This window comes from Ornithodoros turicata, chromosome 1 (genome assembly GCF_037126465.1).
Source record: "Ornithodoros turicata isolate Travis chromosome 1, ASM3712646v1, whole genome shotgun sequence".
In the NCBI taxonomy this organism is placed as follows: Eukaryota; Metazoa; Arthropoda; class Arachnida; order Ixodida; family Argasidae; genus Ornithodoros; species Ornithodoros turicata.
The window spans coordinates 5,446,365-5,506,755 of record NC_088201.1 but is presented as its reverse complement, the minus strand read 5'-3'; the positions used below and the strand labels follow the sequence as shown (position 1 = coordinate 5,506,755).

At 47.5% G+C, this 60,391-nt stretch overlaps 2 protein-coding genes across 2 annotated transcripts; one reads left to right on the top strand and one right to left on the bottom strand.

Annotated features, from left to right (window-relative positions):
• The first annotated feature begins 35,427 nt into the window (after positions 1-35,427).
• LOC135396824 (grpE protein homolog 1, mitochondrial-like) lies at positions 35,428-40,612 on the top strand. The gene is made up of 3 exons (XM_064628026.1): positions 35,428-35,563; positions 37,643-37,784; positions 39,708-40,612. Exons 1-3 carry the CDS (start codon positions 35,454-35,456, stop codon positions 40,134-40,136), a joined length of 681 nt encoding a protein of 226 aa, XP_064484096.1. The 5' UTR covers positions 35,428-35,453; the 3' UTR covers positions 40,137-40,612.
• Positions 40,613-59,264: 18,652 nt separating this feature from the next.
• On the bottom strand, positions 59,265-59,699 carry LOC135393921 (homeobox protein goosecoid-2-like). The gene has a single exon (XM_064627485.1). It carries the CDS (start codon positions 59,697-59,699, stop codon positions 59,265-59,267), a length of 435 nt encoding a protein of 144 aa, XP_064483555.1.
• Positions 59,700-60,391: the final 692 nt, after the last annotated feature.

Below are 60,391 nucleotides of genomic sequence, written 5' to 3'. Positions count from 1 at the left end.
GATGAGAGGTTGTACCTCCATCTCCATCTTCCCTCACCGCCTCATAACCGCATAAAGGTAAGTTTCTCCATATAGTTAGCAAATTGGGTTGTAAGAGCCCCGTGCAGTAAACGCCGGTTTGCTCCGACTTCCTGCCACGTCAACTTCTCCCACTGTAGCCGGAACCATTCTTCTTGTCTTCATCTCTCATGTCTTCATCTCTCATCCAGTTTGGCACTGATGATGTCCGTCGCAGGACGGACGAAACGTCTGAGTAAAACTTGTTATTTTGTTATGTTAAGTCGGAGTTCTCTACTTTTTTGTCCAGTTCTTGCAGACCGAAAACTTTCACTGAACACGCGCAATACGCACCGAAACTCGCAGACGATATTCGACACCACCACTACGAAAGTAAGTGGCGCCACCTTCCGGTAACTCTTGCCAAAGGGGCGTCGCGAGGAGGATGCGGGGTTGAAAACCCTTCGCCTTCTTCCCTTTGGTAGTGCATTTGGGAAAGGGAAACGGGGATGAAATCCTCCAATGTAAAGTTCCCATAGAACTCATCCGAAAATATTTTTTTCTGGCCACGTTAAAGCTGTCTCGCCTTGCAGGTAAGCGGTCTACGTTTGTGAACGGGTTTTATAAATATTGAAGTCCATAGCAATGAAGCCAGGACACGTCAAGCCGTCAAGCGAAAGGGGACAGGAGGGACAGGACAGGCCCATGGTCACTGATGCCTAAAAATCCTTCAAATTTTAGCTTCCAGCGCAGAGATGTAATTAAACCGCAAATGAAGGCTTCATGCATGCTTAGGTATTTCCTGTGATATAGTATAATAACTGGTACTTATTTTTCTGGTAACAATGTGCTGGTTGTTGAAAGGTATGTGACAGTAGAGTTGCATTCGACTGTAAGCTATGGGAAGATACCGTGTGCGAAATTTCATCCATGGCAACGTCCTAATCCTTGAGACAAGTAGGGGAAAGTAAGGGCATGTTTACATTCGGTTTCACGCACGTAGTTTCACGGTGACGTACAGGTTCACGTTTTTGCTCATCCCTTCCCTTTTGAACCAGGGCAGATGTTAGCAGAGAAACATCACAGGCGCAAGAGGAAAACCAACTTTTTAGTAGTTACCGTTATCCTATCCATTGGCAAGGATGCAACCCGAGGCAGGGAATTAAACAACAGACACCAATCTCCTCAGTTTAATTCCCTGCCTCGGGTTGCATCCTTGTCATCATGAACCAGCTTGTCTGCGCCCTCTCTCTGTTGTCGATCCTACCCCTTTTTGTGTCACACTTGCGCTATCCTCCACAGGTGGTGCAACAGACGTAGGGTACCGCCCTCTAGCGCCCTCAATACTATAGCTCTAGCATTGAGGCACCTCAGAGCAACGCAGCGTTCCTGAGTGCCTCGCTTTGCAGAATTACATCGGCTTTTCGATTTACTATGTCGATTTCGACATAATGTATCGACTTATAAGTAGGATTTCCTGAGCGACATAGGCCCAATCCATAATCAAGCATGTATTTGGCGTGGAGGAAATATTATCCGGTGACGCATCAAGGCAAGATTTGGGGTGTGCGGCCAGTGGCGTCCAGTGCACGCGTCACCCGGTGCGGGAGCTCTTTGCGTCACCCCCCCCCCCCCTCCATAATGAATCCCCTTCCAGACAGTAAGCGATGAAGAACAATATCACACCACAGGCAGAAAAAGAAAAACAAAATCACGTGCTCGCAGACGGCTCCTCATGTCGCCGCAGAGAAAGAGAGGTACTGCGGCTCACCACTCGGTGCGGACCGTACCTCCCACACCACCGTATAGTGACGCCACTGGGTGTGCCCCAGTTAATCACGACTGAAATTGCGGTGAAAAGACGGGGGGCGACGCCTGGTGGGAAACTATCGCCTATTCGTCGAGCAACAGTGTTACATGTCCCCAGCCTTGTATCGGCTAAGTCATGGGTTAAGTAGCCGGCTTCATGAGCTTTCTTTGAAAAGTTTGTTCAAACGAGATAGTTCCTGACTTATATTATCTCAGAATGCAAGAACATCGGTACATCGTGGAAATGAATAACAAACTGTCAGCAGAAACCCCATGATAATCACCCACGCAAAAATGCAAACGTCGTGCAAGCCGACGTGGTGTAGGTAGCGGTCCACAGATGCCGCTGTACACTCCCATTGTTATTGGCATGTTTATGTTCGCCACCCTACAAGGGGGAACTGCAGAACTCGTGTCGGGTCTTAGACACAGGGTTGCCCGTAATATTAAATCTGAATTTTCTGATAAACGACGAGGCGGATTTGAACGAAATTTGTGGCGTTTACATACTGAGCACCCAGGCTGTCAAATGAGCCAGCAGCATAAAATTGCATGCCTGCTGCTTTACAGTACCTTTAACGTTTTCACTGGTCCTTGAGGTAAACAAATAGCTCGAGACAGCAGTTGTTTGAATTCCGCATCGTATACATCCTACATTACATGTACATGCAACAAAAATGCAACACGATGTGCTCCCGCTGTGGTGTCATGGCGAGAGGCAAGTGTGCCTATAGTTCTAGAAGGGTGACATAGTGGGAAGAGCGCCGGCCCACTCCCCAACGGCAGCTGAGCCAAAAAAAGCGGACGTCCGCGTGTGGCGCTGCTGTTGACAACCCGAGGCGTTGGAGTGGAAAATACCGAGGGCGCCTGCGGTGTGAACACTTGTGTGCTTCCGTTCTGTTGCCTACGTTTTTCAAGCGCCTTTCTTCAACATGTGCACTTGTGAAAGAAACGACTGGTGAACTCTGATGGAGAAGAAAAAGAAGACGGACACGCATTGCTTCGCGCTGGGCTGCAAGACTGGGTACCCCGGCAAACGCTTGGAGGGTGGCAGGAAACTTTCCTTGTTCCCCACACCAAAGGACACAGAACGGAGAGGATTGTGGGCATAGGCGTCGGAAGGTGGGCGCAGGGGGGAGTCAACCTCCCCCACACACCAAAGACTAGGAGGCGACGCCCCCCCACCCACACACACACACTTTTCGCAAGTGCCGCGTGCCTCTACGGTACTGAGCGGCAACCCGGAAATGAGCCGCGAGCTCACATAATTCAGAGCTGTGGTTTTGGCATTACCTACAACTTAAAAAGCGATAGAACCCGGGCTGTTTGGTGGTACATATAAAAAGCGATAAAACCCCAGTGCGGGAGGACACGAATTAAAGACGTCACACACACGAAGCATTGAAACACTGCGCTTCATTCCCCCTGTCCCCCCACTCCTTCCTGCTGTCCTCTCTCCATCTGTCTACATCTGTACGCCGCTCATAGCCACAGTTGCTTCGCGGCGCTAACACGCAATTAAAAAAAACTGCGCTTCATGTGTGTGCCGTCTTTTCGTGTCCTTTGCACTGGGGTTTTATCGCCTATGACTCCTCTGGGTGGCATCTTTACAAGTGCAGAAGAGAAGAAAAATCGTTGGTATATTTCGCCTCTGCTGCAGTGGTATTCCTTTTTCACAGTTTTCATCGGGGTTACCACTACCGACTGCTATTGAGAGTACTGAGACTTATATAGAGAGATGGGGCTGGGCAAACGTTGTCTTGCTCAGACAGAGATCCACAGATACAGCCTCAGGATCAGGCTCCGCTACTACTACACCCATCTAACGCCCCCATGCAAACTTCTTTTTTGCCCAGAAGGGTATAACAGGGGTGTGCAAAACTATTTAGACCCGGCAGCCGTAGCATACGAGTACGAAGCGAGGTTGTGAGAGCTTCCAAGAGCGGGCTAAAGACCAATGCATACAAAGCAGGAGATAAGGGACAACCCTGTCGGGCACCCCCGATTTGATGGAAAAGGTATCAGACATTCCCCCATTGACTCCAATGCAGGCAAAGGCCTCAGAGTAGAGAGCTCTTATCCAAGACACCACCGCACGATCAAAACCGACAGCTCCCAACACCCGCTACATGTACTCGTGGTTCAGTCTGTCAAAAGTTTTGTTCTGGTCAAAAGAAATCAGCGTTACCGACAGGTGGCGACTATGAGCCCAATAAATCGCTTCTCGCAAACCCTGAGTGTGAAGCACAAGGGACCGCCCAGGGACGGTGCAGGCCTGTGAAGCAGGGATGACAGAACCCAGGACTGGAGAAACTCGATTTAGAATTGTAGTAGAAATGATCTCGTAATCTGCATTTAGAAGAGATATACTGGTCGGTAGGCATTGGGGTCGCAACTACGTGTGGGATCTTTGCAAAGCATATGTTGAATACCAAGGGCACAGTCGGAGCAAGTGGCAGACTCTGCAATGGAGCGGCTTGATCTGGCCTAGAGCAAGTGATCCGAACCTGCGAATGGAACACTTGCGCCCAACTTGGAGTTTAGCCTTGGCCAATCTCCCTTGGTGGATGCCGGCTAGAGACGGAGGAAGAACAAGAAGAAGGTACTCATGTTCCATTATAACGCCATGTTTTGCAACATCAAGGTCCTTCTAATCTCCTAACGTTGCCCTGGTAATGTCTGACCTATCACTTCCTTCATGAAACAAAATCACCAACGTACGACGCGAAAGTCTAGTCACAGCGAAGACGTGTTGCGAAGCGGCCATGAAGCAGAGACAGGAAATAGGAAGCACAAGCAACAAGTGACACGTCACGTAGAGTTCCGGTTGAATCTGCCTATTTCGGCAGAGCGGTCTGGGCTGCTCCCTGGAGCGACCTTGGCTCGAGTGCAGCTCCAAAGCTCCCATTGGAAGACTCCAGAATTGTTCCCAATCTGCCAATCGAACAGACTTTTGTACCTCTGTCAGACGGGCACATATGCGGCCCTTAAAGTTACGGCATTAAGGAATGGCCGTAAGTTACATACGGCCCTAAGCTCTGGGGAGCTTCCAGACGGTATCCGTGAAGGCATTTTGTCGATGATGTCCACGTCGATAAACAAGCCTGTGAACGTTGAATGTATTGTAGCGAAATCGCGTTTTTTCTTACTGAAAGTACACGAAAACAACGTTCTGTTGGTATTTTCAAAATACAACAGCAAACTATATTTGCTTTCTAGTGCTTTGGATATTTTTTTGAGTAGCGTCTGACTTTTTGGATGCAGACGACACGGTGCGATCCGTATGCAGTGGTTCGATGGTGTAGCTCCGAACGTAGCACTTGTACAGATGGGATAAAACGCGAAGCAAAGTGCAAAAACGCCAGAAAAAAACACACAAAAAAGATGACAATATTACGTCGGGTAAAAAGCATTTTATTTCGAATTGAATTAAATGTGCTAAATCCTGTTTATGGTGTACTTGGTAACGAGGATTGGGCAGTTTCGATGGAATGCCGTAGACTGTCTTGCGGGAACGCCGTTACCCTTCTACCTCAGTTTTGTCGCAAAGGCCTTATTGCTGACCGTCTGGCAAGAAGATGATAGTATGCATTTACGGCAGTGACCATTAAGGCCCTATATATGCCCGTCTGACAGGGGTATTGCTCTCGGCGGAGCAACAGAACTTGCTCCGGAGGCGCTCCGAATTTGCCATTGGAATTCAACAATAGACACTATACTCTGCCTCATGGAAAGGCCGGCTTTGTGTGTGTATTGTCATCAAGCAGGAGAGCTACCTATGGAGGTAGTCCCCTTTGGACGGTTCTGTGTATTGTCATCAAGCTGGAGAGCTACCTATGGAGGTAGTCCCCTTTGGACAGACACTAACTTTACGTTACAGTCCTACAAGCTAGATAACAACACTCTCTAGGAGAGTTTGCTTTTCGTCGTATTGCCAACTGTAGGATGGGACAAAACGAAAGCTTGCCCACATCACATTTCAATTTCATCACATTTCATCACATCACATTGCTTTTCGTACTGACCATACCAAGCGAACAATCCAAACACGGGAGAACCGTGAGAGTTGTGTGTATTGTCATCAAGCAAGATAACCACCTATGGAGGTAGCCTCTTTTACACAAACTCTATCTTACATACCAGATAACAACGCTCCAAAGGGAGATTGCTTTTTGTACGTGCCATACCCTGCGAACAATCCTGAAACTCCGGAAGAGTCGCTACTGGGGAGCAGTACAGTCCTAGTGGGCTTACTAGAACTTGATATGCCACTCACCTTGATCATAATCAAAGAGCCGAGTCGCTGTAAGCCAGCGGCGACAGCACTCCACAGACCCAAGTAATGACTGCTCACGGGTGATATGTGCACGCAGCCCGGCTCTCACTGCCTGAAAAATAGCCATGCTCCCAACATCTGGGCCACCAAAGGACAGCCGGCATCGGCGAATCCAAATTTGGAAGTTCATTTCCGAAATCAGCAATGCTAGTTGCTTTCGCTCTGCGCGTGCGACCGGCAACGGCTCCAGGTACCTTACGGTGGCCCAATCAACTGCTGGGAGCCCAAATATTTGCGCCGCCCTACTCCATAGTAAAAGTGGAATATGGCATCGCAAAAAACAATGTTCTGCTGTCTCAGTCATGCCACAAGACGGACAACCGTCCGTCCGACATATCCGAAAACGGTGCAAACGTTCACGCAGTGGGAGGACACCATGGGCCAGCTTCCACTGGAGACTAGCGCGCCGTGCATCAAGCCAGCCAGCAGTGATACGCCGCCAGGCGAATTTCGTTGGCACTGCTGGCCTTGCGGGACCCGGTCGCATTTCCCTGTAGGCTGCGTAGAAATCACGGACGCTCCACAAGGAAATGTCTTCATCTGGGCATTCGACACGCAAGCGCCGCACGACAGCAACACAAGCACACAAATAAGGAGGGAGTACTTCCGCTCTGGGGCGAAGCTCGGGACTTTCGAGGAACCACCTGGTGGCGTATCCTAGGAAATACTGCACTAATGCGCAGGCCGGGTGCTCTGATGCACGGAGCGCCTCGAAGAGAATACGCGATTGAAGCGCCAAGCACCTTTCTGGCACAGCCGGTACTCCCAAGCCACCCAGATCACGGCTTCCGTGGAGTTGAGACCTACAGACCCATTCAACGGATCCGCCCCACAGGAAGCGGAACGCGTGTCGTGTGATAGCTGCTTGTATTATCGCTGGCGGGGATGAAACAGCCGCTAAAAACCACAAGCGACTGTAATACCATGCTGCTAACAGCCGTGCCCGGAATGTGATCGGCAATTCAACAAACTTAAGTTCTCGCAGAACAGCACTACAGCGGCTGAATACTCGAGGCCAGTTGACAGCTGAGACCCCTGCACTGTCAAAAACAACTCCCAGGATTTTAACCTGAGGTCTTACAGGAACTTGAAATGGTGCAGCACAGGTTGGCTGAACATTTAAAAAAAGAGCGACACTTTTGGACCTATTCAATCTTGCCCCAGAAACTGTACCGTAGTCTTAGAACGCTTTCAACACTGGCTCTAGGGAACTCTCGCGCGGTAGTATGACGGAGACATCATCAGCGTACGCAAACACAGGCGGTGGGCATCTATTAGGCAGCTTTAGGATAACTGAGAGAGAACACAGCCTCCCGAGGAGAGGGTTGATGGCAATGGCATACAAGGCGGGGGAGAGAGGGCATCCTTGTCGGACACCACACGTAACGTCAAACGAAGACGATAGACCACCAGCTACGGAAACGACACTTTTTGCGCCTTTGTATAGCACCTCAACGAAGCGCACCCAATCATCGGCGAAACCATATGCCCTCAGTGTTGAAAATAAGTACCTGTGGCGCACACGATCGAATGCCTTCGACTGATCGAAGGAAGCCACCACTGCTGGTGTGCGTGAACACATTATCCAATGGATGACATCACGTAGCGCAATCCTGTGGAGGTCTGACGACCTGCCAGGGACCGAACACGCCTGGCACGGGTGTAGCACCTTTTCTAAGTGCGGCGAAACACGCAAAAGAAGTGCCTTGGCTAAGATTTTGTAGTCGCATGCCAATAGAGTGATAGGCCGGTATGCATCCGGATCTCGTTTTCTGGACGGGTCCTTGCACAAGAGGACAACAACTCCACTCTGCATGCTAGAACATAGCATTCCTCGGGACAAGCATAGATTAAATACCCGAGTCAAGGAGTTACCAATTACCCGCCAGAAACGTTTGTAGAACTCAACTGGGAGGCCATCAACGCCGGGACACTTTCCGTTCGCCATTGAGGAGACAGCTGCTAGAATCTCTTGTTGCGTGAGCGGCCCTGAGCCTACATGCTCTATCTTTTCCTCCGGCAGTGGGCACTCTCGGCTGATAACGGGCTCGTCGGGTGATGACTCCTCGTAAAGGGCCGCGCAATGCTCACGCATCGCTGCTTGAATGTCATCAGGCTCGGTTAGAAGTGAGCCGTCAGCTGACCGGAGCTCGGATATACTCGAGCCCGGATTTCCTGCCACATAGCGCCGCAATAACATGCGGAAGCAATAAGCTTCCCGACACCAGCGCGTTTCTTTGCGCTACGAACTTGCGCCAAGAGTCCATACGAAGAGACGCAAGGCGCCTTTGCACATCCTCTATCTCAGAGGCAGTATCATGGCTGCGAGAGCCAGGGTGGCGAAGAATAGCTAATACCTGCCTGAGTGCATCTCTACACTGCCGATGTTCACGCGCACGCTGTCTCCCCCAAGACCGAAGACGGTGTGCTGCTCCCTGCTTCAAAGCCTCCCAGTGATCTGGCCCAAAATCGGGTGCGGAACACTGTTCCGATAGCCAATCTTGCATATCACTTCTAATTTCGGGATCCTCGAGCAAGGACACGTTCAGCCGCCAAAAACAACAACCAGATCGAAAATTTAGCAGGCCAGATAGGGACAAAAGAACGCCGTGATGATCTGTAAGATCCCCAGCAGGTCGGGTCGCACAACTAGAGATGAAGTCTGCCAAGCCTGGCGAGACATAAAATCTGTCTAGTCGGCTGTGATGGCCACGTGTGTTAACCCAGGTGAACTCATATGCGTTACCGTGCACGTGGGACCAAGTATCAATTAAACCAATCGAGTTCACCAGGCGCTCCAGCTCTCTGTTCGCCTGCCGGCCGTGCTGGCGGTCTATCGTACCGTTAAAATCACCTGCAAAAATTAAGTTCTGATTTCCATAAAAAAAAGTGTCAATTCTGCGAAAAAAATCCGAGCGCTCACCGCGGCGCACGGGGGCGTAAACATTGACAACACGCAGTGTTTTACTCTCATTTTCCAGCTCGACAGCCACCACCCTTCCCTCGGTGTCCGTGTCAAACCACCTGATAGATCCCCGAAACGACTGAAAAACTAAAATCCCCACGCCAGCTCTGTGGGGCGAACCACAGCTAAAGAACGCTTTGAGCCCATGTGAAACCTCTAAAGACTTTATAGCCCGACCGGATAGGGACCCGGTTTCTTGCAGAAGAAGGATGTCTACGCGAGCAGACCTTGCCCAGTCGATAACTTCTAACTGCTTCACCTCCCTGCTGAACCCACGTACATTTAGTGTGGCAAGACTGAACAGGGACATTAAGAGAAAAATTGAGGACGCGAAAACGCTAGTTAGGAATCTCGCACTGCAGACCCCTCGGATGCTTGGCGCTTCCGTTTCGCAGCAGACTCGATGAAGTCCATCGCGTCAGCAACTGCACCTTCCTCATCTAACTCTAGGTCAATAACTAACCTGTCGGAGCTAGAAGACGCTACACTGTCCCCATCACCCCCAACTCCAGTATCACCACCAGCATCCCCGTCACTAACTGCGACCACTGCTTCAGTATGAGCTACAGCAGCTCCCTTGACAATGACCTCACCACTGGGAGAAGCATTGTCGGGAGACGCCACGACTGTGTCAGGGTCACAAACACCACGTTCATTTCCGGCCGCCACACTAACAGCTTCTAGAACGGGATGTTCATCTGACACAACTACGGTTGGGGTGTCCGCACTGGCAGCCTGCGCAGCTTGCACAGCCGGCACAACGGGCGCTTTCGGTGGCACTCGACCAGTCCCAACACGGGAAGCCCACGTCGCGGCCGAACACTCGGACACGGCGTGGTCTCCACCGCAACGCCTACACAAGGCATCGCAACACTCATGTCCAACCTCACCACAGCGGGTACAAAGCGGGGCCACACAGTCCTTCTTAAAGTGACCTTCCGCGTTGCAACGCATGCACACGCGCTTTAGGCCATCATAATTGATGGTCAAGCGCTTACCGCGTACGCTGATGAAATTCGGAACAGGGGATCGCATTTCCATAAGAACACGACGATTCCCTGTTTCGATTCCTTCCAATTCCTTCTGAAGGAATGTCTCACGGCTCACCTTGGTGACTGGCCCATATCCCGTGAGTGCAGTCTCTACCGAGGTATCGGGAATGGGGTCCGGTACCGAAATAACCGTCACCGTGACCAAGTTGGACTCGAGCGAGACCAACTCAATCACGCTGCCCTTCACTGTAAGTGAACCAAGGGCTTTCAGCTTTTCAGCAGCAACCCTTGACTTCACTATCAAGTCGCATGCCCCACCTCCAATGTGACGCATGCTCTTTACAACTTTTCCTACCGTCTTCACTAGTGGAAGGAGGATTACTTGTTACGTACTTGTTACTTGTTACTTGTTACGTCGATTACTGATTGTTATTGCTCTACGAATAACAGCACTTAATGCCGGGGCTTCAAGAAAGCTGTGCGCGATGATAAAAAGTGTTATACTAAACGCTTCGACGAATACGCCTGTGCGTCGAAGTAGTATGTGGCTGCTAGACATGCAGCGTCGACGGTGTGCGTTATTATGCCGCAAACAAATCAACACAATCGACCACGATCTTCTACCGACCAACTTCGGAACCAAATGGATTTCGAGCTCGCGGTATTCCCACAATCATTTTACACGAACTCAGAATCATACTCAGAATCATACGCATTTACGCAGAATCATAAAAACGACTTTGGAAATTTGAAATAGTCTGGCTCCTACCGAACGTCGATGGGAAGTACTACTTCTTCCTTTCTCCGCTCGGCCAACGTGTCACCGTGCATTAGTCGTACAATGAATCTCGGCTACAACGGCCCCACTTATAACGAATTTCCGGTTATAACGAACACATCGTAAACGACCGTCAATATTACACTCAATGTAACGAGACTCCACTTGTAACGAATTTCAGGATATAACGAACAGTTTCCACACGACCGTCGAGTTCGTTATAAACGGGATTCACTGTACCATTCCTGCGCTGTTTTCTGACAGTCTCAGGAAAGCAGATGACCGTTGTTTCTTTCTGTCTGTGTCTGAGTGATCTCATTCCCAATCTTCGTTCATTGTTTTGCTCCGGGAATGTAGCGCAGCGGCTACGACCGGCGTGGTATAGTACTTGTCCGCTCCGCATGCGGGGTGACGTAACGCGTTGGCCTTCGGAAGGGAAAGTGTTTTTAGACTCTTCTCCACGTTCCTGTTTCGGTTTGGTTGCTCGTTTATTTGAGGCACAATTTATCACACGAGAAAGAAGCAAATTGGATGGCAGGCATACTGTGGATGCTATGCGCCAACTACGATATGTAGTAAATTTTTCACCGATCCTTCCAAGGTATCCCTTTAACGGATGAAAAAAACAACTTTATTTTACGATAATGATTGGGGAGCTTCATCGCCAGGGGGCGATACTCTACCCCATTGCTGAACCGATGAAAGTATTGCATGATTTGCTCAGCAAAAGATGAATTGTGGGAATTAATCGAGCTGCGACTGTTTCTATATACACGCGGGTTGTGGGACGTACCCTCGACTGACTCTTGCTTTTCCACCCGGCGGACATAATGGATGTTTCGCTTAAATATAGAATGCGCTTGTCCCATCCTACAGTTTGCAATACAAATGTTTCGACAATACAAAACAGCAACCGAACAATTCAAAACAATGTTGCGTGTTTCCTGTTTGATGACAACAAACTGTTTCGTGGTCCCCCGATTGAAAGTAAAGTGCCTAAAATACGCAATCGTGCGCCGGACAATGTCAACAGCGAACTTAGACTAACCTGATAACACGCGTAAACTATTAAAGTAGCACAGAAGTAATTTTTAACACCCTGTTTTTATTTATTTATTTTTTATTTATAAATACTGTTGGCCCTTGACGAGCCGTAACAGGAGAGATACAATTCACGCAGCAAATATTAAGTACAGTAACTACTCAAAGTCAAAACTAAACCTGCAGTTCCTGCATGCGCCAAAAAAACACTCACCTATGCAATATAGAAAAGGAGAAACAACAACGGAAGAACAAACAAAAAAGCGCGAGAAAAAAATAAAAGAAAAACGAACCATGAAGCTGATGAATGGACGTTTACATAAAGCCATCTAATGCCCTAATAAAAGCTGGTACATTGTGTAGTTGTGCTACTACATTTCCTGGAAGCCTATTCCAATCTTCTAGAGTACGAACAAAATATGAGTGCTTAAAAATATTTATTCGGCTTTGTAAAGGTTTTAAAGAATAGCGGTGACGTGATCGCAGTGCCATTCCCTGTTCCTGGGGAAGAATGTACTGATTTGCCTCAATCCCTAATTGACTATTCATTATCCTATAAAACGTTTTTAGTCTTTCAATTTTCCTACGTTTTTCTAATGTTTCAATTTTTGCCTGATGTCTTAGGTCCGTTACTCAAACGTGTCTGCCATGAGCAGAGTATATGCATCTCAAGGACCGGTTTTGAATCTTTTCGATTTTTTCAATGTGTATCTTCTTATATGGGTCCCAGACATTACTCGCGTACTCAAGAGTTGGCCTGATGATTGATTTGTAAGCTAGTAGTTTTACGCTGACAGGGGTTTTGTTGAGTTTTCTCCTTAACATACCTAGTTTCTTCATCGCCGAAGAGCATACTTTTTCTATGTGCACTCCCCAGTCCATCTTTGATGTTATGGTTATGCCCAAGTACCTAAAATTTGTCGCATTATTTAGAACAATATCGGAAGTGCCGTAACAAAACGGGAAGGAATTCGTTCCGTTTAGAGTGACCCGGCAAACCGAGCTCTTATCGAAATTAATTTGCATACCCCACTTGTTGCACCACTGGACTAGTAAACTGAATGAATGATTTAGTAATTCCTGATCTTCTCGACTTTTAACTGAACAGTACAACAAGCAATCATCAGCAAAAAGTTTCAGTTTAACTGGTAACGGAATGCTTTCAGCATTCCATTCAGCTGGGGCCGAGTCGGACGCGGGCTCGGGTATGACATTATGGCTCGTACATATTGCCGGGCCTAGGTCGGGCTCGAACGTGTGTTCCCCCACTGTTAGTTAGCCACGGTCAACTTTTACAGCCCGCTACACTGGGCCGGGTAGCCTACAGATTTCTCTAGCCGCGCTTGGGCCTGGAAACCTAGAAATTCTTCGGGCTTGGGCCGGGCACGATATGGTGCCGTCGGGCCCTGCGGGTAAACCAAAGGAAGGCCGGGCCCGGTCCGCGCCTAAGAATGCTGCACTGACCATGTAGAAAGATCAGCGTCCACGTGAGCGTCCTCGCGGAGGCGACGGACTGATGACTCTTTTAAGTAGGGAGCTGTGAACTAAACTCTGAGCGCGGTCTATTCTGCTGAAAGGAACAAAAGAAAACGAATTCCCGGGCCAAGAAGGGTATAGTGCAAAAGGTTGTGTGCAGGATGGTTAGGCTCACTCATGGCATCAAAAATGGCCTTTATACCTAAAGCGAGGCACTTCACTTTTACATGTGGCACTCGCAAGCCACCAACCTAACGCGACTGGTACAGACGCGCGCGTGTGACACCCATTCCACACTGTGGCCCCATATGAACTGAAAAGCAATACGGGTCACAGTAAGAAAGATCTGACGTGGCGGAAGCGATATGGTACCATGGTACCAGTACTTGCTTAAGAACCAGGACGCCGCTAGCCGGGCCTTACAAGTAAATGGAAGAACCAGACCCTTCAATCCACGGAGTACAGGAATGCTACGCTGGTGAGTGCACATCCACGATGATACTGCGATACCCTGACTATTGAAATAATATCCCAGTATGCGTAATTCACTTTTAACAGGTATCCCGAATGGAGACGCACAGGAGGGAACTGAATTGATAAATAGCGCCGCACTCTTATCCCCGTTTATCCGCGCGTTCGGTGCTCTACCGTAGGCATCCAGGATGGATAACACTTGACCTATCGCGTCCTCACTGCTAAGGATTAAGGATAAGTCATCTGCATATACAAACAACGGAAGGGCCACGGAACCCGGCAGCCGTAGCGTACGAGTACGAAGCGAGGTTGCGAGAGCTTCCAAGAGCGGGCTAAAGACCAATGCATACAAAGCAGGAGATAAGGGGCAACCCTGTCGGGCACCCCCGATTTGATGGAAAAGGTATCAGACATTCCCCCATTGACTCCAATGCAGGCAAAGGCCTCAGAGTAGAGAGCTCTTATCCAAGATACCACCGCACGATCAAAACCGACAGCTCCCAACACCCGGTACATGTACTCGTGGTTCACTCTGTCAAAAGCTTTGTTCTGGTCAAAAGAAATCAGCGTTACCGACAGGTGGCGACTATGAGCCCAATAAATCGCTTCTCGCAAACCCTGAGTGTGAAGCACAAGGGACCGCCCAGGGACGGTGCAGGCCTGTGAAGCAGGGATGACAGAACCCAGGACTGGAGAAACTCGATTTAGAATTGTAGTAGAAATGATCTCGTAATCTGCATTTAGAAGAGATATGCCGGTCGGTAGGCATTGGGGTCGCAACTACGTGTGGGATCTTTGCAAAGCATATGTTGAATACCAATGGCACAGTCGGAGCAAGTGGCAGACTCTGCAATGGAGCGGCTTGATCTGGCCTAGAGCAAGTGATCCGAACCTGCGAATGGAACACTAGCGCCCAACTTGGAGTTTAGCCTTGGCCAATCTCCCTTGGTGGATGCCGGCCAGAGACGGAGGAAGAACAAGAAGAAGGTACTCATGTTCCATTATAACGCCATGTTTTGCAACATCAAGGTCCTTCTAATCTCCTAACGTTGTCCTGGTAATGTCTGACCTATCGCTTCCTTCATGAAACAAAATCACCAACGTACGACGCGAAAGACTAGTCACAGCGAAGTCATGGCGAAGCGGCCATGAAGCAGAGACAGGAAATAGGAAGCACAAGCGACACGTCACGTAGAGTTCCGGTTGAATCTGCCTATTTCGGCAGAGCAGTCTGGGCTGCTCCCTGGAGCGACCTTGGCTCGAGTGCAGCTCCAAAGCTCCCATTGGAAGACTCCAGAATTGTTCCCAATCTGCTAATCGAACAGACTTTTGTGCCTCTGTCAGACGGGCACATATGCGGCCCTTAAAGTTACGGCATTAAGGAATGGCCGTAAGTTACATACGGCCCTAAGCTCTGGAAAGCTTCCAGACGGTATCCGTGAAGGCATTTTGTCGATGATGTCCACGTCGATAAACAAGTCTGTGAACGTTGAATGTATTGTAGCGAAATCGCGTTTTTTCTTACTGAAAGTACACGAAAACAACGTTTTGTTGGTATTTTCAAAATACAACAGCAAACTATATTTGCTTTCTAGTGCTTTGGATATTTTTTTGAGTAGCGTCTGACTTTTTGGATGCAGACGACACGGTGCGATCCGTATGCAGCGGTTCGATGGTGTAAGTACGAACGTAGCACTTGTACAGATGGGATAAAACGCGAAGCGAAGTGCAAAAACGCCAGAAAAACACGAAAAAAAAAGATGACAATATTACGTCGGGTAAAAAGCATTTTATTTCGAATTGAATTAAATGTGCTAAATCCTGTTTATGGTGTACTTGGTAACGAGGATTGGGCAGTTTCGATGGAATGCCGTAGACTGTCTTGCGGGAACGCCGTTACCCTTCTACCTCAGTTTTGTCGCAAAGGCCTTATTGCTGACCGTCTGGCAAGAAGATGATAGTATGCATTTACGGCAGTGAAGGTTAAGGCCCTATATGTGCCCGTCTGACAGGGGTATTGCTCTCGGCGGAGCAACAGAACTTGCTCCGGAGGCGCTCCGAATTTGCCATTGGAATTCAACAAAAGACACTATACTCTGCCTCATGGAAAGGCCGGCTTTGTGTGTGTATTGTCATCAAGCAGGAGAGCTACCTATGGAGGCAGTCCCCTTTGGACAGAGACAGCCGTGAGAGTGTGTATTGTCATCAAGCAAGATAACTACCTATGGAGGTAGCCTCTTTTACACAAACTCTATCTTACATACCAGATAACAACGCTCCAAAGGGAGATTGGTTTTTGTACGTGCCATACCCTGCGAACAATCCTGAAACTCCGGAAGAGTCGCTACGGGGGAGCAGCACAGTCCTAGTGGCCTTACTAGAACTTGATATGCCACTCACCTTGATCATAATCAAAGAGCCGAGTCGCTGTAAGCCAGCGGCGACAGCACTCCACAGACCCAAGTAATGACTGCTCACGGGTAATATGTGCACGCAGCCCGGCTCTCACTGCCTGAAAAATAGCCATGCTCCCAACATCTGGGCCACCAAAGGACAGCCGGCATCGGCGAATCCAAATTTGGAAGTTAATTTCCGAAATCAGCAATGCTAGTTGCTTTCGCTCTGCGGGTGCGACCGGCAACGGCTCCAGGTACCTTACGGTGGCCCAATCAACTGCTGGGAGCCCAAATATTTGCGCCGCCCTACTCCATAGTAAAAGTGGAATATGGCATCGCAAAAAACAATGTTCTGCTGTCTCAGACATGCCACAAGACGGACAACCGTCCGTCCGACATATCCGAAAACGGTGCAAACGTTCACGCAGTGGGAGGACACCATGGGTCAGCTTCCACTGGAGACTAGCGCGCCGTGCATCAAGCCAGCCAGCAGTGATACGCCGCCAGGCGAATTTCGTTGGCACTGCTGGCCTTGCGGGACCCGGTCGCATTTCCCTGTAGGTGGCGTAGAAATCACGGACGCTCCACAAGGAAATCTCTTCATCTGGGCATTCGACACGCAAGCGCCGCACGACAGCAACACAAGCACACAAATAAGGAGGGAGTACTTCCGCTCTGGGGCGAAGCTCGGGACTTTCGAGGAACCACCTGGTGGCGTATCCTAGGAAATACTGCACTAATGCGCAAGCCGGGTGCCCTGATGCACGGAGCGCCTCAAAGAGAATACGCGATTGAAGCGCCAAGCACCTTTCTGGCACAGCCGGTACTCCCAAGCCACCCAGATCACGGCTTCCGTGGAGTTGAGACCTACAGACCCATTCAACGGATCCGCCCCACAGGAAGCGGAACGCGTGTCGTGTGATAGCTGCTTGTATAACCGCTGGCGGGGATGAAACAGCCGCTAAAAACCACAAGCGACTGTAATACCATGCTGCTAACAGCCGTGCCCGGAATGTGATCGGCAATTCAACAAACTTAAGTTCTCGCAGAACAGCACTACAGCGGCTGAATACTCGAGGCCAGTTGACAGCTGAGACCCCTGCACTGTCAAAAAAAACTCCCAGGATTTTAACCTGAGGTCTTACAGGAACTTGAAATGGTGCAGCACAGGTTGGCTGAACATTTAAAAAAAGAGCGACACTTTTGGACCTATTCAATCTTGCCCCAGAAACTGTACCGTAGTCTTCGAACGCTTTCAACACTGGCTCTAGGGAACTCTCGCGCGGTAGTATGACGGAGACATCATCAGCATACGCAAACACAGGCGGTGGGCATCTATTAGGCAGCCTTAGGATAACTGAGAGAGAACACAGCCTCCCGAGGAGAGGGTTGATGGCAATGGCATACAAGGCGGGGGAGAGAGGGCATCCTTGTCGGACACCACACGTAACGTCAAACGAAGACGATATACCACCAGCTACGGAAACGACACTTTTTGCGCCTTTGTATAGCACCTCAACGAAGCGCACCCAATCATCGGCGAAACCATATGCCCTCAGTGTTGAAAATAAGTACATGTGGCGCACACGATCGAATGCCTTCGACTGATCGAAGGAAGCCACCATTGCTGCTGTGCGTGAACACATTATCCAATGGATGGCATCACGTAGCGCAATCCTGTGGAGGTCTGACGACCTGCCAGGGACCGAACACGCCTTGCACGGGTGTAGCACCTTTTCTAAGTGCGGCGAAACACGCAAAAGAAGTGCCTTGGCTAAGATTTTGTAGTCGCATGCCAATAGAGTGATAGGCCGGTATGCATCCGGATCTCGTTTTCTGGACGGGTCCTTGCACAAGAGGACAACAACTCCACTCTGCATGCTAGAACATAGCATTCCTCGGGACAAGCATAGATTAAATACCCGAGTCAAGGAGTTACCAATTACCCGCCAGAAACGTTTGTAGAACTCAACTGGGAGGCCATCAACGCCGGGACACTTTCCGTTCGCCATTGAGGAGACAGCTGCTAGAATCTCTTGTTGCGTGAGCGGCCCTGAGCCTACATGCTCTATCTTTTCCTCCGGCAGTGGGCACTCTCGGCTGATAACGGGCTCGTCGGGTGATGACTCCTCGTAAAGGGCCGCGCAATGCTCACGCATCGCTGCTTGAATGTCATCAGGCTCGGTTAGAAGTGAGCCGTCAGCTGACCGGAGCTCGGATATACTCGAGCCCGGATTTCCTGCCACATAGCGCCGCAATAACATGCGGGAGCAATAAGCTTCCCGACACCAGCGCTCGACGTTTCTTTGCGCTACGAACTTGCGCCAAGAGTGCATACGAAGAGACGCAAGGCGCCTTTGCACATCCTCTATCTCAGAGGCAGTATCATGGCTGCGAGAGCCAGGGTGGCGAAGAATAGCTAATACCTGCCTGAGTGCATCTCTACACTGCCGATGTTCACGCGCACGCTGTCTCCCCCAAGACCGAAGACGGTGTGCTGCTCCCTGCTTCAAAGCCTCCCAGAGATCTGGCCCAAAATCGGGTGCGGAACACTGTTCCGATAGCCAATCTTGCATATCACTTCTAATTTCGGGATCCTCGAGCAAGGACACGTTCAGCCGCCAAAAACAACAACCAGATCGAAAATTTAGCAGGCCAGATAGGGACAAAAGAACGCCGTGATGATCTGTAAGATCCCCAGCAGGTCGGGTCGCACAACTAGAGATGAAGTCTGCCAAGCCTGGCGAGACATAAAATCTGTCTAGTCGGCTGTGATGGCCACGTGTGTTAACCCAGGTGAACTCATATGCGTTACCGTGCACGTGGGACCAAGTATCAATTAAACCAATCGAGTTCACCAGGCGCTCCAGCTCTCTGTTCGCCTGCCCGCCGTGCTGGCGGTCTATCGTGCCGTTAAAATCACCTGCAAAAATTAAGTTCTGATTTCCATAAAAAAAAGTGTCAATTCTGCGAAAAAAATCCGAGCGCTCACCGCGGCGCACGGGGGCGTAAACATTGACAACACGCAGTGTTTTACTCTCATGTTCCAGCTCGACAGTCACCACCCTTCCCTCGGTGTCCGTGTCAAACCACCTGATAGATCCCCGAAACGACTGAAAAACTAAAATCCCCACGCCAGCTCTGTGGGGCGAACAACAGCTAAAGAACGCTTTGAGCCCATGTGAAACCTCTAAAGACTTTATAGCCCGACCGGATAGGGACCCGGTTTCTTGCAGGAGAAGGATGTCTACGCGAGCAGACCTTGCCCAGTCGATAACTTCTAACTGCTTCACCTCCCTGCTGAACCCACGTACATTTAGTGTGGCAAGACTGAACAGGGACATTAAGAGAAAAATTGAGGACGCGAAAACGGCTAGTTAGGAATCTCGTACTGCAGACCCCTCGGATGCTTGGCGCTTCCGTTTCGCAGCAGACTCGATGAAGTCCATCGCGTCAGCAACTGCACCTTCCTCATCTAACTCTAGGTCAATAACTAACCTGTCGGAGCTAGAAGACGCTACACTGTCCCCATCACCCCCAACTCCAGTATCACCACCAGCATCCCCGTCACTAACTGCGACCACTGCTTCAGTATGAGCTACAGCAGCTCCCTTGACAATGACCTCACCACTGGGAGAAGCATTGTCGGGAGACGCCACGACTGTGTCAGGGTCACCAACACCACGTTCATTTCCGGCCGCCACACTAACAGCTTCTAGAACGGGATGTTCATCTGACACAACTACGGTTGGGGTGTCCGCACTGGCAGCCTGCGCAGCTTGCACAGCCGGCACAACGGGCGCTTTCGGTGGCACTCGACCAGTCCCAACACGGGAAGCCCACGTCGCGGCCGAACACTCGGACACGGCGTGGTCTCCACCGCAACGCCTACACAAGGCATCGCAACACTCATGTCCAACCTCACCACAGCGGGTACAAAGCGGGGCCACACAGTCCTTCTTAAAGTGACCTTCCGCGTTGCAACGCATGCACACGCGCTTTAGGCCATCATAATTGATACTTGTTACTTGGTACGTCGATTACTGATTGTTATTGCTCTACGAATAACAACACTTAATGCCGGGGCTTCAAGAAAGCTGTGCGCGATGATAAAAAGTGTTATACTAAATGCTTCGACGAATACGCCTGTGCGTCGAAGTAGTATGTGGCTGCTAGACGTGCAGCGTCGACGGTGTGCGTTATTATGCCGCAAACAAATCAACACAATCGACCACGATCTTCTACCGACCAACTTCGGAACCAAATGGATTTCGAGCTCGCGGTATTCCCACAATCATTTTACACGAACTGAACGCAGCTGTGAAATGTCTCACTCGAAAACGAAGGCAGAATCATAAAAACGACTTTGGAATTTTGAAATAGTCTGGCTCCTACCGAACGTCGATGGGAAGTACTACTTCTTCCTTTCTCCGCTCGGCCAACGTGTCACCGTGCATTAGTCGTACAATGAATCTCGGCTACAACGGCCCCACTTATAACGAATTTCCGGTTATAACGAACACATCGTAAACGACCGTCAATATTATACTCAATGTAACGAGACTCCACTTGTAACGAATTTCAGGATATAACGAACAGTTTCCACGCGACCGTCGAGTTCGTTATAAACGGGATTCACTGTACCATTCCTGCGCTGTTTTCTGACAGTCTCAGGAAGGCAGATGACCGTTGTTTCTTTCTATCTGTGTCTGAGTGATCTCATTCCCAATCTTCGTTCATTGTTTTGCTCCGGGAATGTAGGGCAGCGGCTACGACCGGCGTGGTATAGTACTTGTCCGCTCCGCATGGGGGGGGGGGGGGGTCGTAACGCGTTGGCCTTCGGAAGGGAAAGTGTTTTTAGACTCCTCTCCACGTTCCTGTTTCGGTTTGGTTGCTCGTTTATTGGAGGCATAATTTATCATACGAGAAAGAAGCAAATTGGATGGCAGGCATACTGTGGATGCTATGCGCCAACTACGATATGCAGCAAATTTTTCACCGATCCTTCCAAGGTATCCCTTTAACGGATGAAAAAAAAAACAACTTTATTTTACGATAATGATTGGGGAGCTTCATCGCCAGGGGGCGATACTCTACCCCATTGCTGAACCGATGAAAGTATTGCATGATTTGCTCAGCAAAAGATGAATTGTGGGAATTAATCGAGCTGCGACTGTTTCTATATACACGCGGGTTGTGGGACGTACCCTCGACTGACTCTTGCTTTTCCACCCGGTGGACATAATGGATGTTTCGCTTAAATATAGAATGCGCTTGTCCCATCCTACAGTTTGCAATACAAATGTTTCGACAATACAAAACAACAACCGAACAATTCAAAAAAATATTTCGTGTTTTCTGTTTGATGACAACAAACTGTTCCGTGGTCCCCCGATTGAAAGTAAAGTGCCTAAAATACGCAATCGCGCGCCGGACAATGTCAACAGCGAACTTAGACTAACCTGATAACACGCGTAAACGATTAAAGTAGCACAGAAGTCATTTTTAACACCCTGTTTTTATTTTTTATTTACTTATTTTTTATTTATAAATGCTGTTGGCCCTTGACGAGCCGTCACAGGAGAGATACATGAGATAACTGATGTTCTGAGGCTGGAACAACATAGAACAACATGGGTTCGAGTCCTACAGCTGGCTAACCTTTTCAGTGACTTTCACGTTTCATCGTCATCTTTCATCAGGAGAGATACAATTCACACAGCAAATATTAAGTACAGTAACTACTCAAAGTCAAAACTAAACCTGCAGTTCCTGCATGCGCCAAAAAAAACACTCACCTATGCAATATAGAAAAGGAGAAACAACAACGGAAGAACAAACAAAAAAGCGAGAAAAAAAATAAAAGAAAAAACGAATCATGAAGCTGATGAATGGACATAAAGCCATCTAATGCCCTAATAAAAGCTGGTACATTGTGTAGTTGTGCTACTACACTTCCTGGAAGCCTATTCCAATCTTCTAGAGTACGAACAAAATATGAGTGCTTAAAAATATTTATTCGGCTTTGGAAAGGTTTTAAAGAATAGCGGTGACGTCACCGCAGTGCCATTCCCTGTTCCTCAGGAACAATGTAGTGATTTGCCCCAATCCCTAATTGACAATTCGTTATCCTACGAAACGTTTTTAGTCTTTCAATTTTCCTACGTTATTCTAATGTTTCAATTTTTGCCTGATGTCTTAGGTCCGTTACTGAAACGTGTCTGCCATGAGCAGAGTATATGCATCTCAAGGCACGGTTTTGAATCCTTTCGATTTTTTCAATGTGTATCTTCTTATATGGGTCCCAGACATTACTCGCGTACTCAAGAGTTGGCCTGATGATTGATTTGTAAGCTAGTAGTCTTACGCTGACAGGGGTTTTGTTGAGTTTTCTCCTTAACATACCTAGTTTCTTCATCGCCGAAGAGCATACTTTTTCTATGTGCACTCCCCAGTCCATCTTTGATGTTATGGTTATGCCCAAGTACCTAAAACTTGTCGCATTATTTAGAACAATATCGGAAGTGCCGTAACAAAACGGGAAGGAATTCTTTCCATTTAGAGTGACCCGGCAAACCGAGCTCTTATCGAAATTAATTTGCATACCCCACTTGTTGCACCACTGGACTAGTAAACTGAATGAATGATTTAGTAATTCCTGATCTTCTCGACTTTTAACTGAACAGTACAACAAGCAATCATCAGCAAAAAGTTTCAGTTTAACTGGTAACGGAATGCTTTCAGCATTCCATTCAGCTGGGGCCGAGTCGGACGCGGGCTCGGGTATGACATTATGGCTCGTACATATTGCCGGGCCTAGGTCGGGCTCGAACATGTGTTCCCCCACTGTTAGTTAGCCGCGGTCAACTTTTACAGCCCGCTACACTGGGCCGGGTAGCCTACAGATTTCTCTAGCCGCGCTTGGGCCTGGAAACCTAGAAATTCTTTGGGCTTGGGCCGGGCACGGTATGGAGCCGTCGGGCCCTGCGGGTAAACCAAAGGAAGGCCGGGCCCGGTCCGCGCCTAAGAATGCTGCACTGACCATGTAGAAAGATCAGCGTCCACGTGAGCGTCCTCGCGGAGGCGACGGACTGATGACTCTTTAAAGTAGGGAGCTGTAAACTAAACTCTTGGCGCGGCCTATTCTGCTGAAAGGAACAAAAGAAAACGAATCTCCGGGCCAAGAAGGGTATAGTGCAAAAGGTCGGGTGCAGGATGGTTTGGCTCACTCATGGCATCAAAAATGGCCTTTATACCTAAAGCGAGGCACTTCACTTTTACACGTGGCACTCGCAAGCCACCAACCTAACGCGACTGGTACAGACGCGCGCGTGTGACACCCATTCCACACTGTGGCCCCATATGAACTGAAAAGCAATACGGGTCACAGTAAGAAAGATCTGACGTGGCGGAAGCGATATGGTACCATGGTACCAGTACTTGCTTAAGAACCACGACGCCGCTAGCCGGGCCTTACAAGTAAATGGAAGAACCAGACCCTTCAATCCACGGAGTACAGGAATGCTACGCTGGTGAGTGCACATCCACGATGATACTGCGATACCCTGACTATTGAAATAATATCCCAGTATGCGTAATTCACTTTTAACAGGTATCCCGAATGGAGACGCACAGGAGGGAACTGAATTGATAAATAGCGCCGCACTCTTATCCCCGTTTATCCGCGCGTTCGATGCTCTACCGTAGGCATCCAGGATGGCTAACACTTGACCTATCGCGTCCTCACTGCTAAGGATTAAGGATAAGTCATCTGCATATACAAACAACGGAAGGGCCACGGAACCCGGCAGCCGTAGCGTACGAGTACGAAGTGAGGTTGCGAGAGCTTCCAAGAGCGGGCTAAAGACCAATGCATACAAAGCAGGAGATAAGGGACAACCCTGTCGGGCACCCCCGATTTGATGGAAAAGGTATCAGACATTCCCCCATTGACTCCAATGCAGGCAAAGGCCTCAGAGTAGAGAGCTCTTATCCAAGATACCACCGCACGATCAAAACCGACAGCTCCCAACACCCGGTACATGTACTCGTGGTTCACTCTGTCAAAAGCTTTGTTCTGGTCAAAAGAAATCAGCGTTACCGACAGGTGGCGACTATGAGCCCAATAAATCGCTTCTCGCAAACCCTGAGTGTGAAGCACAAGGGACCGCCCAGGGACGGTGCAGGCCTGTGAAGCAGGGATGACAGAACCCAGGACTGGAGAAACTCGATTTAGAATTGTAGTAGAAATGATCTCGTAATCTGCATTTAGAAGAGATATGCCGGTCGGTAGGCATTGGGGTCGCAACTACGTGTGGGATCTTTGCAAAGCATATGTTGAATACCAATGGCACAGTCGGAGCAAGTGGCAGACTCTGCAATGGAGCGGCTTGATCTGGCCTAGAGCAAGTGATCCGAACCTGCGAATGGAACACTAGCGCCCAACTTGGAGTTTAGCCTTGGCCAATCTCCCTTGGTGGATGCCGGCCAGAGACGGAGGAAGAACAAGAAGAAGGTACTCATGTTCCATTATAACGCCATGTTTTGCAACATCAAGGTCCTTCTAATCTCCTAACGTTGCCCTGGTAATGTCTGACCTATCGCTTCCTTCATAAAACAAAATCACCAACGTACGACGCGAAAGACTAGTCACAGCGAAGTCATGGCGAAGCGGCCATGAAGCAGAGACAGGAAATAGGAAGCACAAGCGACACGTCACGTAGAGTTCCGGTTGAATCTGCCTATTTCGGCAGAGCAGTCTGGGCTGCTCCCTGGAGCGACCTTGGCTCGAGTGCAGCTCCAAAGCTCCCATTGGAAGACTCCAGAACTGTTCCCAATCTGCCAATCGAACAAACTTTTGTACCTCTGTCAGACGGGCACATATGCGGCCCTTAAAGTTACGGCATTAAGGAATGGCTGTAAGTTACATACGGCCCTAAGCTCTGGGGAGCTTCCAGACGGTATCCGTGAAGGCATTTTGTCGATGATGTCCACGTCGACAAACAAGTCTGTGAACGTTGAATGTATTGTAGCGAAATCGCGTTTTTTCTTACTGAAAGTACACGAAAACAACGTTTTGTTGGTATTTTCAAAATACAACAGCAAACTATATTTGCTTCCTAGTGCTTTGGATATTTTTTGAGTAGCGTCTGACTTTTTGGATGCAGACGACACGGTGCGATCCGTATGCAGTGGTTCGATGGTGTAACTACGAACGTAGCACTTGTACAGATGTGATAAAACGCGAAGCAAAGTGCAAAAACGCCAGAAAAACACGAAAAAAAAAGATGACAATATTACGTCGGGTAAAAAGCATTTTATTTCGAATTGAATTAAATGTGCTAAATCCTGTTTATTGTGCACTTGGTAACGAGGATTGGGCAGTTTCGATGGAATGCCGTAGACTGTCTTGCGGGAACGCCGTTACCCTTCTACCTCAGTTTTGTCGCAAAGGCCTCATTGCTGACCGTCTGGCAAGAAGATGATAGTATGCATTTACGGCAGTGACCGTTACGGCCCTATATGTGCCCGTCTGACAGGGGTATTGCTCTCGGCGGAGCAACAGAACTTGCTCCGGAGGCGCTCCGAATTTGCCATTGGAATTCAACAATAGACACTATACTCTGCCTCATGGAAAGGCCGGCTTTGTGTGTGTATTGTCATCAAGCAGGAGAGCTACCTATGGAGGTAGTCCCCTTTGGACGGTTCTGTGTATTGTCATCAAGCAGGAGAGCTACCTATGGAGGTAGTCCCCTTTGGACAGACACTAACTTTACGTTACAGTCCTACAAGCTAGATAACAACACCCTCTAGGAGAGTTTGCTTTTCGTACTGACCATACCAAGCGAACAATCCAAACACGGGAGAGCCGTGAGAGCTACCTATGAAGGTAGGCTCCTTGACACTAGACGCACACTATGCTGAAAGGCAGGATAACAACGCTCCTAAGGAGCTTGCTGTTTGTACGGGCCATACCATGCGAACAATCCATGATATACGGGAGAGACGCGACGGAGGACTGTACAAGTCTAGCAAAGTGGCTAGAATAGAATGTACCACTCACCCTGATCATAGCGGAAGATGCGAGTAGAGCAGAGCCAGCGACGGGAGCACTCGACTGAGCCGAGCACTGCCTGTTCCCTGGTGATCAGCGCCCGGAGTCCAGCACGAACTGCCTGAAACAAGCCTACGCTCCCACAGTCGTGGCCACCGAAGGCCAACCGGCACCGGCGTATCCAAATTTGGAAATTTATTTCCGCAATCAAACATGCCAGATGTTTCCGATCCCTTGGTGCAACCGGCAGCGGTTCCATGAACCTTACAGTGGCCCATTCGACTCTTGGAAGGCCAAAAACAACAGCCGCTCTGCTCCACAGGAGCAGCGGAATCTGGCACTGAAGGAAGCAGTGCTCTGGTGACTCCGAGATGCCACAAGACGGGCAGTGATCCGTGCGACAAATATGGAAGCGGTGTAAACGTTCACGAAGCTGGAGGACACCATGAGCCATCTTCCACTGGAGACTCGCTCGACGGGCGTCCAACCAGCCCGCCGTTATACGTCGCCAGGCGCTCCCGGAAGGACTACCCACGGCACCAGGCAGGGAGGGAACCAGCACCGCCTCCATGAGCGCGGCGTAGAAATCCTTGGCTTCCCAAAGAGAGACCTCAGCGTCTGGGGACATCTCGCGTACGCGTCTGACGGCAGCTATGCAAGCTGTGAAAAGAGGGGAGGGAACTTCTGCTCTGGGACGGCTATCAGTGATATCGGTGAACCACCGGACGGCATGACCGAGGAAATAGCAGTGATGGCCACTAACTACTTCTACAGTAGTTTAACTATAACTACTAACTACTTTGTGATTGAGTAGTTTAACTAGTAGTTCAACTACTTTTCATGGAAGTAGTTAAAACTACTTTTTAACTACTGCAATGTAGTTTAACTACATCTATAACTACTTAACGTTGTCCACCAACACCAATCCCTTGTAGTGTTCTTGGACACCTAAATATGAATCACAAGCACTACTAAACTTTGGCTCAAGTCATTGCTACGATCGTCAAATACAAAGCTTGCGGCGGGATTCTCTCTGTGCCTACGCGATAAACTAAGTTGCAGAATTATTCCACAGCAAATGAGGCTTCACTAGACAAGCATTAAAAGTGAAGATTTAGTGCACATGCACGACACAATTGCTCTGCACCTCCGTTCTCATCAAACGAGTAGCTCAAGGTAAAAGTCGGAAGCACAATCGTGCCGTAAAGCTTGCGGCAAAATCAGAAGTAGTTGGCGCCTTCAGTAACCTAACTACTGTAGTTAACTACTTAAAATAGTAGTTTAACTAGTAGTCGCCACTACATTTCTGCAAGTAGTTGATAACTACTTTTTAACTACAATCAGGTAGTTTAACTAGTAGTTTAACTACATGTAGTTAACTACTGGCCATCACTGGGAAATAGTGCACCAAAGCGCACGCTGGATGATCAGGATTGTGAAGCGCCTCAAAGAGAGCCCGGATCTGCAGTGCTAGAGAGCGCTCCGTGATAGCCGGCACGCCTAAACCGCCCCGATCACGCGTGAGATACAGCTGTGACCTCCTGACCCATTCAACTGAACCAGCCCACAGGAAACGGAACGCGTTACGAGTTATGGCGACCCGAATGACTGTAGGTGGCAGACATACGGCGGCGAGGAACCACAGACGGCTGTAGTACCAAGAGGCCAGTTAACGGGCACGGAAAGTGAGGGGCAGGTCTACAGATTTGAGTTCACGGAGAACAGCGGAGGCATGTTTCAACACTGTAGGCCAGTTTACACGAGATACCCCGCTACCATCGAAGACAACACCGAGGATTTTCACTTGAGGCTTTGCGGGCACGCCATAGGGGGCAACGCGCGAAGGTTCTGTATTAATGTAGAGGGCACCGCTCTTAGACCTGTTGAGTTGTGCGCCAGACACTTTACCATAATCGACGAAAGCCTTCAGCACAGGTTCAAGGCAAGCTTCCCCTGGCAGCATGACAGAGATATCATCTGCATATGCGAAAACGGGAGGGGGGCAACCACCAGGCAATCTGAGAAGGATAGGGAGTGAGCTTAAACGAACCAGAAGCGGGTTGATTGCAACGGCGTACAATGCAGGAGAAAGAGGACAGCCCTGGCGCACACCGCGCGTAACCTCAATTGGACGCGATAGACCACCAGCAACGGAGACCAGGCTTTTCGCACCACGATACAACACTTCCACAAAGCGAATCCACGCTTCATGAAAGCCGTAAGCTGTAAGCATGGAAAACAAATACGAATGACGCACTCTGTCAAAGGCTTTTGCCTGGTCGAACGTGGCCAACGCTGCTGTTAGCTGTCTCAGGTTTAACCGCTGGATGGTGTCACGGATGGCCATCCTGTGCAGAACCGATGACCTGCCAGGGACCGAACAGGCTTGACATGGGTGCAACACTTTCTCCAACTGCGGCGAAACGCGTAGGAGAAGCGCCTTGGCTAGAATTTTGTAGTCGCAAGTCAAAAGTGTTATGGGGCGATACGCATCCGGGTCCTGCTTTCTTGACGCGTCTTTGCAGAGAAGGACAATTATGCCACTCTGCATTGTGGAGCAGAGTGTTCCTCGCGACAAGCATTGATTACCTATACGAGTTAAAGTACCGCCAATTATCCTCCAGGAACGTTTGTAGAACTCGACTGGGAGGCCATCAACGCCTGGGCACTTCCCGTTCGGTATTGATGAAACAGCGGCAAAAAGTTCATTTTGCGTGAGCGGCCCTGAGTCTGCGAACTCCATTTGTTTCACCGGGAGTGGGTACTCTGGGCTAACCACCGGCTCGTTGTATGATGACTCTTGATAAAGGGCCGCGCAATGCTCACGCATTGCAGCTCGAATGTCATCAGGTTGTGTGAGAAGTGAGCCGTCAGCTGACCGGACAACGGCGATATCCGAGGCCGGGTTTCCTGCCACATAGCGCCGGAGGAGTAAGCGGGAGCAGTATGCTTCCCGACACCAGCTTTCGACGTTTCGCTGCGCTGCGAAATTGCGCCAGGAGCGCATTCTCATGGCCATCAGGCGCCTCTGCACATCCGCTATATCAGATGCAGTGTCATGGCTGCGAGAGCCAGGGTGGCGTAGAATAGCTAACACCTGCCTGAGTGCGTCTCTACACTCTCGGTGTTCACGCGCGCGCCGTCTTCCCCAACATCGAAAGCGATCAGCGGCCCCCAGCTTCAAAGCCTCCCAGTGATCGGGCCCAAAATCGGGGGTGGAACATTGTTCCGACAGCCAATGTTGCATATCTGCTTTAATTTCGTGGTCGTCTAGCAGAGACACGTTCAATCGCCAAAGGCAGCGACCCGTGCGAAAATTCTTCAGCCCTGACAAAGATAAAACGACTCCATGATGATCAGTGAGGTCCCCGGCCGGTCTCGTGCTGCACCCAGAGACTGAATTAAGCATTCCCGGAGACACATAGAAGCGATCCAGCCGACTGTGATGGCCACGGGAGTTCACCCAAGTGAACTCGTATCTGTCGCCATGAACGTGAGACCAGGCGTCCGTTAAGCCAATGGCGCTTACAAGGCGTTCGAGCTCTCTGCACGCCTGTCTACCGTGTTGGCGGTCGATCGTGCAATTAAAATCACCAGCAAATATCAAGTTTTGGCTGCCGAAAAGAAAAGTGTCTAATCGACGGAAGAAGTCCGATCGCTCACTACGACGTACAGGCGCATAAACATTTACAATACGAAATGATTTACCGTCAAGCTGAAGCTCCAAAGATACCACCCTCCCATCCGTATCAATGTCAAACCACCGGATGGAGCCCTGAAAAGACGGAAATATCAGAATGCCGGTGCCAGCCCGCTGAGGCGAGCCACAGCTGAAGAATGCCTTGACCCCATGTGAAGTTTCTAGAATTTGAATGGACCTTCCGGATAATGACCTGGTTTCTTGCAGCAGTAGAATATCCGAATCTGCCATTGGAATTCAACAATAGACACTATACTCTGTCTCATGGAAAGGCCGGCTTTGTGTGTGTATTGTCATCAAGCAGGAGAGCTACCTATGGAGGTAGTCCCCTTTGGACGGTTCTGAGATCTTTAGAAAAAATCTTCCCGGAAACAACACGGTTCTGAGAGAGACTTAAAATACTGTTATACTAAATGCTTCGACGAATACGCCTGTGCGTCGAAGTAGTATGTGGCTGCTAGACATACAGCGTCGATGGTGTGCGTTATTATGCCGCAAACAAATCAACACAATCGACCACGATCTTCTACCGACCAACTTCGGAACCAAATGGATTTCGAGCTCGCGGTATTCCCACAATCATTTTACACGAACTGAACGCAGCTGTGAAATGTCTCACTCGAAAACGAAGGCAGAATCATAAAAACGACCTTGGAAATTTGAAATAGTCTGGCTCCCACCGAACGTCGATGGGAAGTACTACTTCTTCCTTTCTCCGCTCGGCCAACGTGTCACCGTGCATTAGTCGTACAATGAATCTCGGCTACAACGGCCCCACTTATAACGAATTTCCGGTTATAACGAACACATCGTAAACGACCGTCAATATTATACTCAATGTAACGAGACTCCACTTGTAACGAATTTGAGGATATAACGAACAGTTTCCACACGACCGTCGAGTTCGTTATAAACGGGATTCACTGTACCATTCCTGCGCTGTTTTCTGACAGTCTCAGGAAAGCAGATGACCGTTGTTTCTTTCTATCTGTGTCTGAGTGATCTCATTCCCAATCTTCGTTCATTGTTTTGCTCCGGGAATGTAGCGCAGCGGCTACGACCGGCGTGGTATAGTACTTGTCCGCTCCGCATGCGGGGTGACGTAACGCGTTGGCCTTCGGAAGGGAAAGTGTTTTTAGACTCCTCTCCACGTTCCTGTTTCGGTTTGGTTGCTCGTTTATTGGAGGCACAATGTATCACACGAGAAAGAAGCGAATTGGATGGCAGGCATACTGTGGATGCTATGCGCCAACTACGATATGTAGCAAATTTTTCTCCGATCCTTCCAAGGTATCCCATTAACGGATGAAAAAAACAACTTTATTTTACGATAATGATTGGGGAGCTTCATCGCCAGGGGGCGATACTCTACCCCATTGCTGAACCGATGAAAGTATTGCATGATTTGCTCAACAACAGATGAATTGTGGGAATTCATCGAGCTGTGACTGTTTCTATACACGCGGGTTGTGGGACGTATCCTCGACTGACTCTTGCTTTTCCACCCGGTGGACATAATGGATCTTTCGCTTAAATATAGAATTGCGCTTGTCCCATCCTACAGTTTGCAATACAAATGTTTCGACAATACGAAACAACAACCGAACAATTCAAAAAATGTTTCGTGTTTCCTGTTTGATGACAACAAACTGTTTCGTGGTCCCCCGATTGAAAGTAAAGTGCCTAAAATACGCAATCGCGCGCCGGACAATGTCAACAGCGAACTTAGACTAACCTGATAACACGCGTAAACTATTAAAGTAGCACAGAAGTCATTTTTAACACCCTGTTTTTATTTTTTATTTACTTATTTTTTTATTTATAAATACTGTTGGCCCTTGACGAGCCGTCACAGGAGAGATACATGAGATAACTGATGTTCTGAGGCTGGAACAACATAGAACAACATGGGTTCGAGTCCTACAGCTGGCTAACCTTTTCAGTGACTTTCACCTTTCATCGTCATCTTTCATCAGGAGAGATACAATTCACACAGCAAATATTAAGTACAGTAACTACTCAAAGTCAAAACTAAACGTGCAGTTCGTGCATGCGCCAAAAAAACCACTCACCCATGCAATATAGAAAAGGAGAAACAACAACGGAAGAACAAACAAAAAAGCGAGAAAAAAAAAAAGACAAACGAATCATGAAGCTGATGAATGGTATAAAGCCATCTAATGCCCTAATAAAAGCTGGTACATTGTGTAGTTGTGCTACTATACATTTCCTGGAAGCCTATTCCAATCTTCTATAGAGTACGAATAAAATATGAGTGCTTAAAAATATTTATTCGGCTTTGGAAAGGTTTTAAAGAATAGCGGTGACGTCATCGCAGTGCCATTCCCTGTTCCTCGGGAACAATGTAGTGATTTGCCTCAATCCCTAATTCACTATTCGTTATCCTACAAAACGTTTTTAGTCTTTCAATTTTCCTACGTTTTTCTAATGTTTCAATTTTTGCCTGATGTCTTAGGTCCGTTACTGAAACGTGTCTGCCATGAGCAGAGTATATGCATCTCAAGGCACGGTTTTGAATCCTTTCGATTTTTTCAATGTGTATCTTCTTATATGGGTCCCAGACATCACTCGCGTACTCAAGAGTTGGCCTCATGATTGATTTGTAAGCTAGTAGTTTTACGCTGACAGGGGTTTTGTTGAGTTTTCTCCTTAACATACCTAGTTTCTTCATCGCCGAAGAGCATACTTTTTCTATGTGCACTCCCCAGTCCATCTTTGATGTTATGGTTATGCCCAAGTACCTAAAATTTGTCGCATTATTTAGAACAATATCGGAAGTGCCGTAACAAAACGGGAAGGAATTTTTTCCGTTTAGAGTGACCCGGCAAACCGAGCTCTTATCGAAATTAATTTGCATACCCCACTTGTTGCACCACTGGACTAGTAAACTGAATGAATTATTTAGTAATTCCTGACCTTCTCGACTTTTAACTGAACAGTACAACAAGCAATCATCAGCAAAAAGTTTCAGTTTAACTGGTAACGGAATGTTTTCAGCCATATCATATACATAGAGTAAGAACAGTAGTGGGCCCAAAACAGACCCTTGTGGGACACCAGAATAGACTGGGGGAACGAATGAGAAACCAGAACTGATATCAACATACTGTGAGCGGTTGTGCAAATACGCCGAAATCCACGACAAAAGCTGACTACTAAACCCGTAGGTTTCTAATTTTTTTATAAGTTTGTTATGCTCAACCTTATCAAATGCTTTTTGCAAGTCAATACACATGACATCCGTTTGTCCTTTATCGTTCATTGTACTGCACAAATGATGTACTGTCTCTATAGTAACTGTGTTACTGTGGAGTGTCTCTTTCTAAAACCATGTTGATATTTGTAGATTAATTTATGCTTTTCGAGGAACTCAAAAACATGTTTACATATAATATGTTCCAAAATCTTGCAACATATACATGTTAGAGATATGGGTCGGTAAATTTTAACATCTGTTTTGCGTCCTGATTTAAATACTGGTATTACCCGGGCACACAGAATAAAACAACTTTATTTTTGTGAGCATTATCTTTGTTGCTTTTAGCGAAGCGTTGTAGTGTTACTCGTTCTTGCGTCTGCTGGTGCCCACGTCAAAATACAAATTTTCGAAGATAACTTTGTGCATCGTCTGCACAGATAACTATAGTGCATTACCAACGGTTGGCTAAAAATGCCAGAACTCACTGAAACGCAACAAAATTCCAAAACCCGTCCGTTCACAAACTCCAGCTCTCTATCGATCTTCCTCCACCCTGGTGTCCACGGTAGGGCCGGCGAGAGAAATTACGGGCCCCGGGGACGGGTCATGCCCGGGCCCCCTCCTCACGTCTGGATAACATACTCTAGGTTAGAGCCCTGTACGGGCCCGGGCCCGACACGGCCCGCGGGCCGAGCCGGGCTGGTTATTGGCTGTGTGCTCCGGGCCGTGCCGAGCCCGGGCCGACAAAATACGCTAGAACCGCGGGCCGAGCCCGGGCCGTTAAAATACGCCAGCACCGCGGGCCGGGCCGGGCCCGGGCCGACAAATATGTTTGCGAGAGTCAGGCCCGGTCGGGCCACGTAGCTAATAGACAAGTTCAGAAAATCCCAGAGTGCTTAGCGTCGCTTTGAACTGTGGGAGTTTACTCATACGAAAGAAACAGGTGGCTTCCAAACTGTTTCGATTTCTCCCCTACCGGTCCGTTGTCCAAGACGTGTCAAGGTCAGCGAAAGCGAAATGTGAGGGATTATTCTTCGCTGCCCCGCTTAGCAAGCGCCCAGGATGCAATGCGTGCGAAAAGAGCACTGGGATTTTCTGAACTCGACTATTCCACACAATGGAGATGCATTAGTTCATATCATCATGCGCTTGCGTCATTCCTGTGCATATTTTGCAAAGACAAGCAAGGGATACTGCATTAGGCATATGATTCGACCCTCTAGAACATTCTGAAAGCCACTTTACATTGCTCCTCACTCCTCACGTATTTCACAATCACTTGGCAAAGCTTGGTGAGAGGGGAATAGACTGGGAGAAGGAGTTTGTCGACAGCATCCTCTACCTCCGCAAAATCTTGACAGTGTAACGATAACGCCCATGCCCGCGTACGTTCTCGATTTAATTTGGTCTGGTGCGGTATGGTGTTAAACCGCCATCACTTGTATGTTTGTCTTCTCTCCTTATAAATTTAGTGATAAATTTGTTTGATGATCGCCAGAAACGCGTACGTCGCGGCTGGAAATACTCTGCCGGTGTCTACTGGCCGGGTCACCGGGCCGGGCCGGGTCGGGCCGCATAAAAATATGAAGGTCCGGGCCCGGGTCGGGCCCGGCCATTTTTCGATGCGCCCGGGCCGGGTCGAGCCCGGCAAAGGCGGCCCGTGCAGGGTTCTACTCTAGGTATTTCTTCTTTATATGATTACGACGAACCTTGGGTCGTGCGGGCCCCTGACGTTGCCCGGGCCACCGTCCCCGGCTGCCCTTCCTTTCGCCGGCCCTGGTTCACAGTACCAATCCCAGCCGTAATGAAGACGGGCGACTGCAGCGACAGTCCTACAGCTCCGGTAACTGCCTAACATGGAACGATCTGTAGTAAATTGGCGTTGGCCAAGTGCGTTTCACGTTTCACAGACGTGTGGCCCCACCTGCAGGATTGGCAGGCGATACAGCTTCGAATATCCGGCAGCAGCTGTGCTGTCTTGGTGTTTCCCCCGGGTTTTTGCCTGACGCTACAAGTCACATGTCGGTACAGTCGCCTAACAGCAAATCTATCGGCAGACAAATATCTTTGTAAATAGCGACGACGCCCACACCACTATATTGGCAAGAAAAACTTAGTTCCGGTTTCGGTATAACGATTTTTTGCCGCCAGGTTGCTGACCGTGCGTGACGAAGCACGCCGCCGCGCGGCCTGTAATAAAAAGAGGGGGAAAGCAATGGCGCCGATCGTGGCCATGTGTTCACCGGCGTTGCGTTTCATTTTTCGGCACGGTGCCCACGCTCTTGCCAAACCACGAACGTCGCCTTTGACGACATCATCCGCTAGGCAAGTATTCAACCCACGAAATAAAATATACTTTGTATATTCGCCCTAGAAAGAAAAGATGTTGCTGACGTAATGGATGACCTTACAACACTGAATGAAACGTGCTCGTGTGCGCGAACTCACGATATCTCATGGCCAATGCATTGAAAACGCGAAACGATTGTCATGAGTGTGACCAAAAGCGTAGGTAGTTGTTAACTGTGTGGTTTTTGCCGACGTAGCTGTACCTCAGCCGGACACTGGCGTGGCATTTATAGCCCCCAGTTTCGGCGTATTATCGGGGCTGCTAGATATGAAAGTACGATGTAAGCTTCTGATGTACAAATGAGGATGTGTCCCTTGCGTAGTTCCTATCACAAGTGTATTACGATGATCGCGGACCATCTTGGCTAGATATTCATTTCAATCTCACGACATGAAACTTGACATGTGCTTTGCTCGCATTTCTAGGTAAGGCGATTATCATTAATTACATACATCACTTAGCAACGTACTAATGAGGAACATATATGAGCACGTGAAAGGGTATGCCCGTTGCGGGATGTTGCAGCTGCAGGCTGTCTGTAGGGGGTTCTGTCCACGACCTACTCTCTACTAGAGACCTGGACATGTAGCAATCGCATATGGGAGAGCCGGGTTATGGGTTGGTTACGTCAGTGGCCGCTACAAGCGCTCATAGCATTATTGGGGAGAGGAAATGACATGTACATTATTATCATCATTGCCACCGTCGTTCGTTGCTACACAGGGATACACAGGTTATTGCTTAGCACGTGCTACCCTCTGCTGTACCTCTGTTGTAAGAGCAGCCCGTCACACCTGGCAGCGGTTCCGGCAAATCATGTGATAATGAATAGTGCTAGCTAGTGACAAATCCTATAGCGAAGCGCTGTCTGCCAGAACAACCACCCCGGCGCTGGGAGCTTTGCGCATGTCCAGGTCTCTAGATGGTAGGTCGTGGTTCTGTCCGTGTCTAGCCGAACCAGAAGCCAAGCCAAGGTGGATAACATTTCTCCTTGTAGGAGGTAGTTATGCGTCCGGTATGATAATAATTGGGTGTTTACGTCGCGAGACAACTGAGATCATGAGCGACGCCACAGCGGTCGGTCTGTGGATTGCTTTTGCCCACCTGAGGGTTCTTTAACGTGCGATGAAAGCTCATCACACGGCACCCCGTATTTAACGTCCCTCGCGGAAGACGGCGTGTCTAAGCAACTTGTACCCTGCCACCAAGTTGCTGGCGTCCTCGGCCGGGTTCGAACCCGCGATCTCGGGATCAGAGGGCGAACACGCTACCGACTGAGCCACCGAGGCCGGTTCGTCCGGTATGACATCCTTGTAGGAGGTAGTATGCGTCCAGCAGCCATTGGACACACTATTTCTGTTTCAGTTCTCTCTTCTTTTCTGTAGTTCTAGTTCTGTACTGGCTGCAAAACAAGCACACATGTTCAGTGCTTGAGGGGAAAATCCATCTTGTGAATGCAGAAAAACATGGCAATACCTTTTCTGAAGGCTAACACCTTTTATCCTGTTGGTGACCTATATTAGACATATGCTGACAACAAGGTTGATGTGATGATCTCGCGAATGATCACACAACTGCCAAACGAAGAGGCTCGTAACATATTTGAATGAACAGAATTCCCTGGAGCTACGGTCACGTGAGCTTCCCATAATCTTTCCCCGCGGTAATTTCGCTCGTTCACAGACAACGCACCTTCTACAGCCGCATGTAAGAATACATTTTCTTAAACGCAACCATCAGTGTTTAAAAAAAAAACATACACCGAGAGACAGGAGTACACCGGCAATTTTTGAACTGTAAGGTACTCTGACTGTGTCTGTCATGGATGCAGCGAGCTCCCTTAATCCAATGGCTACGGTTGGCAAGCACCAACCATCCCGAGATACCACTATTAAGATCCACATCCATTCCAGCTTTTGTGGTTAGCCATTTGCCACCATGCTGGGTTGTCCATTACGAAAGGCACCACACATAATAGTTGGGAGTGTCTCTTCACATTTTTCATTTGAGTTACAGCGTGAATCGCAATGCCCTGAAGGTGCAAAATATCGCAGGTTGGGGTTTGCGTCCCCCCCTCCACCTGCCAACGAGGAGCCAGTGGCCGAGCCCAAGCAGGAGAAGGTGGTGGTGGACGAGGCTCTTGCAACCTGCCAGGAAGAAAATCGCAAGCTCCTAGAGACGGTCAAAACGATAGACGTAAGTATGGCACGTGCCGTTTACTTGTCTAGCCCACAACCGTCTACGATGAAACCTTGACGTAACTGTTCCGAGGCTGAAACACACAAACCGACGAACGCAACGTAAGAGGCAACGTCCTGGAGTGAAGCCATCGGTTGAGAAGCTCCCTAGCACATCCGGCCTTCTGGGGACATTCCGTCATTACCGTTCAGGACCCTCGTAGAGGAACACCATCTCCTCTACAAACATGAACAGTCGAAATATGGCAGTCGTTGAAAAGTCCAAACAGCAGCGGGACTCAAACCGAGCTTTACTTATTTCAATTGTTCGTGTCTATGTACATGAGCAAGAACAACATGAACACTATTTTCAGTTGTCCACGTTCTTAGGCACCTTGAGGCTCGTGTTGTGTTTGTCTGTTTGTGTTTCAGCCTCAAAGCAGTTACTTTTCATCATGTTCACCAGATGTCGCTGCCTCGTGCTTGTGTTCAGAGCCGTTTATAGGGAGAGTTTGGCCATTAGGAGGAGCCTAACTTGAAGCGCGTCACGCGACGTCACGGCTAAGCCACCTGCCTTGCCGTCCTCTATTGTTGTCCCGTTGTCAGCCGGTCGCTGACGCCATATTGATGCTGATCGTTCTTTACGATGCAAGGCAGCAAGACACGTGCGTACATTGTCCTTCGAAAGCCCTTCGTCCTTGAACTCTTTCAGTTTGGCAACAAAGAACCCCTTATCACAGGCGGCTGGGGTTCATAAGCCGGTTATTCCTGTAGATTGCATTGATTGCGACAACAAAGCTGACGGACAGCATCAATATGGCGCGCACCAGAAGGCTGATAAGCAGATTCTGCTTGGATTCAGGCTTTTTGGGCGGCGCAACGATGACTCTGACGTCAAAATAGGCTCCACACACGAGGCCAAAGATCAAAGAATGGCCAAACTCTCCCTATAAATGGCGCTGCTTGTGTTGTATGTATGTGTATACAGGGTGGTCCACCAACCATGATAGTAATTCATAGTAAATAACTCAAACTCAAACTTTATTTGGTCATCCTAGCTCAACAAGGTTTTCCCATTTTCATCGAGACATCGAATACGCGTGCACTTTCTACCACCACGTTGCTGTGTGTGCTCGTTATGCCCTACGCCATTGCGAATGCAAAAGTGCAGGGGTGCAAGTTGCACTCTCCCGAAAAGTACGCATTAACCGATATTGAGGCTGCGAGCAGCTACGGCTTAAGCGGGTAGCAAATACATTGGTTTCAATGGGAGTCGCGACGGGGATTCAGCGCAACTACTGCTTAAGCGGAATTACGGCTTAAGCGGGTACGTATTAACGAGGTTCCACTGTACTTGCGTTTATAGTTGTTCCAGTTTTAAGGACCTTACACCCTCGATTTCAGCAACCCAATTCTGAAAAAAAGAAAAATAAAGCAACATTCGAGTCCTTTATAACAGTAATGGCCATTACCTGAACGTAATTGCAGTTGATCGTTTTTGTTTCTGTCGTTCTTTACAGTTACGGACGAAGGGGTACAACTTCTGTTTTCGTTACCATTACCAACTCCAATTTTGGAAATATGCCATTGTTACATTGTCTGCGTTCATCAAAAGAGTCGATGCATGAAACTATTACAGTCAAACTCCTTTATAGCGAACACCTTTTTAACGAAAATACCACTACAGCAAAATTTTTTGCGGTCCCGCTGGAGCCCTATAGGTCCAATAATGGACATCCTTTTTAACGAAAATACCTTTACTGCGAATTTTTTTTGCTGTCCCCTGAGTTTCGTTGTAAAGGAGTTTGACTGTATGCGTACAGATCAGTGTCCTTGGACTGGGTTGATGATGCAATCCAAAGAAACTGATCAGCGGCATTCAACTTTGTCAACTACTGTACGAACGAAATCAGATTACAATACTCGATTCCTTCGAACCCAGGACAAATACAAGCGCTCCCTGGCCGAAAACGAGAACCTGCGAGCGCGGATGCTGAAGCAAGTGGAAGAAGCGCGGGTGTTTGGCATCCAGAAGTTCTGCAAGGACATGCTGGACGTGGCTGACGTCCTCGGTGCAGCGCTGGAGAGTGTGCCGCGCGAGGCGGTTACACCCGACAATCCCCACTTAGAGGGCCTCTACAAGGGGCTGGAAATGACGCAGGCCCAGCTGCAGTCCATCTTCCGCCGTCACGGACTCGTGCAGGTGAATCCTCTGGGAGAGAAATTCGACCCCAACGAGCACCAGGCCGTCTTTGTGCACAAAGACGGGAGCAAACCGGCGGGCACTGTGGCCGTCGTATCTAAAATTGGCTACAAACTCAAGGACCGCACGATTCGACCGGCCATGGTAGGCGTTGTAGAGGCACCTTAATGTAGTAGCGCAAAAATTTGGGCTGCGGCGCAGAAGACACAAGCAGCTGTACGTGGGTAAGGAATGTGTGTTGGACTGTGGCTTAAAAGCTTCCAGACAGCAGCTCAGATGTGACATGCTCTCTGGATGGGACCAAACAGGCAAAAGTGACGCGTGAGGATATTATAGGAATATAGTAGTTACCCGGTATGATGAAAAGCTTTGAAAAGTTAATACACGCGATGGTGTATCCCTCTGCTGGAAGAGTTGCGTTTCACTTAGCAGACGACAAAATTTTGTCTGCGTACTGCAGTGGTTGGAGAACGAGTGTCACTTTGTTGCACCTTTAACTGGACCTCTAACAGGAAGGTGAACACAAAGGATGCTTTATGGACAGCAGACTGGAATATCTCTTGGATGAAATACTGTTCTGATACGAATGTTATGAATCAATTGTAACGCATGCCTGGACTAAAAACTGTTTTAACAGCTGATAATGAGTCTTTGCTTGCATAAGTTGCATGAGCAGTATGAGAAAGAAAGAATTTGGAGCCAATTGAGAGATCAGAACATGGTGCTACGATACAATGAGTGCTGTGTCCTTCTCTGTCAGTTCCCATTTTTCATAGTCTGCTCTATCATCGACACATACCAACCTTGAAACATGTCGACACAACGCGATACAGAAGACAAGGACGTTGCTTGGACATGTTTCAAGACAGCCAATCACGCTCGTTATCTTCCTGCACGTACCACCCTGTTGTATTTGGCAGTTGAACAACAGCAACCAACAATGCTGAAAGCCATTTTGCCGTGCCCGTTTTGATGTTCTACATACTACACACACACACAGGCAAACATTTCCTCCACTGCAGTACAGTCGCCGACTGATAATTCGGACTCCAAAAATTCTGACTTCCCAATTTTTCGGACGAAATTGTTGGCATCGTCAAATGCCCCACAGAATCAATCTATTTCCGCGTCCAATAAATGGGACCATTCTTCGGAAGATGCGCGTGATTATTCGTACTCATCTCGCTTCAAATCTGCATAGTTTTTTTTTAATTTACCGTCTCTCGAGAGCCAGAAATACGGCACAAAAATGCACTCCCGTGCCCGATATTTCATACTGCTTTTATGACACGATGGCCATTCGCCATTCTCGACATGACGCATGCGTAGAACCGGCATATTATGTGCCGGTATGCCGTTATTTAGTCATGACGAAAACCAAATGCCCCGCTTCAGACACGTTGCAAGAACTTATCTTTCAATACGCGTGTCTTCGATTACGAGCATCGGAAATACTGAAATGCAGACCTCAACTTCGAGTGAGGATATCGATGATGTTACTACGGTAGACTTGTTTAGTAGAGGCGAAGACGTAAATTCATCCACGATCGCGGCTAATGTGACGTCGCCGTTTGACACTTCAGCAGCGTTGGCATCAACATCGTCTTCGGCACAGACGAAATGAAAAAAATGTAAAAACGACAGCGACGTGGGTGTTGTTGATGCACACCCTCCTACACAGGCAATCCTTGCTGAGGTGACTACACTGATGATGCACTCGTCGAAATTCACCGCGACACGTCATTGCGCAGCGAAGTACAGATGCATAGATTCGTTTTAAGGTCACTTTGAATATTCTGAGTAAAGGTTTTTGAAATACAGTGGATTTGCAGACTAATGTGTGGCTAGGGTTGCCACCTTTCAGAGTGAGCAATACCGGCTGAGGGTGAGGAGGTGGAATAGAGGGGAAGGAGGAAAGGCCCGTGGGAAAGGGAAAGTGGGTGAGGAACGTTCTAGCTTGTTCGACACAACCACCCATAGCCTTGCGCAACCACTGGTCTTGTCCCCACCGAACACAAGACTTAATGAATAACAATGAATAATAATAATAATGAATAACTAAGAAAACGACTGGTGACTGCGGAGTTGGGTCTGTGCTCCAGATTTATTCGAGCTGTAGTGAAATGTTGATGGGAAAACCCCGTAAAAGCCCGTATGAAAGGTCTTGAGCCACAAATACCGGCAAAAGGCTGCCGGTATCACCTTCCTACCGGCAACCGGCAGAGCGCGCAAGTAACCGGCCGTGCCGGCATAATACCGGCCTGGTGGCAACCCTATGTGTGGCTCCTAGTAATCGAAAAATCGGCCAGCGACTGTATTACTCCACTCCACTACATCCAGTCATCTACAGGATTTTCATCTACATATGCATTCGTATTTCACGAGCGCTAACACAGGAGACACAGGCAACCACTACCACTAAGTTTGAAATGAGCGGCCAAAGCCGCTGCATCCAAAAACAAAATACTAATGGGACGGGAGGTCCCATTACTGTTTTTTATTTTTTTGCAGCGCATTATGAAACAAATAACGTGTGCAAGAACGATGTTCATAACCTGATGACCTCTAGAAGTTTTCGGTCTGCACACCATGTTTTTTCGAGGGCCTTGTAAGTGACGTCACTCCGTGGCATATACGTAGAAAGTAGTCGTGTCTGCAGCGTCCAAGTGTTAGTGTGTTCCTAATTTTCGGTTGGAAAGGAGACCTTGTAGCTGCTTGCTGCTCCAATGTTGCATCACACTGATCTGACTACGTCACGCCAGGAGATCAGGCCCAGGTCTCCAAGATCACGGCTGGCTTCTTGAAGGCTTCTCTCGACCTCTTTCTTGATCATGCTAGCCAGCCACTAGGCTTTTTGTTCCTTTTCCATTCGAAAGATAAATAAATTTCAATTTCAATTTCAATGCTGAATTCCACTTCTGTTAAGGCGATAGACTCGAAGCTAATTCAGCATTCCCTCCAGATCGGGACGCTTATGCATTCGTTTATGACTGCTCTGCTTAGCCTGTTCGCCGATTGGTTGACGCTGAGCGCTTGTGTTGTTCATACTCACTCTCTTTGTAGTGTGCCGCCTTCGGTGACTCAGTCGGTAGCGTGTCCGCCTGGTGATCCCAAGATCGCGGGTTCAAACCCGGCCGAGGACGGCGGCAACTTGGTGGATGGGCACAAGTTGCCCAGACAACGCCGTCTTCCGCGAGAGGCGTTATATGTGGTGTGCCGCGTGTCGAAATTTCGGCGCACATTAAAGAACCCTCAGGTGGGCAAAATTAATACACAGACCTGACCACCGTGGCGGCGCTCATTATTGCAGTTATCTCGCTGCGTAAAGCCCGGAATTATTATTATTGTTGTTGTTATCTTTGTAGTGTTAGCACTTGTGTGCAATGAATGTTTTGCGCCAATGAGGCAAATATGGGGCCTTACTCGGGATAACTCTGTTTTGAGAGCTATGTGTATTTCCGTAGTTTCAGCGTTATCTTTTGTATTTCCGTCACAGTAAAAGGGAGTTTGTGCTTGAGATGGTCTGTGGAATCGCATGCAATTGCCATAAATAGCTTAAAATGGAACTCTGCTCATGATTCCAGCAATCCTCATCATTTGTGAAATTGTGTCTGCAGTTTTTCGGAACGGGGGAGTGAATTTACCCGAAAAAATTATTTTCTCAAGCTGGGAACAAAATGCAACATAGAAGCCGAAACCTGACCAGCCGCAACTTCAGTAGGACAACAAGGGAGTGTTCTTCGATGGGTTAGTAACGATAAAACAAGGAGGGCATGAAAGATGAAAGAACTGAAGTTCTGAGGCTGGAACAACAATAGAAGGGACAAATACATGCAAAGCCTTCAGATGACGCACCCTGGAAGTGGCTGAGAAGGCGTGTTAGCTTAGCTCAATTGGTAGAGCCCTGGACCGGCAATCCAGAAGATGTGGGTTCGAGTCCTACAGCTGGCTAACCTTTTCAGTGACTTTCATCTTTCATCGTCAAGGAGGGCATGTTGCTTAAACTGCAACATAATTGACGAATGCAGCAAAAGACACAGACAAGACACGCACAACTACGGTGCTCATCTTCAACCAGAGTTTATTGACACCCCAACAAGTTTCTAAATCCCGAATTCCCCCAGCAAGGAAGGTGACGTCGTACGAAGAGAGGCTCGGAGATTTCTGGCCGACGTTGTTTGCTGCTTTATGAATGAAGAAGGACTGGGTGACTTCTCTGCTGAATCGAGTGCGGTGTCAGCCGAGAAGTTTAGCCTCATTGAAAAGAGGAGTGCAGTTGTTGCAGGAAAAACAATGTCGCTTCATGGGGAGCAAAGAGCCTGTTGAACTGAGCCTGGAGCAATGTTGAGACTGACCTTGACCCTTTCACACAGCACTTTCAATGTGAATTGAATCTGATCCGCATCGAATTCCTGAAGAGCGTTCAGCACGTGATGCTGCTACATGGCCCAACTCAACGCGTATTGAGAGGTTGGCCTGTCGACAGGCGGTACTAACAGCCCCGAGGTCGTACGCCAGGATTGACAAGTATGTTCCTAAAAAGTCGAGAATAACGGCATTTACGGGGGCGTGGTGTCGACAGGGGTCAAGATTAAACAAATTAGCAAAAGCAGTCGTCCGTCATACCTAGACTAAAACCGTAACCGTGAAATTCCATGGGCTTCTATAGGAACATTTGCAAATCAATGTAATGTTTTTGTTGAATACTACAATTTCGCTGAGTTTGAGGATGCCAATGACGGCCTTCAAGCCGTCTTGAAAACCTCAATCTCGTTTAACAAACTGGATCGGGACAAGCAGGGTCAGAGTTCGATCCTACTCGAACGTGTCTGTGTAGCAGCGCCGGATCCGCATTGAGCTCGATGAGCATTGGCTCAACGCGGATCGAAAGTGCCCCTGTGACAGGGGTATTAAACGTTGACCTGTCCGGCCAACGTACTGTCTCCAGCAAGAAAGCGGAATAGAATACAGTGTATCCTGGACGCACGGAACGTGGGGTTTCCTGTGCCTTGTTCAGCAGATTTGGACCAAACACCTAGGGTCGTTAATACGGGGAATCATCTGGGAGAGCTTGGAAGCTTGGAAACTTGGAAGCTCCTTTATTGAGACTGTGCGAAACACTGTTTTCCGACACTCTTGGGGTTAACCCGGTTCTAGGTGTTGTATCAGACAGTGGGCACTCTTGTACGAGTACATGCACAGGGAGTAAATAGTGTAGAAGTCCTTTTTTTATGTGCCCCCCCCCCAAAAAAAAGAAGAGTTTTTAATGAGTTCCCACTAATATGTCTGTTCACATGGCACATAACACATTCAGCTTCAAGAACTGAAGATGAGCACAGTTTTCGACATAAAATGTGTGTTTCCGCGGAGCGGAAGTAACAACATGCAAGTGCAGATTCAATGAAGTTTTCCTCGGTGCAGTACTCACCCACACTCCTACACCCCTGAAGTGATATGAGCTTAAAACCTGACAATGCTTCCAATCTGCCGCACATTCCAGTTATTGCAAATCACTTTTTGAGGCAGTTATGCCACAAAATGAGAAGATACCTACTAGTTCAGTACCAGAATTCAAAAGTGATTTTAAAATCTTGCGCAGGATGTATTGTGGGAAATATTCCTTTGGAGGCTGTTCATACCCTAAGCTTTTCGTACCAATTTTATCTAGCCATATGTATAACATTCAAAGGCCACTTGAGTTGCACTTCAGGAGATATTACTGTGTCTGTCTTTTCATTCACTGCCCTCGTACTTTGATACGTGGCGGAAAGCATCCCAGTTGAGATGCCACAGACAATTAGAGCGGAAAACAGCCTTCTGTTCAGAATATAAATGACTCCAAACCTTGGACTTGTCTCTAGACCTACTGTTAGAGCATCACTGGAATTCCTTGCTGCCATCATTCGTTTGCGGTACCACCTTTGAGACAGTGTGCAGTTATGCGTTTTCGTTTGTGTGTTTTTATTTTAGTTTAGTTTATTATATGTATACATTTATTTTGACATTTATTAAGGTTATACGTGACATACCACACAGTAGGGGATCCTGGTTATCTTACCAGCGAATTATAAGGTGAAGGCATTAGAAAGTGGAAAACAAAGCCGAAAAAATCTCATCTTTCTTTTTTTTTTTTTTTTTGCGCAGCATTAGAGGGTGATTGAGAACTCTGTTTTGCAGAGGGTGCACAGGGTACTCACCCTGTGAAAGGGTGGTAGTAGGGTTAAGGTACAGTAGCACGCCTTCGAATAATGTTAGAACTCACAACTGGTAGGTGATAGGATGAGGCATGAGCCAATAAATAGGGAAAACGTGAGGTACACTTTTTGGGACTTGACCTGCACAATTTTTTTTTTAAGGATATCTGTGATGATCGAGCACCCTGTTTGGATCATCTGCCATGGAATGGCCCACGTGCATAATGACCCTAAAGGAATAACGGATCACCAGGAGGAGTGGAAATGAGGCTGCTGACTACAGTCTCACTTTGGTGGGCTGGGTTCCAGTTTCGGAGTCGCGTAAAACAATTGTGTTTGTGCATGAGAGAACCGATGTTCTGAGGCTGGAACAACGTAGAAAGGACAAAAACATACAAAGCCTCAAATTGCCTAAGAAATTAACGATGAAAGATGGAGGCCACTGAAAAGGTTAGCCAGCTGTAGGACTATAGAACCCACATCTTCTGGATTACCGGTCCGCAGCGGTCTACCAGTAATCCAGAATATGTGGGTTCCCAGACAACCAGTTGGGATCCTGTGGATGTCCAAAAGATATCCAGAAAATGATGTTCGATGTCCACAAGATGTCCATAAACGTCCACATGTTGTCTACCGGATATCATATGGATATACCTATTGACTGAAGGTGGATACCCACAATACGTCCACATAAGATTAGAATATCCAGAGGATATCATATACCCATCCAATTTTTCAAATATTTCTAGCATGCATATTGCACATTGGCGTTGTTTTGAAGCAATACTACTGACTTGCTATAGTTTCAGGTTAGCTTTAAAGCAGTTGTTGCAAAAGAAAACAATTATTTTTTATTATTATACAAGGATATGGATATAACGAAGACGTCACCGCTTCTTGCATTGCGGCTCATTCAAACGACTACATATCTGAACCAGCAATCTGTGCTGCTTCCTTCTTCTACAAAACCTTTATGTGCTCCCTGTGGCTCTTTACTTGTTGGAGAGCTGCAAAAGAATGTTCGAATAAATAATAATGAATCAAGGCACATAAGCTTCTATTGGGTCTCACAAAGCTTCCATGCAGTTGACATGTTCCCTAAAAAGGAAGTGACAGGTAGCTCCAAGGCTTGAGCCAAATGGAGACTCAGAAATACCTAATCTAATGCTGCTTTTAATATATGCACAGCCTGGTATATAGATACCTGGTAGATACCTTGCTCTGGTATAAGGGATTCTTAACTGCACCTTCTTGACCCCTCCCTCTGATGATTCATTTGAGTAATGCAAAAAAATTGCAGCTAGTTGCATTGAAATTACATGTGTGATTCTGACATGGGGATTCCTCCTCCCCTTGTTGCTCGCGTTCTGCTCTCCTCCTTTCTCGGCGTCCCGAAGTCTGCGGACGCAATGGAGCGAATTTTTGCAACGAAGTTCGCGCGGCGGACTGCCACGCGCGTTCCGTCGCCAGTTGTTCGCCGGCACCAGCTCCATGGAGCGAAAAACCAGCGGACGGCGTCGGGAAGTCATGTGTTATGTCACTGTTGCCAGGGTATAAGATGAAAGCTTAGTGAAATCAGTTGCTCGAAAAAGTGCATTGAATGTCACAAATTTTGCAACTAAATCCAACAACTGTCTCAAAAGATGCGCCCAGTAACGTACCGAAAGGCATATTCACTACTGCGAAAGGAAAACATGTTTCCTGGCAGAGAATGCCTCACGTTCTAAAGATGCAGTTGGCGAAATAGCGAGCAGACGACAGCATCCAGTTGCAAGAAGAGGACGACGACGATGATTCACGAGAGCAGACGACCACGTGCAGGCGATCTGGCGTAGATTCGTAGCGGAAGAGCACTTTGATTGGTTCATCTGCAGTTGACGCTTCCGGAATCGCGGACGCTGGGCGAAAATATCTGGCATGGGCAGATCGGCGGCGGACGCTAACATTTTTGACTCCTTGCGCAGGGCGTCCGACGCTGAGCGAAGTTCGCAGCTTTTTCGCTGTACATTCGCTCCATGGAGGTTGCCCTTTACGTGTTATTTGGTGGTTTTATTACCAACTGCTCGTAATGCCTCCGGCAATACGGAATGCACGGCGTGTTTGACTGTATGGATCAAGTATGTGTTTCTCGCGTGCCACAGCGCGTGTATTAAAACTTTCATCTTGAGTTGTCGGGGGAATTTGGATTAATCGTGGCAAAACGAGAAATTTGCATGAAGGCCCCGTGTGTAGAGCAAAACTAAAGAAAAAACTATCAAACATATGTGCCTTCAGCCTTCAAAAAAAAAATCATGTTTTTTATGTGGAAAAAACCACCCTTTCGATGTATTAATTTTCGCGAATTTCGCGACCGCTAAAAAACCGCGAAAAATTGTACTCACGAACACAGCTTGACTTTTTTCCCGCGAAAGGAAACAGCCCTGCAAACGCGACATTAAATACTCGCGAATGACTTCGCAAACGACTGAATGCGCGATTCGCGAAAATTAATACATCGCGAATAAAACTACGTTTACAGCCTGCGGCTATTGTTTGTCCGTAATGAGGTAAAAACGATTGCCTGTCGAGAACATCTCTCGGTGCTGTCCAAACTTTGGGACCCATTTTGTGTGGTAATTAGGTCAACGTTTACTCTGTGCATTACAATATGGTAGTAAATTTAGTAGTAGACTATCTCTATGAATTACGCCAGTGGATCACCATTCGCCTTTGCAGTGTTATAAGTCGGCCGACGGAAGGATTCGAATAACGCATGTCGCCTTACTTTCATGTATGCAGCTATGAATCAAAGTTTTTATGACTACTTTCTTGGTATAGCACGTGCCTTCGTGGTCCTTACAAGGATTGTAGCTTACATTTCTCCGCCTGTATACAATATGGAGTTTTTTTTGCAGGTAGTCTCATACTATCCCATAGTAGTGCAAAGAGTAAAGTAGTCATAACAGATCTAAATCATGTGGGTAGTCTTATACTATCCCATTGTAGTGCATAGAGTAGTCTTTGTCATAAAATGTCAGTTTGTAGCTGTAAACCAGGAAATAGTCACAACAGGTCATAAATCATGTAGGTAGTCCCATACTAGTATTCCATTGTTTGTAGTGCAAGAGTGGTCTTAGTCATGAAAATTTCATTTGTAACTGTAAGCAAGTAAATAGTCATAACAGGTCGTAAACCATGCAGGTAGTCTCGTATTATCCCATTGTAGTTCATAGAGTAGTTATATAGTCATAAAATGTCAATCTGTAGCTGTAAACCAGGAAATAGTCATAACAGGTCGTGAATCATACAGAATTGCAGGTACTATCTTACACTACCCCGTTGTAGTGCATCGAGTGGTCGTACTCGTAAAAAGTCCATTTGTAGCTGCAAGGAAATAGTCATAACAGATCATAAATCACGGAGGTATAGTCCTGCATTATCCCATTGTAGTGCATAGAGTATAGTCATAGTCACAAAAGTGCATTTGTAGCTGTAAACAAGGAAACAGTCATAACAGGTCATAAATCATGCAGGTAGTCCTATATTATCCCATTGTAGTGCATAGAGTATAGTCATTGTCACAAAAGTGTATAGCTGTAAACGTAGGTAGTCATAACAGGTAATTAATGAATGAAGGAATGAATGAATAAGCTTCGTTTTTAGGGCGAGGGCTGTACTATTTTTGAAGCGTGATGTGGGCGAGTATTGCGCTTATCCCGTTCTACAGTTGGCAATACAACAACTAAGCCGAAACCTGAAAAAAAAAGTTACTTTTTATTTCGGCATTTGGGGAGCAACTTGCGATAGAAGCGTGATAAACAAGGCGTTCGTTCATCATTCTTCCATTACCGAATCGCTTTATATCTTGTTGCACTTCTGTAAAAAAAATGTGAAACTCTTATAGCCCCAGTTTCAAGTTTAGCCTAGAAACAACGCAGCATCACTCAGCGCCACGAAACCAGAACCACCCGTGTTCTGCCCGTCTCCTTCTAATCTCGCCTGGTAGACATCTATCGTCTGCATCCCGCGAAAGAAACTAATTATGGTGCTCGGGTAACCTCATACTATAAAGTTACACGGAGTTATATAAGCGTAAAAAGTAAGTAATCTAATTTGAAAAAAGGTAAGCACAACGGCAGTATCCCGTAACATCGATCGCAGACGATGCATCGGACCTCATTTCCGGCAGACGATTGCAATGCTTGCACAGCCAGCTCGGGTTGCCAGACTGGCATATACGTGTATAGTGCACGGGCCCGACGAAAGCAGCGGACAGATATGATGACAGTTTGCAGTTTCACTTATATGTATGTATAGTGACGAAGGATACGAGGACGGACGTTCTGTGAATTAATTTTGCTCGGTGTTCTTTAAAGGAACACCCCGGAGCCGTCAACTGCTCTTGGAATTATAATTATGTTTGAATCTGTGTTGCGTGTAGATATATACCGTATGACAAATTTTGTCCAACAGAAAAACTGAGCACACTGCATCTATCCCGTTCCGCTCTTATACGGTGACGTGAGCAGGTGCGCATTTTGCGAACGTCATAGAAACGGAAGACCGACATGGAGGGCGACCGAGAAGTACAATAATCTGCGGCTTCGACGCCTTGCAGAGCAAAAACGGAAGCGAACTGTCGGCGAGGTCACGTCTAAGGCCCTGCACTACAGATTCAGATAAAGTACGAATAATTATTGAGGTATGAGAATCGGATGTGGATAGAACGCGCGCTAAAGTAACAACCCAGCCACGATTTTGTTCCCATTACAATCCAGCAACGTTGCTATTCTCTTTCTGCGTGAGGATAAATGGGCGAAGAATGTGTTCCAGCATTTGGAATGATCTCATGTACCGTTTTGTACGCGCAGGAAATAAAGCAAGTTTCTTGCAACGCAAGGTAAGTTCACGTCTCCGCAATATGCGTCTACGTGTATACTATGTAAGGCTTAAATGATTCAAACTACCTACCTGTAACATGTGGAGTACCACAGGGATCTGTCCTTGGTCCGATCCTCTTCTTTATCCGTATTAATGACCCTTCTAACTTCGTTTATTATGACTTCGTTATGACGACTAGGTCATTTATCGTAGAATTAAAGATAGTTCTGTTACGACTAGTCTCCAGTCTGTCCAGTCTTGTTGTCAAGAGTAGGCCGTGAAGCTGAACCTTAACAAATGCAGTCTGCTATATACCGGGCGTTTCACGAAGGTCCCCCGGCTGAATAATTCGCAAACAGGTGGTGCTATCGAAGAACTTTATGTTTGGTAAAGATCCTTGAGAGTTGAGACATCGACCAAGAACTGAGCAGTGAGCGCGGTGTACTAGTTAGGTACAGAAGGGTCAGGAATGCCGTAGCGTCTCCTGGGCCTATAGGGCATTTCCGGTACAAGACATTTCGGTACAGGACATTCTGGTACGGACATCTCGGTACACGGACGTTTCTGTCGTTTCACTGCACGGACATCTTGGTACATGAACATCTTGGTATACGGCATTATACGGTACAAGAACTGTCGCATAGGGAATTTTTTCGCGCGCCAGTTCGTCGCTCTTAGAAGTTCCAGTCTGCGTGATAAATTAACGGACATGCCCAGCGTGCAAAGAGGATGATATGCACTGGAATTTTTGCGACAATGGAAATTCGAGACTGAGGCAAGCGGGCCCAGAAAGAAGCATCTCCTAATTATTTTCAAAGACGCGTTATTCAATCGGGTATATATAGTCTTGTCTCTGCTCAATTTTCTTGTCTTGTCTAGCCGCTGCTGAGGTTCCGGCAGAGTCAATTAAATCAAAGTAAAGTAATTAATGTTCAATTACCAGCTCTAGGAGTACGAAATACAACGAAGTACGTGATGAATAGCTCTTTGGTCACGCCTATCTCTGCACCCCGAACCTCGCCGGATACCTAATGCGTTTCTGCATTTTTTTTTAATTTTTTAGTAAGTTTTGACTCATTACAGAAAAGGGAAAAAAAGGCAGGCGCATTCGCATAGTATATAAATGCAGAGAGTGAAAAGTTAGCCGCGTTAGTTCATTAATAGGACTGTGTCAATATTTGATTGAATTGGAGTTACATAATTGATTGTTCATTTGTTCTCCTTACTCCCTCATGTTCGTAGCATTTGCTAGGTCGTAAGCAAAAATGAGCCCCGATGTTTTCGGCCCATCATAAACCTTCGTGTTTGGTGCAAAAATTCTTCCGTAAGCTCATTTGTTCCGCACAGGTTTTAACCCTCGTGTGCAAACTCGACGGGCAATACATACGCGCCGCTCGTTGCACGTGGCTTGTACCGAGATGCCCGTGTACCGATATGTCCATGTACCAAGATGTCCATGCACCGAAACGTCCGTGTACCGATATGTCCATGTACCAAGATGTCCATGCACCGAAACGTCCGTGTACCGAGATGTCCGGGCCAGAATGTCCTGTTGCGAAACGTCGGTATCCTGCGTCTCCTCTGTCTGTGAAAAAATCAGAATAAACATCGAGCTCACGAATTTTAGGCAAACAAATTTAGATGCAGAAATGCCATGAATGCTGTTCTCATTTTTTTTATCAGAAGGAAGTTTCGTGTCTTTTCTCTTTTTTTTTTTCGTCTCGTCTTTTTTTTTTTTTTTTTGCCGTCACCCCGTGTGTGAACCAGGCGGATGAACCACGGATTAACACGCAATTAACTGCCGGATAGCTGAACCAAAAAGTGCATTGGTACGCTGCTCCGCGCAAGAAATATATAAACCGAAATCAATTAATTACTAAAAACAAATCACTCAGTGTCGAAGCGGGTTTCTTCCTGCGCTGAAGGTCTCGATACGTAAAACAGAGGTTCCGAAAGCGTCCGAAGTAAAACTTAAAAAGTTTTTTTTTTTTACGTTAGTTAAAATTTTGAATTTTTATTTAATTAATGAGCGTATGCAAATGAACCGCTCACTGCTCAGTTCTTGGCCAATGTCTCAAGGATACACCCGGTACATCTCGGCATCATAGCACTGACTACATTCTCTTATTTTACGAATAGCATTCCGCTCGAGTCTGTAACCATGTACAAAGTCTGTTAGGCGTATACACTAGCTTGTGGCATTTCCTGGAAAGACCACGTTGAATACTACATTACCAACAATGCCAACCTTATGCGCTCGGGTACATAAGGAGAAACTTTTTACATGATACCCAATGACCTAGCTGGACCTGTCACTCTTCAAAACATTAATCTGGCCGGAAGTAGAATATCCGTCATCCATCTGGGATCACTTGGCCATCAATCTCCCAGCTAGGAAGCATCGCCAACCGTGTCACTCATTTAATCATATCGAATTTTGATGAAGTCATTAGAGCGTTTCAGCAATGTGTGGCGGAGGTTTCCGGCGCACGTAAAAAGAGCCCCGGTTGGTCAAAATTATCCGCAGTCCTATCCTGCGGCACGTGCAACATGTCGCAACATGTACTATAGGCAGACAAACCGTACGTGTAACATCACGGCACCATTATTAGAAGTCGGCCCAGGACGCACATTTCCCCAGGGCGTGAGTCGTGACGTTGCCCACATACGTGAGGCCGACAACGGCAAGCCCTATCACCACCACCACCACCACTATTATTAGAGACCAGCTCGCGTGGCTCAGTGGTCAGCGTGCTGGCCATGTCACGTCGAGTCTGGGAGCTATACCCGGGTTCGAATCCCGGAGCCGGCTGTGCTGTCTGGGACTTTTTCCTGTGTTTTCCTCAAACGCTTTCAGACATGTATGTCGGCACAGTTCCCTTAGAAGTCGGCACAGGACGCGCATTTCCACCAGGGCGGCAGTCGTGACGTTGCCCACATCTGTAAGGCCGACAACGACGAGCCCTTTCGCCAGTAAAGGCACCGACGACGCCGACGTAGAGGCGGTATCGTACGATATACTAAAACTCAGTATTATCACTGCGTCGCACTGTACGCAGACTCTGTCTTTTCTATTCCATGTACTATCAGTCGCAATCCCAGCTTCTCGCAGCACCATATTGTATACATTCCTTTTCGTGCTTCACCTGTTCAGGGACATCCTGTCGTCCACTAGGTTGCTCCAGACGCTTTAATTTGTTATCGTGTTTTCATCCTTCCTTCATCATCTCCATATAATGTTCCACGTGCGATGGGGTAGGGTACCGCAGCTCCGCGGTGAAACACCTCATCTCATCGTCAGCATATATTGTTGTTGTTGTTGTTCTTTTTCGTGTTGAACAAACCCGTCCTTAAATCCTTTCGTACCTAAAACAAATATGGATTTGGAAGTTGGAACCATCATCCATCTTCGTTGTTCTCTATCAAGTGTGACCTTTTCATGGCCGTCATAAGTAGTCCCCGCTTTGCGTTGCTTGTCGTTACACTGGATACGGTTAGTGAAGGTTGCGGAGACAAGGTCCACACAAGTTCCTTAGTCACCTATACTCCAAAAATGCGTCCGCGAACCGTCGCTCACGCTCATGGTTGTCTCGCGACGTAAGGCTACGACGTATGCTGCAAAAGTAGATTGTATAGCTATAGCTAAACAAAGTTACACTCCGAAGGTACACTGTTAGAAAAAAAGGTATAAAGAAGGTATAATAATGGGCTATTGTACCTTTTTTATACCTTCTGTTGCAGATATATACCTTTGGAGGGTATAGAAAAGGTACAAAGTGCCGATTTATACCTCCCACTATGCACAAGGGTATAAAAGAGGTATGAAGCAGGGATAACGTAACATATTTATACCTCATTATCACGTGTTTATACCTCGTGCATAACATACAACCGAGGCTATATCTGCTAAGGTATAACTGCAGGCTGTTTATACCTTCATCGTTTTTATACCTTTACTTGCACCACGTGTTGAATCACATAATTTTCTTTTGTTGAAGCGGTGTCATTTAAGATAAGCACTAATTTGTTTAAGAAGCACAGACTTCGTTAGAGTTGCATCTACAATCTATAGGTTGAGCTTATGACTAGGTTATATGTGTACCTGAAATAATTAAATCTTGCTGTTCTAACCAGTATGGTTGTCCGCCAGGCAAAGGGTGCTCCACAGTTTGCCAAGTCGCCAGCGGTATATCAGTATTTGTTATCCTTTAGATGTCGATATCTGGATTAGATCGATCCAAACTGCCAAACTCGCGGAACGGGTATTCCTCTTTGAACCTTTTCTTTTTTATATGTTATTTTATTTTATATTTCTTTTTATATGAGGAATTCGTGTGGTGTACTCGAGCGTTACTATCAAATAGTTTCCATGTGTGCGTGTGCGTGTGAGTGTGGTGAAAAAGAAAAAAAAACGCTTTTCTTCTCGTCAAATGTTACTTCAACTCCCTCTCCTAAAATTTTGTCACGAACTGGATTAGAATACCTCTGCAGAGGTATAGTTTATGTGAAGAAAAGGTATAAATTCTATACCTCCACTAGGGTATCAACTATATATACCTTTCCGGAGGGTATAAATTTATACCCTAAAAGGTACGAGTTATTGCACGGGCGATTTATACCCTAAAAGGTATAAATTTTTCTAACAGTGTATGAGCGTTATCTCTAGTTGCCTACGCAGTTGTCGCCGACACACGAAGATTTCTTCTGAAAAGAAGTTCTTCTCTGGGACCGTTTTATTCGACGATGGTATTTCACGTCCATAGGTGACAACAAACCTGTGGTGAGGACATCAGTGGCAAGATCCACAAGTCTCAATCGACGGCAGGCTTGTACGTAACGCGTTACAAGTCATTGCGTTAGTTGTACTCAATTACTTTCTGGAGTAATTTTGCGAGTAATCGATTAGTTTTCCCGAGTAAGTAATTTTTCAAGTAATCTGACTACAATTTTGAGTAACCGGTTACACGTAATTGATTACTTTTCGACTAAGCTTTATTCATATACGAAAGCCACCCACAGGCGCCATCACAGTCTCTCCTATCTGCTTTGCTTTCCACTACCATGACTGGAGGTCATTATACAGTCAAACTCCTTTACAACGAAACTCAGGGGACAGCAAAAAAAATTCGCAGTAAAGGTATTTTCGTTAAAAAGGATGTCTATTATTGGACCTATTGGCTCCAGCGGGACCGCAAAAAAAAAAAAAATGCTGTAGTGGTATTTTCGTTAAAAAGGTGTTCGCTATAAAGGAGTTTGACTGTAATAGGATTCCGCACGTGCATTTTGAGTGTCTGGGGACACCTTAATCGAGCTTCGGACATAGTGAGTCAGCTGGAATTTCCAAGTTAGAATGTTGCGCGACTGTGCGCTTCTATTGTGAAGATCTCAAAGGTCAACGCCTTGGTATAGGAAATTCACAGAGAGGTCGTTCGGAACACTGAGTTCGTAGTAGCGATTGTCCTTCCTCTTCGACACTGCGATGTCGACTAGCTCTCCTGATTGGTGATGGAGAGAAAATACGAAAACAATATGTGTTGTTTAAATTAATAACGTGTTTACAAAGAGAAAAGCTCCCAAGAAAGTGTCGTTGCCCCTATCCGGTTCAAAGGCGCGAACTCCAATCTCACAAAGCGGGTCAAGGTATGTGTAATTTCACGAACTTTTATTAGCCATATGACGGATTGTTATCGAAAGTAACGGTGAAAGGAACGCGTTACTTCGTTAGCCGTTACTTTAATGAATGTTAGACGAGTAATTTGTAACGGTAAAAAATTACTTTTGCCACCAGAATCAAGTACCTTTTTTCAAGTATAACGTGTACAAGTCTGATTCAATGGTGAGGCTCATTGCCCTTTTTGCCACGCTTCTGTCTCTCTCTCTCTCTTTCTCTCTCTCCCTGTCGTTACTGTTTTTGTGATAACTTAGTTGGAAGCGAATTGCATTCTATACAGAATTATCGCGGGCAATGACACCTGTGCCGATGAGACACCCACCAAAATAAAGTTATTGTTGTATCGTGGAACCCCCGCCCTACAATCACCGCAAGCATATACACGTTTATGTGCACATACTAATCAACTCTTCAAGAAGTGGAGGTTTTCTTTTGTATGTACCATTCGCTTTTCAATGCGTATATTTTCGGCCCAAACCAAAGCAACCTCCCGTACATCACAACATCGCTGCCCATGAACTCTACGAAGAAGAAACGGTCTCCCATTAGGAGGGCAATCAATTTCAATCGCAGCCTGTTTTGTTTACGGGAGCCCTTAACCCTTTGGACGCCGCCGAAAACGACTCTTGAAATGTGGCGTTTATGGCTAGCCTAAGGGCTATACACTGGCGACCATGCTCACTAAGGGCAATAAAAAGCAGCCAAATGAAGCGTTTCCCACGGGTCAGCGAGGGTGCCCACATATAAGGCTCGCCGACCAGCTCGTTAGGCTATGCCGACACAATGCGCGGTACTAATGGGAGACGGACTGGGTGCCCGCCCGGAGGCGACATGGCGGCCCGGACGCCGCGGAGCGCCAGCTCTGCAGGGGAGGAAGACACCTGCCATGGAGGGATAAACACATCAAACGCGTTCGCTTTTGTGCTCCTTCCTTCATTGCGCATTAACGCCTCTTCTCTTCAGAAGTGGCTCGTGGTTGAAGGTTATGTTTACATACAGCGATGTTTATAAATAAGGCAGCGTTGTTTTGCATGGTGCTGTAGGGGACGATCCGATTTGTAGAATGCTGCTTATTTTATTAGCTCGATTCACCCGACCTATATGAGTGGAATCGTTGGTACGCGCAAATATATTTGGCTTATATAAAGCTAATTTTCGCTTATGTGAAAGTTGTCTGGCGTGAAAATCTCGTTGTCCGCAGAAATATCCTGGAAACGGTGCCGATTCCGTTGCGAACTTATCATCAGTTATATCAGTTATCGGGAAAATTGGCACCCGTGTCCGGATGGGGAATATTGGGAACATTCCGGCTATTCTGATCCCGTTATCTCAGGAGCGGAGGATGTCATTGAAAGGGGAGAATTTGCATGGCGTGAAAAAGCCAAAATGCACGATTTCCTCGAAGAAACGAATGTAGTCGTTGGCTCACGTGTAATGCTGCTTTATCGGGATATGACTGCCTATATGGTATCCATTTTTACTTTAATAAAGAGGGGGCGATCATCTGCCAGCAGATTTTCTTTTAGCGAGACATCCTAAAAAGTTTCCCGTTAAAACCTTTGCTTTTCGCTGCCACCAAACCGACCCATTTAAAAAATACTTGTACTATTCGCGATGGAAGAAATTTTTCATTTTATTCCGTTAAATTCCGTTTATTAAAGCTTATTTTTCTCCGTTTCATTTCCTGCTCCTCCACCTCCTATATAGTCAATTGCACGATGCGTTCGTGATAACCGAGACACGATTTTTCGTATCACTAACTGGATAACGGCACAGCCAAAAAATTGCAACACACGCGCGAGTCCAAATCTACCGCCTTCAGGCCTCGAAAGAATGTCGGATAACCCGCAACCACTAACTCGAAAAGGGGGCGATCGTTCATATAGGATGAACGTTCGCAAGTACCACCATGCTGAACATATACTATATCCTTTAAAAGCGATAAAACCCCCGTGCCGGGGAACAAGTCAACAGACGACACAACACACAGGCACAGTCGTCTGTTGACTTGTTCCCCGGCACGGGGGTTTTATCGCTTTTAAAGTATGCTGTACCGAACAGCCCAATTTTTAACCATTTTCGATGTACTATATCCTTGCGCGCCGAGACCGTCAAGCGACTGTGTGCTGTCTTCCTCGGACCGCAAATGTGGGCTCAAGACGCAGGGTACCACACTCGTGTAATGTGTAATACTTTGCGGAGATAACAGGAGTTATTGTACCCCAGACCTCGCCACAGGAGATCTCCTATATACGATGCGACGTTTGAGGTACAAACATACATGTAGAGGGTATATATCCGACACATTTCTGGCTTCGAACGATTCACTGCATCTGAAGAGCGACTGACGCAGGAGATGTTTTTTTTCTCCTACGCAGATTCTCCTCAACAGGATGTACTACAAAGTGCCGCAAAGGGATGCGGCGAATGACATTAATACAAAAGACTCATAAAATTTGTGTTAAAGCGCCCTTTATTGGACGACTCATAGAAAAAATGTTCTCTCTGTCCCCCCTCCCAAAATACACTATACATGCACTATGTACAAAAGCAAACTGAAACAGTTGACGCTCACGGCAGCTTTCCAGCCAGTCTATGCTGCAGATCGAGGTGCTGTTTTCTCCACTTAATACGACGATTCTGAAACCACACTTTCACTTGAGCTTCCGTCAGTCGTAGGGCAGCTGCCAGGTAGAGTCGCTCCGGTCCGACCATGTACTGTTGGCGTTCGAACTCCGCTTCGAGCCGCTCGAGTTGCTCCGCGGTGAAGATGGTGCGAACCCGCTTGCCTTTCTTGCGTCGACTGTTCTGTTCCGGGGACGTCTGCTCGTTGCTGACGGGGGCAGCCGCCGTCGTCGAGGAATCGGGAGACCGGGGCGCGGGAGCATCCCTGGGAATTTGTCGGAGGCCCAGGATGGCCTCGATGGTGAAGGAAGCTCCCCGAGGAGGTGGACAGCAACAGCAGTTGCATCGGGGTTCGGGGCATGCCGTGTGGACGGGCTGCATGGCCGTCGACGGTGGGATACGACTGGACTCGAATGCGCTGACACGACGTCGGAAGCAACATCGGGAGAGACCAATAAGGTTTAGGGAGGAGATCACGTGACTAGGGAGTGGTCGGGAATAGGGAGCGACGAGGGAGACTGGTGCGCGGAGGCTCCGCCTACTCGACTGGAGGGCAACGTTTTCGGGCTGAAGCTTGAGGAAGACGTGCAGTACTGCAACGGTGAGTTGCGTCTGCTTCGCTCTATCTTCACCGTTTCCCGAGCGGTCAAACCAGTTGCAATGAACTGTTTCTCACGTGTCAATGTGTTTTCCAGTTCACTGCTCCTTATGTCGTAACAATTCAAGAGACGGACCCCTTTGATCTCAACTTTCCGCTGGCTTGTGCTGTGATTACAATAATCATCTTCTTACTCGTAAGCACCATCGTTAGCAGTGTGGGGCACAAAGTAGTTGTGACGCAATTGACGCACAACCTGCGAAACGGCGTCACAACACTCAGCTCACGTTCAGTTTCAACTCGTCCATCCCGACGCATCGAAGACAACAATGATACACATTTGGCTTCCAAGAATGGTGCCCTGAAGGGATATTGTGCACCTCCAGATGTACGTGAAACTGGGCCACGTTTTGAAACCTCTATAGCATGTGGTAGTGTAAGCTTATGGGTTGGGTGTTTCATCGTAACAGGCGAT

Excerpts from the sequence above, each read along its gene's own strand:
- LOC135393921 (XM_064627485.1), bottom strand. The coding sequence starts at position 59,699 with ATGCAGCCCGTCCACACGGCATGCCCCGAACCCCGATGCAACTGCTGT.
- LOC135396824 (XM_064628026.1), top strand. The coding sequence starts at position 35,454 with ATGGCGCCGATCGTGGCCATGTGTTCACCGGCGTTGCGTTTCATTTTT. Across the intron at positions 35,564-37,642 it reads TTGACGACATCATCCGCTAG|GTTGGGGTTTGCGTCCCCCC; the intron begins GCAAGTATTCAA and ends AAAATATCGCAG. Across the intron at positions 37,785-39,707 it reads AGACGGTCAAAACGATAGAC|GACAAATACAAGCGCTCCCT; the intron begins GTAAGTATGGCA and ends CTTCGAACCCAG.